The sequence below is a fragment of the Peromyscus maniculatus genome, chromosome X (genome assembly GCF_049852395.1).
Source record: "Peromyscus maniculatus bairdii isolate BWxNUB_F1_BW_parent chromosome X, HU_Pman_BW_mat_3.1, whole genome shotgun sequence".
Taxonomy (NCBI): domain Eukaryota; kingdom Metazoa; phylum Chordata; class Mammalia; order Rodentia; family Cricetidae; genus Peromyscus; species Peromyscus maniculatus.
In genome coordinates, this window is record NC_134875.1 from 35,321,686 (window position 1) to 35,384,822 (window position 63,137).

Genomic DNA, 63,137 nt, shown 5'->3' on the forward strand with positions numbered 1-63,137 from the left:
ATGGTATATGCTTATAATCCCAGTGCTTGAGAGATAGAGACAGGAGGATCCCTAGGGCTCACTGGCCAGCCAGTTGAAATTAACTGGTGAGATCCAGACAAATGAGAAACCCTGTCTCAAAAGAGAGAGGGCTCATTCCAGAGAATGGCACCCAGGCCTCCACACGCACGATATGCATACCTCTGTACACACATACATACACACACAAACTGTAACAACAACAACAACAAAACCAGTGTTCAGACAGGCCTGCCTCATGCTTGCAACGGAAAGCTAAGATAGTATGTCTGTAACTTCAAGGTAATCCCGAGCTATTAGGGAATTCCAGAAGTGGTCATGACATCTTGTCAAAAGCTTTTTGAAGTTATTTTAAATTATAGCTGCCAAATGCTTTAGCTGTGTTCCATTTAATAAATCCCATGGATTAGAAAAGCATTATAAAGCTATCACAATTCCTCCATTGCCTCTTTGAGCTCAGATATTCTCAACTAGCTTTTCTAACATAACAGTCAAGCTTCCCAATTCTTGAGTGACCTCCATTGTTACATGGACAAAAACATTTAATTTTTTTTTTTGAGAAGGGATCTCACTATGCAACCCTGGCTAGCCTGGAACTCACTATGTAGACCTGGCTGAACTCAAATGCCCTGCCTCTGCCTCCCAAGAGTTGGGATTAAAGACTTGCACCGCCACACCAGCCCCTAATTATGAATAGTTTTTAAATGAACATGGAAGCATAGAGAGTAAAGTGAAGTTCAAAGTATCTATGACTCATTTTTACTAATTACATTCTGCCAATCTAATCACTATTATTTCTCTTGGCAGAACGGGGCGCTGAACACAGGGTCTTACACACATTAGTTACCTAGGCTCATAGCCTATGGAACGAACGGCACCCACAACCACCCACATCTAGAGACATGCCTTGCCCCCTTAGTCTTTTCTGGAAATGCTTTCACACACACACACACACACACACACACACACACACACACACACGCACGCGCGCGCGCGCGCGCGCGCGCGCACTTTACTAATTACCTAGATGCTTCTCAATCTAGTCAAGTTAACAATCCAGTTTAATTGCAAAGGTATGAGTGTGAATGTGGATCAAATGAGAAAAACAAGTACGAAACAAGCAATTTTGTTCCTTAAAATAGGAACAAAACCCAGTTCTGAGCAAACAGTAGTCTCAGTTCGGCAGCAGCTTTGTACAAGCCCTTGACCTTGTAGTCCTTTCAGTTGAATGCTAAACCTAATTTGTAGAAAGTAGAAAAGTTTGACATATCAAAACTGGAGAGAACAGATCCTTGAAGAAAATTTTTCTTCCATAATCTCCAGCATGGGTGTGTGGAAAGATCATAAACTAAGGATTTCCTCTCAAGAGCAAACTTCGACATTGAGAGTTTTGGTTTTAGGATTGCTTTGTAAACCTGTGTGTTTGTTAATTTTCAGCACTTCCTAATGGTTTCTCACGCATACTACCTGGCTGAGAGATCAGCAGTAGACAATGTGCCCTAAGTCTGTTTTTCAACTTCCCACTGGTGTGGAAATTCCACTGTTAGCAAGCTTACCACTGCCGGCCTGGGTGACATAGTGCTTTCACTTGCTGCAAGGTGAACCATCTCTAATCTACAAAGGAGGCCTTAACTTCTGCACTCGTTATGAGGTTGCATGCTTTTGCAGCTACTCGTGTTTATTTTCATTTCTAATATAGCATTTAACTAACCATAATCACACAGAGCGAAAAACAAGAAGCAACACGCGGGGCTTTTGAAGGAATGAATATAGTCTGATTGGCTGTGAAATTGATCATCTGTGTCCCTGAAAAAATAGTGTGCTACCATTAAAGAAGAGAAAGAACGTTATTGAATGAGCAACAAATAGATGAAAATTTAATTTACTATTCCTACTTCATTCAACACAACTGTAAGTAGATATTTGGCAAGATAACCCAATACCTAATTCAAATAAAAAACTTCCACTGTAATGGAGTACAGTGGTCCATTCAAGTAAGAAGGTCAAAAGAAAAAAAAGAAAGAAAAAAGAAGAAGAGAAGAAAGGCATTAATGGCAATGCCATTGAGAAGGAATTACTGGAGAAACTGAAACAAAGAAGTCTGGCAACCTGTACAACTTCCCCATTCATGGCTTTTTGCAAGTCTCTGGAGAAACAGAAGGTATAGAGAGTGACTCTTCAATTGCTCAGGGAAAAGATGAGGAAGATAATGAAGATGTGAACCAAAAAGTTTGTGGAAGAAGGTGAGGTGGGTGAGATACTGGAAAAAAATTTTTAGGATATGAATAAATTGGGTGTCTGCAGTGAAGAGGAAAAATAAAATGCCCCTAATACACAACATAGAGGCAAAGCAATCTTAAAAGAACCTCTGCAGAAAAACAAACCCACATAGAGTCTGTGTAGAACAAAGCCAAAACCACTTGATTTCTCTTCACCTTGTAAACAGCAGTGGACATTTTGAACTTCTTTACCTTAAAGACAAGGCCTGGTAAGACTATAGCCCTCAGATTAAAAATGATAATTTCTTGCAATTTAGGTGTCATTACAGTATTTCTTGAACTGCTCATTGTACCTAACGTAGGTCATTGCCAGGCACCACTCAAATGTATGTGTTTTCAGGAACTTGGGCCCAAGTCACTATTCAATGTTACTTGAACCAAATCTAGTGACAATACATTTTGAATAGCTATAAGGCTAGCCTTCAACTTTTCAATCCTTCTGCCGTGGCCTCCCCAGTGGTAGAATTACAAGTGTGACCCAACAGCACCAGCTACAAAAGAGCACTTCAAGAGACTGTATTTTTTGGTTCTGTAGTCCTAATTAGACCTGGATTCTACACCCACCTCTGCATCTAAGGTAGCCCTTCGAAAGCACCTTTTCTCCTGTATTGGGCCTGATTCCTCACCTGTATTTCTAACATTCATTAACTCCACAAATATTTGTCTCTTGCATTCCGGCACTATGCGCTAGCAATACAGGGTGGAATAGAAAGAGCCAACATTGACTAAACGAGTAGTTTACACTTGAACTTTTGCTAGGAAAGTTATGTACACTAACTGATAACCTGTGAGGCACTACTGTGATATTTTCCAAACATAATAAAGGAGGGAACCGAGGCATAGTGAAACTGAAGTCACTTTTCCAGGATATCAAAGGACTTGGCTAAAGATTAGATAGACACTAGGCTATGTGGCTTCAAATCCCACCACTCCAGGAACCAGAGCCAATTCTTTCTGTCCAAAACGATTACTATTTCAATTACTTGCATTTTGATTCCAGGCCAGAAATCCTGGGAGAAACACCCTCTTGTCACCACAAGAGTATCAACACACTACAAAAGGTTAGAGAAAAGATCCAGAAATCTACAACAGATAACTTGCTTTCCCATTCTAGCAGTTTCCACGCCCAGTATAGGCGGACAAGGAGGAGCATGTGGGCGGGTCTAGCATACGCACGCCCCTCGGGGCATCTCATTGGGTACAGTTGAGCGTGAGGGTTACGTCAGGTCTGAACTCGGCGCGGGGCGGGTCCTTTCAGCGTCCGGGAGTCCGTTTCCCCCACCCCCATCCCGCCCCCCTTTAGCTTCCTGTATCGCCCGCTCTTTAATGAAACCAAGGAGAGGACACCGCCTCCGTCTAGAGCAGCCTGGTCAGGAGCGTAACTGAGGGGCCCGTGGACGTGAGAGGAAAGCCGCGTAAGGCTGTGCTTCCCTGCCCTTGAGCCATTCTAGACGCGGTGAGTGCCAAGACCGCAGTCCCCACTCCAAGCGCAACCCGGAGCGGCTGCTCCCCTCCCTCCTTAGGGGAAGGCCTGGGCCCTAGCCCATTCCCAGCATGCTCCACTCGGGATGCCCTGGCAGGTGCTGCGGGAGGACCCAGCGGGAATGGTGAAGAGCAAGCAGCCTTCCTAGAGGCGCGCCCCTGGCCCCTCAATGGGATCTTGAAATACTCAAGCCCATCTCTGTACTCAGTCTCCATTTTGATCTCCATCCACTTTCTCCTTGAAAAAAAAAAAAAGTTCATCTCAAAAACAAAGTTTCTGCCTTCACTGTGTGAAGTTTTAAGTTCCCTTCTACTCTGTAGAAAATACCCTATCGTGTGGATCGCTGATTTTTTTTTATTCCTCCACAGAGGGAAAAATGTTAGGATAATTTGTGCAAATAATTTTGTGTGAAATTTGTAGACGTTTTGAGTTTTAATGGTAGTTTTGCCGCCAGGAGGAGTATCCCTGACAGGAAAAATTCTGACACAAAATCAGGTGAAGGGATTTGTTTGGATTGTTGTGTATTGGCCAGAAGTAATGATTGTGTGATAAGAACTGCAGTTATAACAATTAATATTAAGATGCACCTGGCAACACTGTTTTGAGGCATAGCCTTTCTGTAGTTTCCCCTTTCCTGTGGGAATTGTTTATTGATCAAGTGCTCTGGATTACAGGAGGAAAGTACCATCTTGCCTCTCCCCACCCACTTCCCCAAACACACTCAGAAATTGCACCTTCCCATCACACAGCTGGCTTTGTGGTGCAAGTCAAAGTTCATTTCCTGTTTAAGAAAACAGCAGGAGCCAGACGTAGTGCCACACTAACACCAGCACATGGGCAAATAAAGTGGGAGGATCACAAGTTCAAGACCAGCTCGAGTTGCATATTGAGAGGCTCTTCTCAAAAAAGAAAAGAAGAAAGAAAGAAAACTTTAAATGTAGTATCCTTGTAGCATTGTAGAGAAATTTGGTGTAAGCATCAATTATGCTTAGTAGATTTCTCATTTATAGGTCGCTTCTACCACTTACAGCCTTTGTGACTTTGGGTCAGTTACTTAACCTTTATTGTCCTCTGTTTCCCTATTTAAAGGAAATACATGTGTGGCATGAGGTGGGGGAGGGGGGAGTCACAGAGTTGGGATTTAGGGCCAGATAAAGACAGACTTCAGATGACCACTCTATCATTTCCCCACCTTTTTTTCTTCCTGAAGCAGGAATGTGCTGAAGGCCTGCAGGCCCCTGTGATCCCCTATCTCCAACCCACAGTGCTGGGGTTACGGATAGCTTCCTGCCTTGCCCAGCTTTTTATATGGGCGCTGGGACTGCAACACAGGTCCCCAGGCTTGCATAGCAAGCTTTTATCTACTGAGTCATCTCCCCAACCCCATATATTTACAAAAAAATGACACATAACTGAACATATTTTTAAATGAGAGAAATGACATTAGATAACTTCTGAGGTCCTTTACAACCTTAAGAGACAAGTGGAAATCTAAGGAGCACAGTAGAACTTTGTGGAGTGGCAGGGGAAATTGGGAAACTTTCAGCCTTTACTAGCAAAAATGTAAACCATAATATTTTTCAGCTGTTTTATTTACATTGACATTTCTTTACGTTTCTAGTTGAAATTAAAAATGTAGGACCCCTGTTTACTTCCCCAAGGAATAAAATAACATTTGAGGAGATAAAAATATTCATTGATGTCCCCCAAATATACCTATATTGACTTCTTTCTCCAAACAATTTTCCATTGTGGGCTTTTTCTTATGTCAGTAGTTGGTATACTGTATTGTAAGACATTTAATCTTAGGGGCAGAATGATAATTAATAACATATGATATTAACCACAAGAAACATGATTTAGATTGCTTAAAATGCCTTAGGACATTAGCCACCAGTTAAATAAAGCACTAGTTTGAAAAGACAAATTTGAGACTGGTAGTGGTGGTGGCATACACTTTTAATTCTAGCATTTCACTAAGGAAACAGAGATAGGGGGATCTCTGAGTTCAAGGCCATCATGATCTCCAGAACAAGTTCCAGGACAGCCAGGGCTACACAGAAGAAACCCTGTCTTGAAAAAAGAAAGAAAAGAGAAATTTGAGTTTAAATTGAATATCTGTTCAACTTAAAGTCTTGATCTAAAATGCTTTTGTAATGGCCAGAGGTACTTAAAAACATAGTATAAGTTTCTCATACAAAATTGTTAAAGAATGATGGAAAAACAATGTCTATAACATTGGTTTCTAGGCTAAGGCTTTGATTTGCCTCTTGGTTAAATAAATGCTTATATGTAAAAATTGCCCCCCCTCAACTGCAAATTCTACTCCATGAAGGAGTTTCCTCACCTGATTTCAGCATCTGACCTGCTTTTAAACATTAAGGGCAAATTGTAAGTATATAAGAAATAACCAAGTGAAATTATTAGACTGTTTGAAAAGTCTTTTTCTTTACAGGAAAAATGCTTTCAGAAAGCAGTTCATTTTTGAAGGGTGTGATGCTTGGAAGCATCTTCTGTGCCTTGATCACTATGCTAGGCCACATTAGGATTGGTCACGGAAACAGAACACACCATCATGAGCATCACCACCTGCAAGCTCCTAACAAAGAAGATATCTTGAAAATCTCAGAGGCTGAACGTATGGAACTTAGTAAGAGCTTCCAGGTATACTGTATTGTTCTTGTAAAACCCAAAGATGTGAGTCTTTGGGCTGCAGTAAAAGAGACATGGACCAAACACTGTGACAAAGCAGAGTTCTTCAGTTCTGAAAATGTTAAAGTGTTTGAGTCAATTAATGTGGAGACGAATGACATGTGGTTAATGATGAGGAAGGCTTACAAATATGCTTTTGATAAATACAGAGACCAGTACAACTGGTTCTTCCTTGCACGCCCCACTACTTTTGCTGTTATTGAAAATCTAAAATATTTTTTGTTAAAAAAGGATCCATCACAACCTTTCTATCTAGGACACGCTGTAAAATCTGGAGACCTTGAATATGTGAGTGTGGATGGAGGAATTGTCTTAAGCATAGAATCAATGAAAAGACTCAACAGCCTTCTCAATGTTCCTGAAAAGTGTCCTGAACAAGGAGGGATGATTTGGAAGATATCTGAAGATAAGCAGCTAGCAGTCTGCCTGAAATATGCTGGAGTATTTGCAGAAAATGCAGAAGACGCCAATGGAAAAGATGTATTTAATACCAAATCTGTTGGGCTTTTCATTAAAGAGGCAATGACTAACCACCCAAACCAGGTAGTTGAAGGATGCTGTTCTGATACGGCTGTTACTTTTAATGGATTGACTCCTAATCAGATGCATGTGATGATGTATGGGGTGTACCGGCTTAGGGCATTTGGACATATGTTCAATGATGCATTGGTTTTCTTACCTCCAAATGGTTCTGAGAATGACTGACAAAAAGCAAGAGCGTGCATTTGGTAACCACATTAAGACATATTATCATGGTTTCTAATTGATAATGCATCTAACACAGTAGTGTGTTTCTTTTTCTTAATCTGGTTACGCTGGTATAATCACACATTGAAGTCTACTTGTACGTTTTCAAATGGAATGGTATTTTTTCCTTAAATCACTTGTGAGAAATTTTCATGTGTTAGAAATAAATGTTTTAAGAATAGTAATTTTGCAAATACATATTTATAAATATTTATGTGATGAAGACTAAATTGTAGACATTAAAATCTGTGATGGATTGGTTTTAAATTTTTAATGTATCTTCTTATCTTTCTAATATATGAAAATGAGATCTCTAGTGAATTTGTGTTTAAAATGATACTTTTAGCCCTGTGTTTCCTTTACTTTTCTGTAGGGGTAGGAGCAGGGTCTTACAATGTAGTCCAGGCTGGCCTAGAACTGGCAGTTCTCCTTAGCCTCCTGAGTGCTAGTTTAAATGGTGTGTGCCACTATGCCTAGTTGTTTCCTTTACTTCGGATGTAGATCTGTACTCTAAGCCACATCAATGCCAATGGGTTTACTCTCCTAAAATACACAACAAAGCAATTAAGGAAGTGTTTGTTACCACTGTTAAAGCTTCAATGCTATCCCCAAAAGAATGTGCAAATTTTTACATAAGTTAAGGAATATTCCTCAAAGTTAATTATGTGGCATTCCAGAGTGTTCAGTTTCCATTAACTCTCTACTTCAGCATTCAGATCATGCATTTGAAATGGAGGCTATGAAAACTGTAATGTCGTTTAACTGTTTTCTCCCTTAAGCTATGAGCTGCAGCTTGGATTAAATATATGACCTGTGATTTATTCATGCCTACTGGACAGTGACTTCCATGCAGATCTCCTTTGAAAAAAACTTGCTTTTGCTCCTCTGGCTGATTCACCTACCTAAGTTAAATGTGGGGTTTTATTGTTTTGGTTTTTGTTACTTGTGCAAATTCTGAAAATTTCCCCAGTTTCACGATTATGTCACACATAACCGGTTTGGCTTTGTTTCCATTTTGGGTGGGTAGGCACTAGCCTCACCATCCATGTTGGGTTACCATATTATTTTCGTAATCTCAAGTGAGTACCTAAAATGTCCACCTACTGTGGATACAGTCATTCCTGTCCTCTTAAATGTGTAATATGCTTGGATCTGGCCTATCCTATAATCTGCTCTCTTCAGTTCAATTCATAAGCCCCTTTAGGACGTGAAACTATTTTTAGATACAGTATTCCTTGTAATTGGCCTCATGACTCTAATAATCTCCTTCAGCTTTAGCAAAGCAGGATGAATTTCAGACTATTGATCGTCAAGGTAGTGTGTCAAGCCTTTGTTTTAAATGCTGTCTGGCCTTCTTCCTTGGGATTTTCAGTTAAGATGAAGCATTCTTAATTTCAAAGAATCATAAATCCTATTTAATAAGCACCCTATTATGTGGTTACAGATGCAATTTCTACAGATCAAGTTATGTTCAATGTGAGTATAATGATTAAAAATTCTGAGTATGACTCATTACCCCTAACACTAATATTTTTACATTTATTTTATTGAGGGGAGGGGTTACACAAGTGCACATGTAGAGGTCAGAGGGCAACTTGTGAGAGTCAGTTCTCCCCTTCCACAATGTGGGTCCTGGAGATCAAACTTGTATTGTCAGTGTTCACAATAAGCGCCTTTACCCACTAAGCCATCTATGTGGCTTTATTTAAAATTTTCTATTTTAGGGACCAGAGAGATAGCTCAGTGTTTAAGAGCACTTCCCATCTTCCAGAAGACCCAAGTTAAGTTTCCATTACCCATATTGGGTGGCTGACAACTACCTGTAACTCACCTGTAATTCACCACCTTCTTTTGACCTTTGCAGACACTTGCACACACATGACAAAAGAAACACATATACACATAAAATGTAACTTTTTTCTATTTTTGTTGTGTCACCTTGCCAGCACCAGTATTTAAATTTTTCATCTTTGGGCTGGAGAGATGGTTCAGCCATTAAAGGCTAGGCTCAAAACCAAAAATACAAAATTTTTATCTTTAATTACATTAGCCTATCAAAATACTGAAATTTCCAGGCCGTGCATGGTCTAGGAAGTGAGTTCCAGGACAGCCAAGGCTACATAGAGTGACCTTATCTCAAAAATTAAACAAAACTATTGGAGTAAATGTCAGTGAATACACCCTTTTGACTTTCCAGCCAATAGATGACAAGGTAAACATGGGCATTTATATTGCTGGGTGGGTGGGTAGCCTTCAGCAGGAGGGCTCCTCCAGCACAGGGCTCAAAGGGAGAGCCACAGAGTTAGATTGTACTAGACTTATCTATCTGAGGGGTTAGGAAAAAAACACTCACACTCTCTCTTGATGGTTTCCTTCTTTGGTCTCTAATCTATGTTCTTCCTGTGTTCTTTCTACTGTATATTTTTTCCTCTATAGCTTATATACCCCAACAAAGTTTTTCAGGCAATATAGGAATTCCAATGTGGTTACATTCTATTTTTCAAGTGATTGACTACAACGAATACAAAACAAACAGTAAAAACAGCATGATTAAACATTTTACATATTACAGGTGAAAAACAAGTTATCCCAAGAACCCATTCACATTCATACCCAAGCAACTTGTTATAAATTAACTGTGTGGGCAAGCAAGCTATTCTTCTCAGTCAGGTCTTTTACTGGCAGACTACATTTTGCAGTTACAAAGAAAAGACCAATTACTTTATTACTTCTCTTGAAAGGTAATCTTATAAGGAATCTTGAATCACAAACATAAGCTTTTATACATGAAAAACAGTCAGCTGTACTTTAAATCTTTAGGGTATGTACCCACTCAATAGTTTTCTTTATATCAGATTGAGAGAAAACATGAATATAAGGAATTAATCATTACCTTTGATCATTAATCAACCCTAGCAAGGAAAGTATGTCAGCTAGTAATAATTGGAGTGCTTTGTATTTTTTACCTTAACCTAATCAATCTATAACTCAGCAATATGTCCTTGTGAACTTTAAATTGTTTTCTGCAGTTTTTCATCTCAAAGCTATTATCAAAACATCTGTTATAGCCTGAAGTTACTTAAGGCTTTGTTTCAGCTAATGTTACACACCAAAACCTGAGACTGCATCTTTCAGCATTAAGAGAATTAGAGCCAGCCTGGCTCTTGGGGACTCAATTGTTTTCCTTAATCATTAACCTGAATTGTGATCTATGCTGCTCCTTAGGTGAAACTCATAGGACTTAGGTGTGTGACATTTCCTTGTATGTATTTTTATTTGTCAAAATTCTGTATAAGCTAACATTATTATTATCCATTAGACAGTACAATTTAGGAAGGAATCATCTTCATGACAATACACAGATAAAAATGCTCAGCAGAACAAGATGTTTCCATGATATAAACATACTACATTACAGGCAGGGAGGATCTCCTCACACCCATTCACACCATGCCAGATATCAAAGGAAGATGGCAGGGGCAAACATGTAAAGGCACAGCAGAAGCAAAAGACATTCTGGGATCTGGGGTCTCAGGGCCTTGCCTATCTGAGATTCATCCATCAGGGATTTTCCTCCTAGTGGGCTGACAACCTGAAGTCAATTGCCACCTGCTGCTCCTCTGACATGGCCACTGGCACATTTAAAATAAAATTAATGCTTGATTGAGTTTTTATACATGATATTGGATTATAAAATGTCTGCAGTAGTATGTTGCCTCTTAGAAATTATGTATATCCAGGCTTGTAGATAAAAGGTGGCTCACTAACAGATAAATTGTAATACTGTGGTTGTAGATACTGACACACTTTTCATAATGTCATTTCACTTTATGTGTAAAAATACACATTTAGTAGCTAAGCTAACCCTAGCCATACTCTGGAATTAGGATGTGAGTTGAGGAAAAATAGAGGTCCAATGCAAATTGATCATAAATGTGAATATCCTTTACATATGGCTAATGACTAGCATAATAAATACATAGGTTTAAACAACTATCAGAAATTGAGACATGCAGCCACAGCTAACATATAAATGAGAGAAAAAAAATTTTTTTGGTTTTTCAAGAAAGAGTTTCTTAGTGTAGCCCTGGTTTTCCTGGAACTCACTCTGTAGACCAGACTGTCCTTGAACTCACAGAGATCTGCCTGCTTCTGCTTCCTGAACAGAGTGCTGGAATCAAAGGTGTGTGCCACCACCTCCTTGTTTGTAGATGTCTTCTAAAAGTTGAATTTGTGTTTATTTTTCTGTTTGTCTTAAGTAGACACTGGAACCTAACTTAAGCAGACCCCAGGCCATTTCCTTGCATGAGCTGAATCCTCCTCAAAAATGAAAACATCATATTTAGAATAAAAAAGAAATAATACTCCTTGGCTTTTTCTTTTTGATGTAGCAAAAAAAGTTATTCTGTATCAAATCTGGCTTATAAAATCAAGAGTTTTTTTTGGAGTGAATTTAAAAAAACCCATCAGGTTTTATTAAAGCAGATTATACCTAAATTAGAAAAATTGCAGAAAGCAGTCTAGTGGGGCATCATTCATTTCTGCTTCCTTTGTTAAATGTTCTTTAGGTGAAAAATCCAGTGCATTTGGTGCATGCATGGGTGGTCATGTGATAAGTAGCTTTTTTTGTTTTCTAGTGTATTTTTTTAAGGTTGTATATATGTGTAGGTCTGTGCAAGTAAGATCAGGTGCCCTTGTGTTTATAAAAGTTAGCTTCTTTTTTGTTTTATAGTTATTTTTAATGGTGTGTATATGTGTGGGTATGTGCAAGTAAGAGCAGGTGCCCTTGGAGGTCAGAAGAGGATGTCAGATCCCCTGGAGCTGGAGTTCCCAGGCATTTGTGAGCCACCTGATGTGAGTGCTGGGAACTGAACTGAGGTCCTGGTTTTCTAAAAGAACAGACTCTGAGTCATCTCTCCAGCCCATTTGGGGAGTGTTAATGTTTTAATCACATTTGTGTGTGTGGATGCGCAGGCACTTGCCACAGGCACATGTGTGGAGTTCATGTGAGTTCCTGGGATCATGCTCAGGTCCTCAAGCTTGGCAGCAAGCACCTTTAGCCACTGAGCCATCTCTTCACCAGCATTGTTTGGGGCTTTTTATTGTTGTTTAGTTTTTAAACACAGGCTTTCTTTAGCCCAAGCTGACTTCAGATTCAAGGGACTCATTCTGCCCCAAGCTCCTAAGTGTTGAAATTATAGACATGAGCCATCATGCCTGGCCTTTTACAAACATTTTTTGTTGAGAGTTTAAAATAGGGGCTCGAAAGATGGCTCAGTGATCAACAGCATTGACTGCTCTTCCAGACGACCCTGGTTCAGAAATTCCCAGCACCCATATGGCAGCTAACAACTGTCTGTGACTCCAAGACACCCTCACACAGACCTATATGCAGGCAAAATACCAATGCACATTAAAAAAATTATCAAGAGTCTAAAATAATGGGAATATATCATTGTACCTTGCTCATATTCACCCTCCCAGTACACTTTCTCATTCCCCCAAATATAGCCCTTCTGCTTTCATGACACAATCAAATTCCAGAAATGAGAAAACTGTGAGATTTGTCATCCCCCAACCTACTCTGTTGTTGCACCTCCCCCTCCCTTTAGATTCCCTTGACTCACAGTCTCTAGCAGAAATTAACTTTTTTTTAGCATAGGAACAGTTTTTCAAATTTTATCTACCTTTCCCCCAAAATTTTAAAATCGATGTATCAGGATTTAGTCGCTCAGACTTATCCTCCCAGCTGAAGGGCGGAGACAGGAAGATCTCAAGTTAGAACCCAGCCTTTAGTAAAATCCTGTCTCAAAAATTAATAATCATGGGCTAGCAAGATGGCTTAGTGGCTAAAGGTACTTGCCACCAAGTCTGATGATATGAGTCCAATTTCCAGGACCCACATGGTAGAAGAGAACTGACTCCCACAAATTGTTTCCTAAACTCTACAGGCAGATTTAAAAAAAGAAAATAAATATTAAAAATCAGCCAAGTGTGGTGGTGCAATCCTTTAATCCCAGCACTTAGGAGACAGAGGCAGGTAGATCTTTGTGAGTCTGGGTCCAGCCTCAAGTTCCAGGACAGTCAGGGTTATATAATGGGACCCTGTCTCAAAAAGTAGCAAAACTTGGGGTTGGGGATTTAGCTCAGTGGTAGAGTGCTTGCCCAGCAAGTGCAAGGCCTTGGGTTCGGTCCTCAGTTCTGAAAAAAAAAAAAAGACGACAAAAAAGACCCCCCCCAAAAAAACCCAAAATAGCAAAACTAAAAAAAAAAATCACATTCAATATGCATCATCACCAAAAATTAAATGGATGATAGGAAATGACTTGATTGGAAAATAAAACATGATGTGTATCTGGAAGTCTTCATTTTACAAAAACAAACTTTTTTTTTTTTTTTGGTTTTTCAAGACAGGTTTTTTCTGTGTAGTTTTGGTGCCTGTTCTGCGTCTCACTGTAGACCAGGCTGGCCTCGAACTCACAGAGATCCGCTTGGCTCTGACTCCCAAGTGCTGGGATTAAAGGCGTGCGCCACTGCTGCCTGGCACAAAAACAAACTTTTAACCTATATCATTGTGACATCTTTACAAATTTTTCCTTTTACATACCAAGCATTTTTTGAGCTGAATGCTAGGCCTGGTGCCCCGTGAAATGCAACAAGAACCCAAAGCCATGATTCATTACAAGGATTCAGTCACTTTGTATAAGGTTTGCAGGAGCAGTAAAACAAACCATTGTTTACATTGTATAACACTGTCCTCGGTGCATGTCATGGCCATTGCCCTCTTGAACTCTTAGCAGCTGGGATTACCCTCAGGAGACCCAGACATGATTTGGTCCATTAATTCTATCATAAGGGGAGGGGCTCATGAGGTCTTACCTATTCCTAAAGATAAGTAGGCAGTTAATAGTTGCTTACTGGGGCAGCTCACAAGGCCCCACTCTTCCTTGAGAATATATAGGCAGTTAACAGTTGCTGAGCATGGGACTCAGGAGCCCCATCAACAATAGATAGTTAATAGTTGCAGAGAATGGGGCTCAGAAGGACACCCCTGCACTGCCAAGGATAGGTAAGCAGTTAAGAGTTGAGAGAGAGAATCAGGATTCCCTAGCCTTCCCAGAGACTAGGCAGGCAGTAGTTTAACCAGGCATAAATTGTCCATGCTCCTGTAACCCCCATTAAGCTCATTGGCTCGCCGTGCTAGACATGGTTGAAATCTTTTCTTTGGTCTGTAGCTTGGTGCTCTATATGAGGTAAATAGGTATTTGTTCATCTCCCTAGGAAAAGCCACACAAAAATTAGAATATGGTGGTCCATTTACCTAAAAGTCCTGGATTTTGAGAGATACCATTTCTTTAAATTCACAAAGAAAATCCATATATTAGTTTTTTTTTTTGTTTTTTTGTGATTCCACACAAGAATAGCCACACCATTTATGCCATCGCATTTTCACTTTGGCAAAAGTTCTGGCAGAAGAGCAGGACTTAAAGGTTTGGGTTTTTTGGTTTGGTTTCATTAATTCTTGGGATAGGACAGGAGAGATGACTCAGTGGTTAAGAGCATTGGCTGCTTTTGCAAAGGACCCAGGTTCAGTTACCAACACCCACATGGTAGCTCACAACCAGCTGTGACTCGAGTTCCAGGGAACCCAATACCCTCTTCTGACCTTTGCATGCACCAGGCACACATATGGTGCATGGACATACATGCAGGCAAAACAGCCATGCACATAATTTTTTTTTTTAATTCTTGGATCATGATAAGACACATCAACTAGGTACCCTGTGTACTAAATAAATGAGAACTGTCAAAACATGAGTTGAGTACTTCCTGAGGAAGTGGTGACAAGTTGACTGGCCTAACAAACATCTTTGAATACTGGTACTGATCATTTTTCTCCCTGTATTTATCTAAAATATATGGCAGGAAGCCTTAAGAAATACTGCCTTTTCATGAACCCATTCCTGTCCATACATTAAACATGAGCACCACATATACAGTTTAAAATTTTCAGTAACCACATTAAAGAGTAAAAAGACATAGGTAAAATTACTTTTCAGTAATATTTTATTTAACCCAATATATCTAAAGTACTGTCATTTCAACAAGTAATCTACAGGAATAATTACACAGTTAACATTCTTTTCTAGTTGAGTCTTTGAAATGCAGTGTATATTTGATAGTTATAACATATAACAATTCATTTACCACATTTCCAGTGCTCAGTAGCAACATATGGCTAGTGACCACCATACTGCAAAGTAGAGGGCTATACAGTTCCAAAAATGTGCCAGATAGGTTTAAATATGAATGGGAGAAAACACCCAAAAGTCCTGTTTGGGGTTGTGTCAGATGAAATTAAAACTGGAACCTATCTTTAGTAGGCTCCAGGCCATCACCTTGCATGAGTTCAATCAAGGACCATCCCCTTCAAAATGAAATCATTGTATTTGAAGCAAAACATCAATTAGACATCTTAACTTTTACCCTTATATAAATGAACCCAGACTACTCATTAACTTTAATCATCATTAATATTTTCTCTCAACTATCTTCAAAGTAATTGTTAGGCCTGTGCTTGCACAATGCACACTTCTCTAATTGCCATGCTTTTTTTTAAAAGACAGTCAGTGCATAGCTTTGGCTAGTCTCAGAGAGATCCTCCACCTCAGCCTCCTGAGTGTTGGAATTGCTCCCACATAACTAGTTACTCCCTTGTATCACTTTTTAAGGATTCAACAAAAGCCTCTAAATGCCATAACCTTTAAATGGCTATAAAGCACCTGGCTTCAAGGCGACTGAGTAGTAGGAACAGCTCAGCTCTCAGAACTGAGTTCAACTTCAAAGGATTCTCCTAGTACATCCTGCTGCTGGAGGAAAAGACCATCCCGTCAGCAGCATAAGACTGTGTAAGCACTCCACACACTCATACAAACCCTACCTACTGTTATCCCACTGTGAAACACAAGATTACCAAGGTACACTTCCCTCTCATGAGTCACAAAGATGATTCAACTATGGGCCAGGCTTAACCTCTGAGCATTAGTGTCCTCATTTGTAAAAAACTTAAAAGCTGTCCCCACAGAATCATAAAAATTAATGAAAATATGTAAGATTTTCGGCATGGTGGACACCCAGAGAATGCTATTTCCTTTTTCTCTTCCTTATTTGTACACATTTAGTACTCCAGTCATTCATGTATCAATTCTTGGAAATAAATATCTTGATGGTAAAATATTAAGCTACTGATTTGAACAGGTGGTGCTGAATATTCAAACTAATAAAGAAATAGTCTTAAAATAACTAATCTGGTCAGGCAGTGGTGGCGCACGCCTTTAATCCTAGCACTCAAGAGGCAGAGGCAAACGGATCTCAGTGAGTTGGAGGCCAGCCTGGTCTACAAAGTGAGTTCCAGGACAGCTAGACTGTTACACAGAAACTCTGTCTTGAAAAACCAAAAAAGAAAAAAGATAACATCTGCACATTTAATCGGTGCTATGTGATAAAACAGCTTTTTTTTCCTGAAAGCTTTTAAACAAGTATTTTTAGCAGTAAGCCATAAATTACTTTTAAAAACATAAGTTTAGACTATGTTTCCCTTTCTAAGTAAATTAGATACTTCTGAAGCCTAAATTGCTTAAATTGATGTAGTTCTTATTTCTCACGCTTTAATCAAGAGGTTTCTGTTCATACTGGTGGAAAACCCTGCATCAGTGAGGCTCCTTCATCCTTGTAAATGCTTCTGAAGGCTAGTACTTGGGAGAGTACTGTTTGATACCACACAAAGGGTAATAAAGCCATGTGCCTCTCCTCTGATCTCATTCAGGAGCAAGAAAGGATTAACTTTGTCAATTCCTTTCCATATATATTACAAAATAACTTTAACCTTGTGAAATACAACATAAGTACAATATAAGTACTCAAGTTTCTAATATATTTTATCTTGTATGATTTTAAAAACAATAAAGCAGTATCTGAAAAAAATACATTCCAGTCATGTTTTGAAAGCTATTTAGTAGATGATGTGTTAGATGAAGCTATTATCATGCTAAATGAGGCTATTTTAAATCTGTATTCAAATATGTTTAATTTTTTAAAAACATATTGTTTTAATATTTTTTATTTTATGTTCATTGGTGTTTTGCTTGCATGTATGTCTTTGTGATGGTGTAAGAAGCCCTGCAACTGGAGTTACAGACAGGTGTGAGCTGACATGTGGGTGCTGGGAATTGAACCCAGGTCTCCTGGAAGAACAGACAGTGCTCTCAACCTCTGAGCCATCTTTCCAGCCCTCAAAACATAATATTATTTAAACAGAATTTGAAGTCTAAATGCTTACACAAGAAAACTTTAAAAAATAACTTTAGGGACTAGGGATGTAGCTTAATTGGTACAGTGCCTGCCTAGGATACAGGAAGTCCTGAGTTTGAACCCCAGCACTGCATTAAAAATGGGTGTAGTGGTACACACCTACAGTCCCAGCACTTAGGAGGTAGAGGCCTAGATTGAGAAGTTCAAAGTCATCCTCCCTACACAGAGAAAGTTCCATGCTAGCCTGGGCTACAAGAGGCTGCATGGAAAGGGCAAGGGGGGAGATGAAAGGAAATGGAAGAAAGAAAGGGAAGAACTTAGCCATATGAAAGCGTATGTAGTGCACTAATTCTCAGTGAGTTAACTTTAAGAGAGCTGCCCAGCAGTGGGACGGAGTCCTGTGCTCATTGCATGAGTTGGCTGTTTGAAACCTGGAGCCTATGCAGGGACGCTTGGCTCAGTCTGGGAGGAGGGGACTGGACCTGCCTGGACTGAGTCTACCAGGTTGATCGCAGTCCTTGGGGGAGGCTTTGCCCTGGAGGAGGTGGGAATGGGGGGTGGGCTGGAGGTAAGAGGAGGGGTTGGGAGAGGGGAGAACAGGGGAACCCGTGGCTGATATGTAGAACTGAATGGTATTGTAAAATAAAATAAAAGAAGAGAGAGAGAGAGAGAGAGAGAGAGAGAGAGAGAGAGAGAGAGAGAGAGAGAGAGAGAGAGAGAGAGCTGCCCAGAAGGTACAGGATAAAAGCTACTCACTCTCACCAATTAAGGTCAGATGTGTTAGTGAAGTGAATTTTGGCTTTAAAATGTTAATAGAACAGCGTCTTCAACAACATAAGTTTTACATTAACATAAGTTTACATTAACTCATTTAACATGTTGGAGGACAACTCAAGGGAGTCATTTTTCTCCTTCCACCAAGTGGGTCCTGGGGACTGAACTCAGGTTGTCAGTCTTGGCAGTAAGTATCCTTACCTACTGAGCCATCTTGCCAGCCCCCTGGAGCACCAATTAAATAAGTAAAAGCCATTCTACATGCAAAGTATTTCACATCATGAAAAACTTTAGAATGTCAATATATAGAAACAGAAGCTTTAAGCCCTGAAGAATAAGGAAGCAAAATTAAACGTTTTTTACTGGGCAAGGTGGCTCCAGTCTGTTATCCTGAATTCTGCAGGCAAGAGGATTCTGAAATCAAGGCTAGCCCAGGCTCTATCACCTCTCTGACTAACACCACCAGTTGCCTAAGGGCTAGGGATGAATCTGTAACAGTGTTTGCCTAGCATGGATGAGACCCTGGTTGAGCCCCTATATTTGATCACTGGTTTGCAAGTTTCCAAGCCTCAGGGCATCAGCATAAGGCAATCTCAATCTTGGGGGACAAAGAATACCCCTTTTTAAAACAGAAATTGGTAGGGATAAAAATTGGCTGCCAGATCTTAGAACTCCCAGTAAGTTTGATGAACAAGGAAAATAAATTTGTTTTTTTGGTTTGGTTTGGTTTTTGGTTTTTTAAGATAGGGTGATAGGGTTTCTCTTTGTAGCAGCCCTGGCTGTCCTGGAACTTGTTCTCTAGACCAAGCTGGCCTGGAACTCACTAAGATCCTGCTGCCCCTGCCTCCTGAGTGCTGAGATTAAAGGTGTGAGCCACCATTGCCACCACCACCACCAGGCTGAAGGAAACTGAATTTGTGTTGAAGGTTTATGTTAAAATGGCACTTTCTCCAAACAAGAGCTTAGTCACAACCAGTCTTGCTGAAAAGCAACTCCTTTGCCTGTATGCTTGTGGAAGCCAGAAGTTACTTATTACACTACAGGAAACAAAATGATAGTTGGCAATTATCACTGACAAGCTGTATGATTAAAGATTAAAATAGGAAAGATAAAGCTTTGTATCTTGTAAATCTAGATGTTTTTCCTGTGGTAGAATTCCAAGAATACTTAAGTGAACTTGAAGGGAGTAAATAATTCATTATGCCCTATCATTTATTGTTCCTCATTCACCCTGACGAAATTAAGTATTTGAAAAGCTGTGCATGGTGGTGCACACTGGTAATCCAAGTACTCAAGGGACTAGGCAGGAGGATCAGAAGTTCAGGGCAGCTTGAACTATACACATAGCAAGACCTTTCCTCAAGGGGAAAAGAAGAATCTTGAAAATGTCTGGATGATTTGATGGATTTCTTTTTCTGTTTTTGCCTGAAAGAAAAACCAATGTCGTACATGCTGATATTAAGAAATCTTCAATGGATTGGAGATGGCTTAGTGGTTGAGAGCAATTGTTCTTGTAAAGGACCCAAGTTCGTTCTCCAGAGGACATGCAGCCAAAACACTTATACATATAAAAATTCTAAAAATAAGTCTTCGACATAACATAAGCCATTGAACTAATGTTCCACAAGAAACTGATACCTATAGTTCTGTTTTTAATTAACTGCTTCCGATAGTTACACATCTTTCCTTCCTCTAATCAAGTTTTCTTTATCCATTTGAGGTATCAAGTCTCATTACCATTTCTATTTGCTGCATTTCACAAACACACTAATTGGCAAAACAGTCCATTTAATTGTAATTGAATATTAGTAGTGAAGCATGTCATTCTCTCCAACAAGGGTTTTAAGACAAAATTATTTTTACTACTTTGTCTTATTTCTCAGAGTATTCAAGGATAAAATTTAGTGTTCTTCAATTGTTGCTCTAAAGCAAATGTTAGTTTCCTCCCTGTGACTTTATTTCAGGGTTTTTGTTGTTGTTGTTGGAAATAGCATCTATGTAGTCCAGGCTGGCCTAAAACTCACATTCATCTGGGATTAATGAACTGCTCATAATAAACAATCAGAAGAAACTCCTGAGAGTCTCTCCTTTAATCCATTCTATGATAGATTTTATTCACTAAAAGGCTGGCTTTAGAGACAAGGTAGAATAAGCTGGTCTCCAAGCCTCAATCTGCCTCCTCCAGCCTTCTGAGTCCCAGTATTGTAGGCAATTATAGAGGTGCACTACCATAGCTGGCTTCTTTGTTTTTCAGGCAGGTCTCCGTAAGTAGCAAGGGCTGGCTTTAAATTCATGGTAGTCCTTCTTAGGTCTCCCAAGTGCTAGCAGGACTACAGCCATGTACCACCACACTCAACCTCCTAGTTCTTTTTTTTTTTTCTTAATAAACTGGTTAAAAAATATGGAACGTTTCACGAATTCGCATGTCATCCTTGCGCAGGGGCCATGCTAATCTTCTCTGTATTGTTCCAATTTTAGTATATGTGCTGATGAAGCGAGCACTCAACCTCCTAATTCTAATGCTTGTTTTAAAACTGACCCTTGCCCGGCGGTGGTGGCACACAGCTTTAATCCTAGCACTCTGGAGGCAGAGCCAGGCGGATCTCTGTGAGTTCAAGGCCAGGCTGGGCTACAGAGTGAGTTCCAGGTAAGGTGCAAAGCTACACAGAGAAACCCTGTCTCAAAAAAAAAAAACAACAAAAAAAAGCAAAACAAAACAAAAAAACAAAACAAAAAACCAAACAACAACAACAACAAAAAACAAATAAAACTGACCCTCAATTTTGTGCATTCATACCAATCTGATGTCACTGTAATCCTTGACTAGGAATTAATTGGTTTTAATACAATACTAAATAAACTCATGTTATAGTTGGCAAATCTCACTATTGCTGCCATAAAAAGTTTACTAAAAATATGCATAGAAAGCATACAATACAAAATATAAAAATATATCATTCATTTACATGCATCAGTCTTCAAACAGATTGCTATGGCTTCATTACAAAATGCTGTAAGACATTGACATTAAAAGTAGAGTTATGCTGAGCAGTAGTGGCACATGCCTTTAATCCCAGCACTCAGGAGGCAGAGCCAGGCCTCTGTGAGTTTGAGTCCAGCCTGTGAGATCCATGATAGGCTCCAAAGCTACACAGAGAAACCCTGTCTTGGAACCCCCCTCCCAAAAAAAGTAGTTATATTTGGTCTAATTTTTGCTGTAACATATTTAATGAATATGCTCTACAGGGTTTCCAGAATATTTTAATTGCCTGCTCTTACAGCAAGTTTGTGGTTGCTTGAGACCTCAGAAGTGATAGTATATTGACATGGGATTTATGTTTTCACTGTTTTTCTTTCATTACAAATCAATTTTAGTAGATACTCCTTTAGAAATTGGAATCATTTTGAATTTCCCGAAGAACACTGAGAGAGATGTCCTCAATATTAAGGAATCTAGATAAACAAAATTAAAATATTTACATTTTGTTTGGGCATGCACTCAACATAGTTCCATTAATACATAATTGCTGTGTTTATGTTACCATGACCAACAAAAAAATGAAATCCCTCTGCAAATTTTGCAAATTGCTGTTTGTTTATCTTCTTCTAAAGCACTATGCCTAGAAATAGTGTATACTATTTGTGTTTAGATGGGGAACTTGCTTGTATAGAATCATTATTTAACAAATAGCATATGATCTCTATGTGGGGATTATCTTATCCCTCAATATGGAAATGTTCATGACTACCCTTGGGATAAATCCAGCTGGTTTTGTTTGAAGTTGGATGTTTTTTAAAAAGAGGTAAAAGAAAAGAAAACATGAGCTGGTCTTGGTGGTGCAGCCCATAATCCTAGTTTCATGGGAGGCTGAAGCAAGACTACCAGAAGTTCGAGACTGCTGGATTATAGAATGAGTTCAAGACCAGTTTAGGTAAATTAGTGAGACCTTGTCTCAAAATAAAATGAAGCCTAGGGATACAGCCCAGTGTCAGAGCACTTGCTTAACATTTACAAAGTCTGGGGCCAACCTCCAGTTTGGGGGGTTGTGGGGGGCAGCTGCTAACAGAACAACAGCAAAACATGAGTCTGCTAGAAGAGATTGACTGACGGGCACTGAACTATGGGATAGCCATCTAACCTGAGATAGTAAACTGTTACAACTCCAAAGCATATGGATTTCATTTTTTTAATCTACTGTGTGCTAGGTGTTTTGCCTGTGTATATGTCTATGCCCCGCATATGTGCCTGGTACCAATGGAGGCTCTTCTAAACCCCTTGTAACCAGAGTTACAGACAGTCATGAGCCACTATGGGGTTGCTGAGAACCTAACCCAGTCTTCTGTACTATCTCTCCATTCCTACATTTGAATTAAAAAAAAACACTTTATACTGGATACAATGTAAGAGGTACTTTTATAGTTAGTTTATATGCAGTTTGTACTTTATTTGAAACAGTGTCTCACTATGTAGACCAGGCTGGCCTCAAACTCAGAGAGCTGCCTGTCTCTGCCTCCCAAGTGCTGTGGTTAAAAGCGTGAGCCACAACACCCAACACAAATTTGATGACTAAAATTAGAAAAGTATTGTAATTAATACTGACTTTATAAATTGGTCTCGGGGCTATCACCATTGCTCATTTTTTCTTCATGAAGTTTTCTATACTCACTACACTAGAAGCCGCTTAATTGCAAGAGCTTCTTGTAAATTTTTCCTTTGTGCCATTCTATATAGAAACAATACCTATTGAGATCAACTGACCTGGGCTGAGTAAAAATGAGCCAACTACATAAGAATAGCTGGAATGGAAATTAAGTTTGGCACAGATTTAATTTTGAAATTTAAAATTTGTGTCATGTTGCTCAAAAGATACCAGGCCCTCTCTATTACTCTTGGGAATACACGTGAATTTTCCTTCAAGCATGCTGCAGAAAGTGGCTCATCTTTCTGCTAGTTTAGCATCTCTCAGTTGGCTCCCATACATGGCCTATGTTTAAAAACTGAAAAGGCCAGCTGGGCATGGTGGCGCGTTCGCCTTTAATCCCAGCACTCGGAGGCAAGCGGATCTCTAAGTTCAAGGCCAGCCTGGTCTACAAAGCAAGGTCCAGGAAAGCCATGGCTGTTACACAGAGAAACCCTGTCTTAAAAAAAATGGGAAAAAAAAACCTGAATAGGCCTGCACAAGTAAGAGTGGCACCCCTGATTAAAACTGATGAGATGAGGCCTCAAACTCAGGAGAGGCAGGCAACCTACTAGTCTACCAAGGCAACAGTCAGTGTACCTTAGCACAGTAGAAAAACCAGCACAAATATTGATGTTGAATATTTAAAAGGTGTTCTCTACACCCACTGTGACAGTGGTTAGGTACAAGGAATAATCATTCTAGAAACCAGGCAACATAAAGTTTTAACTTCTCCAGTCTATGTTTGTGTGTGCCATGTTTTTCATTGTTTGCACCACACAGACAATCTTGGTCAACTAACATTATTTTAGCAGGAAAAATAAAAGCTCAATACTTGGTTTTGGCACAAGTATTATTATTAGGACTATAAGGAGCTACAGGCATCAAAATGTGTGCTTCTGCCTCAGAATTAGAGACAGGAATTTGAAATCAGTAAGTCAGCATATATGTTTTGAGACAAGATCTCACTATGCACATCTGGCTGACCATATCAGGCTAGCCTCAAACTCAGATTCTCATGCCTGAGTGCTAGGATAAAAGGCATGCACCACCACATCCAGGAAGACTTTTTTTATCTACCAGGAATAACTATCAAAATTGAGCAATATGGTAAATTGTAAGATAGAACTGTCCCAACAAAAGGGAAATATTAGACATAGAACTTGAAAAGGATATAGGAAGTAATTATCAGGGCATCTCTACAGGCTAAGAAAGACAAGCTTTTGGTACTGATAAGCATTCTAATTGAGGAAGAGTCAGGAAAAATTCTCCAAGCCTTACCCCAACCCAGATGAAATATTATTATCCCAAGTTATCAACCTTTCTTTGCTCTCTGTATTTACCAAGAAACTTCTTGTTTACTAACTGTTCACCCTATGTAGGCCCTTTACACAAACATATATTTATACTCTGGGAAATCTCCAAGTCTTACATGGTCCATCAGTGGGTAATGGTGTGCCAATCTGAGGATCAGATCTTTATCTGTGTTCACTTATGTTAGTTATATCCAGGGAGGCCCAGCTAGAACAGCCAGCTGCATGATCTCTCTCTCTCTCTTTACTATCCACCCTCACCATTCTCACCAACTTCTAACTGTAACAGGGGTCACCACAATCTTGTAAATGTCTGTATCCATCTGAAAAATAAAATCACATGTCAAGATTGGTAAACAACCAAGAGAGATGGCTGAGACACTAGCATAACAAGGTCACTGGGAAGAAAGGCCTTTATCACTAACACTTACAAACAGATTACTGTTCTTTCTATATATGGCCCATTGTCCTCAGGATAGGAGATAGACATTTTGAAGGGAATATATTGGAACACAAAGATGACAGTTTAAATCTCTCATGGCATGATTTGACTCAAGAGAAGGCACTACAAATGAACCTTAATCTGACGAAACCTGTTTTTACAGGATTACATACTGTATATTCCTGTGTACAAGGGACAGTGATACAATGGGAAAAAAATAAAGAACATGGGAACTTCCTAAGAAAAAACTACATTTCTTAAATGATTTAAAAAGATAAAAGAATATGGATTTAATATAAAAAACAAATATCAACCAAATACAATATAAGCATATTGTCTGGTCCCTAACTCAAGGAAACTAACAGTTCATAAAACTTGAAAAGAGACAACTGAGGGAGTCTGATGAGTTTAGATAGTTGATCATATTAGAAAATAATGTTTTAAGTATTCTCAGGGTATGTGATTCTATTTTTATTTTATTTATTTATTTATTTATTTATTTATTTATTTATTTATTTATTTTTTGGTTTTTCGAGACAGGGTTTCTCTGTGTAGCTTTGCGCCTTTCCTGGGACTCACTTGGTAGTCCAGGCTGGCCTCGAACTCACGGAGATCCGCCTGCCTCTGCCTCCCGAGTGCTGGGATTAAAGGCGTGCGCCACCACCGCCCGGCTTGTGATTCTATTTTTAAAGACTATCTTTTTAAAGATACATATTACAATAGTTAAAGCTTTGAGAAATAATAGGTTAAGATTTGCTGCACAGTAACTGGTGAGTAGTGAAGAAAACTGAAGCATAGATAAAGGAAGATTGGTCCTAAAGTGAAGCAGGGAGATGAAGGAAGGAAAGTCTGTTATACTATTACCCATAGTTTAGAGCTGTTTGGAACATTCCATAGTGAAATCTAGAACAACAACAACAACACATATACACACACATACACACGGAAACACTGCTAGGTGCCTCTGAATAATGGAATCAAATTCCAAATCTAGCTTCTAGCCCCATAACTAGACAAACTATCTAGGAATCCACCATCAACTGGCAAACACATTTACCAAATCATCTTCTATTGTTAACCTAAATAGGACATTGAGTTGTCTGCTGAGTCACTCACCCGATATCCTTTAATGTCCAAGTTGGCTACCCAATTATAACTTGTGTTTAAGTTAAAATAATTTCTGAAGGTAACAGAATTTTAGCATCCATAAAATTTATTCAGCATAAGCACAGAGGCATTGTCTTCATGCTGTCACACACAGACACAAACACAGATATAACACAATATCCATATTTAGCCCAAGCACATTCCTTTTGAGGCTCATTTATATGTCTTCATATGCCACAGCCCATCATTTAAATAATGGATATTTTCAATGCCAATTCCTTTGTTGACTTTCTCACTGTAAAAAAAATACATAAACAGGTTTTATGAATTTTATAGGCTTATTCATTCATAAGAAACACAATCCAAAGTGTCTTGTTACTTTATAATCACTGAGCAACATGTAGGAAATTTCTTGCTATTATATTACTGTCTGCATTAAACTACAGTACTCTGTGGCAGTTTGTGGAGTTTGGGGATTTGGTTGATCTGACTTTTCTTTTAGTTGGCTATTTTTTTTTGTAGTACTACAGAATCAAACCCAGGGCCTCATGCTACACAAGCACTCCACCACCGAGCCACATATCACTCTTGAAAAATCATATTTAAGTGATTCTAAAGCTGGATGAGGTAGCACACACCTGTAATCCCAGCACTGGAGACAGATCAGGAATTCAAGGTCATCCTGAACTGCTTGGTGAGTTCAAGGTCAACCTGGGCTACAAAGGACCCTGTCTCAAACATTCAAAAAACAGCCACATGTCAGTGGCAAATGCCTTTAATCCCAGCACTTTGGAAAGCAGAGGCAGGTGGGTCTCTGTGAGTTCAAGGCCAACCTGGTCTACAGAGTGAGTTCCAGGACAACCAGGGCTACACAGAGAAAACATGTCTGGGGCAGAGGGATGGGCACCAGAAAGTAAATAAAGATACTGACTTTAGCAGTATAATAAGCAATCAAACAGAATGATACCAACAAAATAAGAAAAATAGCAACACTAAATCTCAACGCAAAATTAATAGAATTTCAGTTCTGTATGTTGGAAACATGCTACATTTCTTCTATCATCAGATCAGAATATAAAAGGGTGAATAATGCTGAACTATATCATTATTCATTTTTGAGACAGAGTCTCACTTAGTAGTTTCAAATCAGCCTCTAACTCACAAAGTGCTAGGATTATAGTCATGTGCTATTACACCCAGCTGTATTAGTGTTTTCAAAACTAGCAGTAAAATATACACCCTCTATCACTGATTTAAATCTAGATACTAATACACACCCTCTATCACTGATTTATATCTAGATACTAAAGAGAAAATCCTAAAGTACCACATATACCTGTTTTAGCACATGTTTCATTTCAAAATGCTTAAGAATGTAACTCTGAAGACAGAATGAGTTGTAACGGCTTCCTAAGTGTTAGGAAAATTAAGAAATGGGTTACTTTGCTTAGCTATTTGTAAGATGTGGTATGAATGACATCAAACTTCACCTATAACTGATGCTGCCTGAGCTACCATTGATATTTCAGTTAAGGGAGCCTAAAGTGAGACTTACATATCTTCTGCAGACATCTTCATGACGCCAACACACAAAGCATGTTGCTTTCCTTCTGCCATGATTGCCTGAAAACAAGCTAAGAAAACTATTTCTCAATTTGGGGAAGGGAAGTGTGAGAAACAATGATTGTTTTGCCACCTGAGCCCATCTTTTGTTCTCTCCTAGACCACTGATTCCTTAAGAGCGGGAACCTAGGAGTCTTTGGGTACAATGTAAATATCCAATAAATCCTAATTTAATCAATCACTATAGTTTCAAGCCAAATATCAGTACCACACCTCCCTATGAACCAAACCAGAAAGTCAGGCAAAAAGAAGATAAAACTTATTGTAGATAAATACTAAAATCTGCGAAATACATATCAATTGCTTTAGTTATTACCACCACCAAATGATGGCTTTATATAAATAACACATAAGATAATAATTATATACCCAGCTTGACAAGGTACAAGCTGATAATTGCCACACTCAGAAAGTTAGGGAAGGAAAACCATAAATTGCAGGAGAGCCTGAGCTACACAGTTAGTAAGGTCAGTTCTATGTTACAAAACAAGACTATCTCAAAAAATGTATTTCCATTCTGTTTTGATGAGCCCCTTGTAACAGTTTCAACCTTTATACAATTGAAACAATGATTTTGGCTATCCTTCAAAGCTTCTGTTTTATGCTGCAGTGTTTGTTTTGCGCTCAAATATACACAGAATCTCTCTACTAGTTTTTGCAATTCCTGTAAATCTACTATTTCAAATGAGTGAAACCGCATCTTCAAAAAGGGGTGGAGGGTGGGTGTGATGGTAAAGTTTAGGTACTAGGAAAATCTTCCAGTCAAGGGAAATTTCAGGACTTAAAACATACCACTGTTTAAATCTATAAACATAAAAGGTAACCTTGTCCTCATAGAATACTTTTCTCCATTGACTTTCCAGTGGTTCATTCAGTGTAGCACAAAAATTTGAGCACCTAGTATGTGACTAGTATCTACGTCAATGCAATGTGTATCTAACATATACAACTTATTCTATCCTTTAGGTATAAATACCACAAAAGAGAAAACCTTCTTTTGAGCACAAGGCACAGAATACGCATTTTTTTTTAAAGATAGTGTCACCTTATATATCCCTGGCTGCTCTGGTACTATTCTAAAATTCAAAGATCTTCCTGAGTTCTAAAAGCATGTACCTACCACTACACCCTGGTATTTTTGTTTTTGAAGCTGGCCTCAAACTAATGGCAGTCTCCCTGTGTTAGCCTTCCAAGTGCTGGGATTACAGGTGTAAGCTACCACATCCAGTTAAGACACATCTTTAAATGCATTCCAACACTCCATAGTGATTTCCTTGTTCTCACCAATTATGATTCCTTTTCTCAACCTGAGGCAAATGAACACTCTGTCTATGACAAAGCAGAAGATGGACTCCTGTCCTAATGGACAAAAACCTATTTTATAGATAATATAGATGAAATATTGCTGCAAAATGGAAATGATACAGAATCACTTAGTCCTATTCATGGCATAAACTGTATGGAGCAGAGGTGCACCTCCATAATATCAGCATCTGGGAGGCTGGGGCAGGATTGTAAATTCAAAACCAGTCTGAACTACCAAGTAAGATCCTGAAATGGAGGGTGGGGAAAGAGGCAAGACACGGTGGCACACACCTGTAATCCAGCACTTAGGAAGTGGAGGCAGGAAGATCATCAATAGTTCCAGGCCAGCCTAGGCTGCATGAGACCCTGTCTCAAAAACAAAACAAAAAAAAATTGGGTTTCCTCCCTAGACAAAGAAGATAATAGGAGTCATTAAGTGTGATCATGGCTTAAAAGAATAGCATGGCCATATGTGGTTATCACACCCTTACTTCCCATGTTTAAGAGGCAGAAGCAAGATCTCTGTGAATTTGAGGCCAGCCTGGTCTACATAGCAACTTCTCTGCAAGCCAGTGCTACATAGTAAAATGCTGTCTCAAAAAGAATAAAAAGCCCAACATAACAAGCTGTGCTGTACATGAAGACTATTCCTTGATTTGAAGCAGTCTCAATTTGTCACTAGTTCTTCTATTTCTGGTTTGGTTTTGAGCCAAAGTCTCATGTACTCCAGCCTTACCTTGAACTCATGACACTTGTCCTGTCTCAGCTTCCCAGGTGGTGGGAATACAGGTGGATACCACTACTTACAGATCCATGTGCATTTCTTTTAAAAAGTCTATAGGTTATATTGATTTTTTACTCCTGTGGTTCTTTTCTTTTCTTTTGGTTTGGTTTTCTGAAACAGGGTTTCTCTGTGTAGCTCTGGCTGTCCAGGAACTCACTCTGTAGACCAATCTGGCCTTGAACTCACAGAAATACTCCTGCCTTTGCATTCCTGGGTGCTAGGATTAAAGGCGAGTGCCACCACCGCCTGCCCCGTGGTTATTTCTTAAGGTCTCACTTGTTCCTTTTTTGAAACTACATTGCAGTGTCTCTAAATGCATTTATTTGACCTATTACATTCATTATTAATATCTGCCACCTTCTTTTCTAATGAGACCTATAAGAACACAAATTAAGATAGTCAATCTGGGGGCATCTAGTCTTTCCAAATGACATATATTTAAAAATTCATCCTTAGCCAGGTGAATGCCTTTAATCCCAGCATTTGGGAGGCAGAGACAGATGGATCTCTTTAAAGTAAGCCCGGTTTGTATATAAGTTCCAGGACACCCAGGATAATGTAAGAGAGAACCTGTTTCAAAAAAACAAACAAAAGCCCTAGCCAGATAAAGTGGCTCATGCCTATGATCCAACACTTGAGAGCTAATGCAGGCAGATCACCAAGAATTCAAGACTAGACTTTCTCAAAAAGAAAAAAAAATTCTATTTAAATATTTTCAAGTTGGACATATTAAAATCTTAAAACATTTTCAGAGAGAGAGAGAGTGCTAAGTGGTGATGCTCACTTGTAATCCTAGTACTTGGGAAAGCTGAACTAGGAAGATCACTGTGAGTTCAAGGCTAGCATGTGTTGCATATCAAGACTATCTTTAAATATAAAAATACACATTTCTCTTAGAGAAAATATGTTCACAGATCCAAACCAACCACCTAAATGTCAATTTTTAGGCTGGGTATAGTAATAGACTTGTAAGCCCAGCACTGGGAGGCTGAGAAAGGAAGATTCAAGGCTACCCCGGGCTACCTATCGAGTTCCAGGCTAATCCAAGCTACATAACACAAGATACTCCCCCCCCCAACACATACACACACACACACACACACACACACACACACACACACACACACACACACACACACACACACACACACACAGGCAAAGTAAAAGTGAATTTTTAAAATAAATGTTGAGGACTCTTAGTATTTCTCCTAATACAGAGTTGTTGCTTGAGATGTGAGAAACTGTACCTGTTGCCTCAATTCAGTTCTCTCTTGAATGCTTCTACTCCACTCTATCTGGATAGTTAAACTAAATGTTAAAGTGGCAAGTTCATGTACAAAAGAGGATCCAATCATATCACCTATAACCTATTCATAATAAAGTTTCAGACTACATCCTGAGTCTGAGTATAGGTCATAAACAGGCTGCAATGACACTAGAACTCCTTCATAACTTTTCAATTAGCTTCTATGAATCCACGTAAAATGAAACACAATTTATCATCAAGAAATAAAAAGGGAGGGCAAGATGGTTCAAAAGGTAGAAGTACTTAAGATACAGAACTGATGAGCTGAGTTCTATCCCAAGAACCTATAGCAGAAAGAGAGAATTGACTCCTCAAAGTTGTACTCTTACCTACACACACACACACACACAAAAAAAAAAAAATAGAACATTTTTTTAAAGAAATAAAAAAAGAGCTGGGCAGTGGTGGCACACACCTTTAATCCCAGCACTGGGAGGCAGAGGCAGGCCGATCTCTGTGAGCTCGATGCCAGCCTGGTCTACAAAGTAAGTTCCAGGAAAGGCGCCAAAACTACACAGAGAAACTCTGTCTTGAAAAAAAAAAGGGGGGAATCAGGCATAATAGTATATGCCAGTAATCCCATGACCCATCAATAAGGAGTTCCAGACTAGTGATGGCTACATAGTAAATTCAAGGTCAGCTTAAATAAGACTATCAAAAAAAAAGAAAGAAAGAAAAGAAAAGGGAACAGGGAATAGTGGTAAACACCTGTAATCCCAGCATCTCAAGAGACAGAGGCAGGATCATAGCAAGGTCAAGGATAGCCTGGGCTACAATAGTAAAATCTAAGCCAGTCAGGGATATATAGTGAGATTCTGTCTCAAAAAAACAAAAGATAGCTGGATATGGTGGGACATACTTTCAAACCCAGCACTTAGGAGGCAGAGTCAGGCAGATCTTTGTGAGTTCAGGACCAGCCTGATCTACATAAAAATCTCTAGGCCAGGCAAGGATACACAGTAAGACTATCTCAAAAAAAAGACAGAATGTAATTGTGGGTAAGAGGAATATGATTACAATATGTTGTATACATATGTAAAATCGTTTGAAAAAAGGGAGCAGGCCGATCCCAGCATTCGGGCGGCAGAGGCAAGAGGATCTCTGTAAGTTCAAGCCCAGCTTGTCTACAGAACAAGTTCTGGGACAGCCAAGGCTATACAAAGAAACCTTGCCTAGATAAAACAAAGGTGGGGGGGGAGCAAGAACGGTGGCACATGCCTATAATTACAGAACTTGGAAGGTAGAAGCAGGAAGAGTAGGAGTTCTAGAGCATCCTTGACTACAAGTTTGAGACCACCTTGGGCTATATAAGACACTTTGTCAAAAAGAAAAAAAAGAAATTAAAAGGTTGCTTGATTCCAAGTTTATCTCTCACTTCTTTTCAGGGTCAAGAATATGCCTCCTTTAGTCCATCATATAATCCTATAATCTCAACATTTAGGAAGCAGAGGTAGAATTCTGATCAATCTGAGACCAACTTGAGATACATGGTAAATCCTAAACCAGCCTGGACCACATACTGAGTTTGAAGTCCAGCCAAGATTACATAGTAAGACCTTGTCTCAAAAAAAAAAAAAAGAAAGAAGCCGGGCAGTGGTGGCGCACGCCTTTAATCCCAGCACTCGGGAGGCAGAGCCAGGCGGATCTTTGTGAGTTCGAGGCCAGCCTGGTCTACAGAGCGAGATCCAGGAAAGGCGCAAAGCTATACAGAGAAACCCTGTCTCGAAAAACCAAAAAAAAAAAAAAAAAAAAGAAAGAGAGAGAGAGAGAGAGAGAATGAAAGAAAGAGAGAAAGAAAGGAAGGAAGGAAGGAAGGAAGGAAGGAAGGAAGGAAGGAAGGAAGGAAGGAAGGAAGGAAGGAAAAAGGAAAAAAATTCAAGGCTGGATGATTTGAGTTTATCTCCCATTTCTCTTTAGCCAAAATTAAAAGTCTCCTTCAACAGGGTGTGGTAGCACATGCCTGTAATCCCCGCACTTGGGAGACTGGGGCAGCAGAAGCACAAGCTCAAGGCTAGCCTTGGCTATAGAATGAGTACTATTTCTGAAAAAAAAAACTAATAAAAATTAAAAGTACATGTAATATTCTCCTGGATGATAGATCTTTCAGTAATAGCAAGAATCCAATGAACAATTTTCAGTGGTTAAAACCTGGGAAGGATACAACAATAGTATCTACGGCAGCAGGGTAAAGCTTAGCTCCAGGAGAAGTTAAGCCAGGACACATGATATTTGCTCCACTGAGGACAAATTTGATGGCTCCTTTATCAACCTGCTGATGTGGCAAGATAAAAGGATCTACAAGAGAAGAAATAAATTATACAAATTAATGACTGAAGACTCAAGATAATGGCAAAGAACATAAACAAGTGTTTTCCAAAATTACAGTACTCTTATTATTGCAAAATAAAAGCCAAAGTACTGTCCTAACTGAGAAAGTGGATAAATATTTTCAAGAAAAGAGTATAGGAATACACATCCTAGTAGAGTGCTTCAAAGCTTCATTTAGAACGACTTAGCAGCATGCATTAAAAGCCTTGAAAAGGGGTTGGGGATTTAGCTCAGTGGTAAAGCGCTTGCCTAGCAAGCGCAAGGCCCTGGGTTCAGTCCTCAGCTCTGAAAAAAAAAAGTAACAAAAAAGCCTTGAAAAGAGTTCTACTCTTTGATCCAGTAACTCTACTTCTGAGTCTGTCCTAAAGAATACAGAGGGAAAGCCAGTCGGTGGTAGTGTAAGCCTTTCATCCCAGCACTCGGGAGGCAGAGGCAGGCAGATCTCTGTGAGTTCAAGGCTAGCCTGGTCTACAGAGCAAATTCAAGGACAACCAGAGCTCTTACACAGAGAAAACAAACCAAAAAAAAAAAGAATACAGAGGGATGTGCAGTATGTAGAAAGATTTGTTCCAACACTGACATAAAACAGAAATAAACTGAGATGGATCACAATGTCTAAAAAATGAGGTAAGATACAAACAATTTAAAATATGTCTATAAGAATAGTATTTAAAGCTGGGCAGTGGTGGTGCATGCCTTTGATCCCAGCGCTCAGGAGGCAGAGCCAGGCGGATCTCTGGGAGTTTAAGGCTAGCCTGGTCTACAGCACAAGATCCAGAACAGGACAAGCACCAAAACTACACCGAGAAACCCTGTCTCGAAAAACAAAAAAACAAAACAAAAGAGTAGTGTTTAAGTCTACAATAAACCATGCTTTTGGAAAATACTTAATGGCTGGAAAATGTTTACAAAACAACATGTCAATGAAAACAGCAGAAATAAAACACTATCAAAAAGATCAGTGGCCAGGCATGGTAGCACAAGCCTTTAATTCTGGTACTCAGGAGGCAGAGGCAGATCTCTGAGTATGAGGCCAGCTTGGTCTACAGAGTTAGTCCAGGACAGCCAGGGCTACACACAGAGAAACCCTGTCTTAAAAAAATGAAAAAAAGAAGCCGGGCGGTGGTGGCGCACGCCTTTAATCCCAGCACTCGGGAGGCAGAGCCAGGCGGATCTCTGTGAGTTCGAGGCCAGCCTGGTCTCCAAAGCGAGTTCCAGGAAAGGCGCAAAGCTACGCAGAGAAACCCTGTCTCGAAAAAAACAAAAAAAAAAAAAAAAAAAAAAATGAAAAAAAGAAAATCCATGGTTACTAGAAAGAGAAAGGGTGAACAGGTAGACTACAGGGGATATTTAAAGCAGTAAATTTATACTCTATGATAGTGAACAGTAGATACTTGACATTATGGATCTGGCAAACCATATAGAATTGTATAAAAAGAACTTTTATGACTATTAATGTTATCAGTAGTGATTCACCAACTGCCAGTGCCTATGATTTACCAATGTAGAATCTTAATAGAGAAAACTAAGTAGCAAAGAAGCCAATTTTAAAAGAACAAAAAGGTTGTGCTTAGCATGCACAAGGTCCTGGGTTCAATCTCCAGCACAAAATAAAACAAAACTGAAAGTGTTTGTATACAACATAGGAAAGAAAGTGGATAAGAGTATACCAATGCACTGAACATAGTTAACTCTGGATTACAGGAATACACTTGCTTATTAGTTTCCTATTCCTGTGATTTCCCACATTTAAGTGCATATATTATTTTTGTAATCTTAAAAGAAAGTATCTATGTGTGTATACCAATAACTTATAAACCAACAATTAAAAAATTTCTAGAGGCTTTCACATGATGACGGCTTAGGGATTTGTTTTTTAAAATTTATGTAGGTATGTATTTTAGGTATATGGGTGTTTTGTCTGCATGTATGCACACCAGAAGAGGGCATGAGATCCATGGGACTACTGTCAGACAGTTGTGAGCCATCATTTGGGTACTGGGAATTGAACTCAGGACCTCTGGAAGAGTAACCAGTACTCTTAATTGCTAAACCGTCTGTCTAGCCCCTAGAGGAATTTGTAAGCTTCTCTAAGTTCCCAGTAACCAGGTATGGTGGCACAGCTTTATAATCCCAGCACCTAGGAGGTAGAGGTAGGAGAATTAGAAGTACAAAACCAGCCTTGGTTACCTAGTGTTTGTCTCAAAGAACAATAACTTATCCCCACTGCATCAGAATTTAATTTCTATCTTAATCTAAAAAAAAAAATCAATGCTTAATTGAATAATTATAATTAGTTTTATAAATATTAAAATTTCACCCCCATAAAGATTTGCCAGTTTTACTACTCCTGACCTCTGTAACACCAGGCAATTAAAAATGTATCTCCTTGTGATTTAATGAATTTGGTTTTTACAAAGAGATAAATTCAATCACCACTGCCCATCATTAATAGAGCCTATAAGTCACTAGTTTTCCTACTGCCTCCTGAAAATACCAAACTAAAAAGCAAAAATTTTAGTTCCCATTTGAAAAGTTCTTGCTCATTGGAATTATATCTTCCTTCAACTTTTTGTAATATGTATGCATGAAATCAACATTATTTGATTTCATGACATCTGTTCGTGTACTCAGTCAGTAATAAATGGGAATTCCACATTTACCCAATGCTTTTCCATACACAGAATTATGTCTATTAGGGAACTCTAATAACAAACTTAAAATGAAAATCTTCCAAGCCTTTATCAGTTTATGTTTACAATTACATACTGGTCTATTCTTCCAACTACAATAAGGACAGGGGACTATGTCTGTCTTTGCTTACAATCGTACTTCTTAGTAACTAGCCCCTAGTGCCAACCATATAAAAAGTTCACTAGATAATCACTGAATTAATATTTCGGGGGCCTTTGGGGACAGGGTATCACCTAGTAGCCCAGATTAGCCTCAAAATTGTGCCAATCTCTTGTCTCAGCTTCTCAAGTTCTGTGAATACATATGTGAGTCTCCACACCAAGCTTTTATTGAATGGATAAACTAATGAATGCTTTTTTGTAGGGAGAGGGCTTTCTCTAATGCATAAGAGAATTTGCATTTTTCAGACTTACAACAAGATGAGGATCCACTTTACTTTTATATTCCTTATTACTTAGCACTACTAAATAAACTATCAAAAGTCACTTTCCACTCCTATAATTTTCAACTACTTTTGTGTATTTTTATATTCCCAATGCATATTTCTAACAAGACTTACATTTATGAAGTAATCTTAAGGTTGGATAAAAAGGCCCTTCTCTTTGTCTAAAAAACAGTAATTCCCCATTTACTGTAAGGATTTCTATGTGTTCATGGCTGTAAGAGAAATGTCACAAAGTACCAAGTTAGCTATTTTCCTTCAAAAATGAATGTAAGTCAAACATCCTATAAAAATTATAGCCACATACAAGGATACATTAAGCTTATTTGGTCAGTAAAGACCCTGACCAAAAAATACCTGTCTAGTAGAGAAGACAGAGAGGAAATATGACCTGCTACAGCCAATTTAATTCCACAATTTATTATTGAAATTCCATTGTCAAGTAATAAATCTGTCAAGAGTAAACTGAAATCCAATTATAGATAAAAACAAGTCCTTGATAAGACAAAGTATCATAAAAAAGATACACATTTTTCATATATGTAGATAAGATTTGAAAATAGAAATAAGACAAGTTCAGAATGAATTCTGTCTATTCTCATCATTAGTCTATCAATAGCTAATACAGAAATAATTCCACTTAGAATGAGAACAATCTAACCTCTAATATTCAGCTACTCTCATTTTTACATGGAGAAAAACAAGGACTTACCATCGGACAATTTTCACAGGATCTTTCTTAGGCATGATTTGATTAAGCCATGGTTCAATACCTGGAAATTGCTCTATCAATTGATTTTTAATACCCTTAATAACCGAGGTTTTCAACTGGATGCAGTTGGACACATTTTCTTTTTCATCAAATCTGGCAAATGATTTTTTTCAAGGAAAAAAAAGTCATTGCTAAGCAAAAGAATCAGAAAATCTAGAAGTAAGGTTCTAATTAATTATCTATTCCCAAGCAAGTACTCATACCTAAAATAATTATAAATTGTTTTTAAAATACCAATTTCCATTTGTCTTATACAAAACCAACGTTTTAAGAGAGTATTAGAATAAACTGCCATGCATGTGATGCAATTAATGAGGGCAGAGCAGTTGTTATGCTGGAATCTGTTATCAGCTACACAAATGCCTTTTACTGAAAATTCTTGCTCAAAGGAAAAAAAAAATACAGACTCCCACCCATAATAAAAATCTATGTTTTTTTTTTTTTTTTAAATCTAAACGAAACTTCACACATGAAAATACAAAAGACCAACCCAAAAGAACAAAAGAATGAGCCCTGGCAGGTTACGTAGTCTGCAGAGTTTTTTTGTTTTTGTTTTTGCTTTAAGGAATGGTGATGATAATTTTAAGAACCATATCAAGATTTGCCCAAATTTTCATGCACAAAACCCACCTTCCTTTTCCCATGTTCCCCCCTTGCCTTTTGCGTCTATCAAATCTGAAAGACAAACCCACTGGGTAGGTTTCCAAAGAATTTTGTCTTCCTTACACTGACTAGCACACAGGGCTATCACGTTTTTAAGACAAGGTTAATCTGGCAGCTAAGCAATAGGTTTGACAGGCTGCTTGCTTCCTGTCACCCAGACTCCTTCGCTGCCATGACCCAGGAAGTCAAGCCTTCCCCTTTTCAGTTCATAACTAATAAACATATGGCAGCGAGTGCAGGGCTCTCCTCTCAGCTAAGGAGGATGTGCCCCTAAATCACAATGCAAGGATGTGATTGGTAGAAACCTAGGAATGGAGACAGCACTGCCGGAGGGGGCAGAACAGGGTTAAGGAGAAAGAAAATGGGAGCGGGAGAGCCAAACCCCGATTGAGGACCAGAGATGGAAAGCTTAAAGAAGTGTTCCAAGTCCTGAGTGAGAGCATACTATTAAAAAGCAAACAAACAAACAAACAAAAAAACCCAAAAAACTTAGGGAGTCAGGATGGCAGGGGCGGGGGAGAGAAAGAGGACCTTTGCTCTCGCCCTCTTCCCCACCCCCACCCCCACCGCCTTTGTGAGCAGCCCATGGAGGCCACAGCGTGTCCTTACTTCTTGAACATGATCCAAGGTGAAGGGGGCGACGATAGGGAAGGGCCCGGAATGGGAAGGAAATGGAATTAGGAAGGGTCCGGCACGAGGAAGGCCGGCACTGACAGTCGGATCTGCTGTCGTTATCCGGAAGGCGAAAACACTATGCGCTTTACGGCCCTCAGCGAAATCTGACTACTTCCGCTCCTCTCAACTCCACGTTGACGCTTTTGTCGCCTCCTTTTGAGTAACAGCTTACTCTCCATTGGGGATAGCCGAAAGGGCGGGACTTCAGAAGAGATCAAGCAATTCTTTCTGGTTGCTGGAAGAGAAGAACGGAGGAGGGCGGGAATCAATCAAAGCAGTAGCGTCAGTTACGGGTTCCTCAAAGGGTCAAGATTCTTCGGTCTCTTTGTTGCTACATACTACTATACCAAATACTTGGTAATGACAATGGTTTTTGTTTCCTGTCTCAGGCAACCTAGTGAATTGGTGCTTACTAAGCAGCACAAACCTAGGCGAACCTCATAGCTTCATGTTAAAATAATGGCAAAGTTGTCGGGTTCAGCAAATAAAATTACAAGACACCTAGTTAAATTTGAATTTCAAATAAAGTGAGCATCTTTTAATGCAAGTATATCTCATCTATGTTTTGAACATGCTTATGCTAAGAACTACTTGTTTATATGAATTTAATTGAACAACCTATTTTTTTTTTTTTTTTTGGTTTTTCGAGACAGGGTTTCTCTGTGTAGCTTTGCGCCTTTCCTGGAGCTCACTTGGTAGCCCAGGCTGGCCTCGAACTCACAGAGATCCGCCTGGCTCTGCCTCCCGAGTGCTGGGATTAAAGGCGTGCGCCACCAACGCCCGGCCCGTGAACAACCTATTTTTTATCTGATAGCCCTAATCATTAGACAGTGAAGTGTTATCATAGAATTAACAAATAAGTCACCAGGTTGCTGTCCCCTGCTTCACTGTGATACTTAGAAACTGAACTACAAATAGAATGTAGCAGAGCATGGTGGTGCACACCTTTAATCCCAGCACCTGGGAGGCAGAGGCAGGCAGATCTCTGAGTTCAAGGCCAGCCTGACCTATGGAACTAGTTCAGGGACAGCCAGGGCTACACAGAGAAACCCTTTCTCATAAAACAAACAACAACAACAAAAAAAGTGCAATTTCATGCCAGACATGGTTAACACATGTCCGAAAATCACAGCACTTGAAGGGCTGGAGGAGGCTTGAGACCCTGTCTCAAAAAGCAAACAAAACAGAAATTTTAAAATAAGGTAATTTCCTTAAAGAATAAAAAGACCTCTGGGCCAGTAATAATAGTCATAATCTAAATGAAAAGATAAAGAAATCCATTTTGCTGAGTCCTAATGATACTCTGCTATACTCATAGATGGGAGTCTAGAATAATCATCATCAGAGAGGCTTCACCCACAGCAACTGATAGGAGCAGATGCAGAGACCCACAGCCAAACATTAGGCAGAGCTTAGGGAATTCTGCATAAGAGGGGAAGAAAGGGTGTGTAAGAGCCAGAGGGGTCAAGACACCACAAGAAAATGGCACCCAGAATCAACTAACCAGGGCTCATAGGGTCTTACAGAGACTAAAGCGACAATCAGGAAGCCTGTATAGGACTGACTTAGGTCCTCTGTATATATGTTATGGCTGTGTAGCTTGGTGGTTTTGGTGGGACTCCTAACAGTAAGAGCAGGGTCTATCTATGACTCTTTTGCTTGCTTTTGGAACCCTTTTCCTCCTACTGGGTTGCCTAGTCTAGCCTTGATATGAAGGTTTGTGCCTAGTCATTTTGTAATGTGTTATGTCATGTTTGTTTGATATTCCTGAAAGGCCTGCTAATTTCTGAAGGGAAACAGAAGAGGAGTGGATCTAGGGGAGGGGGATGCTGGGAGGAGATAAGGGAGGGGTAAACTGTGGTCAGGATGTAATATAAGAGAAAAAATTAAATTTAAAAAGAAAGAAGAAAAAATACATTTTGCTTGTGTGATTTTTTTTTTTGAGTCAGGACTTCGATGTATATCCCCAGCTGGCCTTGGAACTCCTTATGTTGATCAAGTTGGCCTCAAAATCAGATGTCCACCTGCCTCTACCTCCCTAGTACTGGGATTAAAGATGTGTGCCACCACACTCAACTTTGTATAATTTCTTAAACATTTTTTTTCTAAGAAAACAAAATTATGCTTCGAAAGAAAGATTAAGAAAGAGGAAGCATGGTGGGGATTAAAGACTAAATAGGCACTACTTAATATGTGAAACACAGGAACCTGTAAGACAAATATAGCAGTCTATCTAGGAACAAATATTCTAGTCCTCAATGGGGAGGTAAACCTTTAAAGTATTCCAACAAATGTAGTATGCATTTAAATTGTTCCATTGTTTGTAATTGGTGGTTAATATGCCTACCTTGTCCTGATTCTATGGTACCAACAATCTTTGCTTAATAACTTAGTATTTTCAAATCAAATCTGCATGAAAAAATTGTTTGTCTTTGTAAATAATAATTTGGTTATTCTGGTTTACACATCAGTCTTATGTGAATATCCTTAGTATGTATCTGCACTACTAATATCAATAAATATGGAAGGATTTGGAATATTGGGTTTATGAACATGCAAAACTGAAGCCAAGAGCCTAGCATGATGGCCTGTGGGGATACAGTGGTTGGCTCTGTCCTCTGCTCCTCAGGCAAGTTTATTAGGGTACACAATATATCAAACCCACAGTAGCCCATACATGTAATCCTGGCACTAGCAAAGCATGGAAGTTGAGACAGGAAGATGGAGAGTTCAATGGCAGCTTGACTACAAAATGAAACTCTGTCTCAAAAAAAAAAAAATGAGGCTAATGAGCTTCTTGCCAAATATTATTATTCCTCACCTAGCAATTCTCATGCCACTCCAGGAGCCTGCCATTTAACAACAAATACATTGTCAACAGCAAGAAACAGCCATTACTGAGTAGTTTAACGTTAGCGAAAATAGATAATTTACATTAGAATTTATACAGATGCGCTTTGATTTAAGATGGGATGATAAACCCATGAACCCACTCTATAAATTGAAACTATCATTAAGTTGAAAGTGTGCTCAATACACCTATCCTAACAACCAGCATAACTTAGCAAAACAGAACACTATCTAGAGAGAATTGGTTGTTTCCCTTCAGTATCATGACTGGCTGGGAGAGATGGGCTTTACTGTTGCTGCCCAGCCTAGCAAAACAATACACTCACTAAACCAGAAAAAGATCAAACTTCAATGTTTCTGCTGAATACTTACTATTTTTGCATCCACCATCAAACCATTGGGGTAGCTGCATGTGGCAAATTTGTATTTAATAAGTACATGTTCTACAAGCAAATCGGAGTTAATTTATTGGACAAAGAAATTAGGAATAAATTAGCCAGGCATAATGGCACAAGCCTTTAATCCTAGCACTTTGGAGGGAGAGGCAGATGAACCCCCGAGTTCCAGGTCAGCCTGGTCCACAATGTGAATTCTAGGATAGCCAGGACTACACAGAGAAACACTGTCTCAAAAAACAAATTTAAAAAATTAGTAAATAAGTGGACAAATTTATTAATTAATTAATTTTTTTGAACTTTTTGTTTGAAAATCTGCTAATGCGACTAGAGTGATGTTTCCCCAGTTAAAAGTACTGGCTGCTCTTCCAGAGGACCTGAGTTTGATATCCAGAACCCATGTAGCAGATCATAACCACCTATAACTCCAGTCCTAGGGGGTCCAATGCTCTATTTTTGCCTCCAAGAGCATCAGGCATGAATGCAGCCAGAACACCCATACACATAAGGAATAAAATAATAATTTAAAAACTACTACTTTTACTTATTCAAAAGTATTATGCCAAAAATTTATATTACTAAAAATAATAACTCCCCCCCATACAGTCAGTCTCTTGCTAGAGCTGGTACCATGTATTGCCAGTACCCAGTCAATGGCATTCTTCTTTTGTTTTGGGCTTTGGGTTTTGGAACATTTTGTACATGAGTAGTGGTGGTACTGGGAATGGAACCCAAGACATTGTGCATTCTAGGCAAGCACTCCATCACTGAGCTACATTCTCATTCCTCTTTTCCTATTTTTTAAATTTTGAGATAGAGTCTCACTAAGTTGCCCAGGCTAGCCTTGAATTTGAGATCTTTCTCCCTCAACTTCCTGAGTATCTGAGATTACAGGCCAGTGCTGTCAGTCTGGGAGTGGTAGTTGTTGCTTGGTTGCTTATAGTTTTTGTTTGTTTGTTTGTTTGTTTTGTTTTGTTTTGTTTTAGAGACAGGGTTTCTCTGTGTAGCTTTGGAGCCTTTCCTGGAACTCACTCCATAGCACAGGCTGGCATCGATCTCACAGAGATCTGCCTCCCGTGTGCTAGGATTAAAGGCATGTGCCACCACTGCCCTGCGGTTGCTTATAGTTTTATTGTTCTTGTGTTGTTGTTATTGATGTTGTTGTTTGAGGTAGACCCTTACTCCTTGGCTGACCTGAAATTCACAAAGTAGCTCAGACAGACCCCAAAACATGGCAATCTTCCTGCTCATCCTCCCAAGTGCTGGAATTCAGTGGCACAGCACATACCTAATACATGTCATGTATACACACCCACCCCACCCTCACACTCATGCTGTATCATTAGTTACCAAATGGGACTTGAAAGAATTATTTCTTTCTTCTGTCCTTGGTTCCTCTGTCTGGGACAGATAGGGGTTTCTGTGCATCACTCCAGAAAAAAAATAACAAAACAGTGTTATGTGCATTATAATAATGAAATGGATTATAGTTTTCCAAGATTATGTTTTGGAGTTGCTCCTGAGAAAGAATTATTATATTTATTTACTTATTGTGTGTGTCGTGTGCTCATGTGCATACCAGTGTGTATGTGGGCAGAGGGCATCTGGTAGGAGTCAGATCTTCCCTTCTGCCATTGGGACCTGGGAATCAAACTCATGTGATCAGGTTTAGCATAAGCATCTTTAACTGTTTAACCATCTTGTTGGCCCAGAACTCACCTTTAACTCAATCATTGCTATAACAAACAAGTGCCACAGAGGATATATTTCAAAATATCTTCAAAAATTACACAGGGCTACCCTGTCTTGGAAAAATAATATTGAAATAATGATGACTCACCCCTGTAAGTGCAACACTTGAGAGGTAGAAGGAAGAGGATCACAAGTCTAAAGCCAGCCTAAGCTATGAGACTATCTCAAAAATATGAAAAGAAAAATTAAAAATGAACTTCCAAGCCAGATGGGGTGGTATAGGCCTGTAATGGCAGCACTCAAGAGGATGAATGAAGCCTTGCTGTTTCAAGGACACCCTGGGCAATACAGTGAGATGGTATCTTAACAAAAACAACCTAACCCTGAAAATTAAGTTTCATTTATTCATGTCATAAACAGTTATAAAGTTCTTTTATGCTTTTGATATACATGATCTCTGTCCTATAATTTATAGATAAATTATAAGATCTTATTTTACAAGGACCCTCAATGTCCACATAGGACAGGACACAATCCCCCAGCCAATCATGTATTTTACTATAAGCTATAATAAGCATTAAGCATGTCACAGTTGTGTTTGTTCACTTAAGGTTTTGAAAGTGGTTTACAGAGTCATTTGATACAACTCTCTAAAGTGCAACCCAGGGAAGTACTTCTTAAGCGAAAAGCATAGCACCAAACCCTGTAAAGAGTCTAGGAAAGAAAGGTTTTCTTAGGAAACAGGGCACAGATTTGAACAGTGGAGAGGCTGCTTTCACTGCAAGAAAGAACTGAGCCACTGCCAGACCCTTGCTGGGCCTCCTGTCTCTCAGAATCTATAGCCTGTGAAGTCTCCTCGTAGGCTCATATTTCCCACAGACTGCCTCTCAGCCTTCTACTTTAGAGGCAGCTGAACCCTGGCTTTATGTCCCCCACTAGATCAAAACACACCCCCCCACTAGATCAAAACACACCAACTCTGAAAAGCATAAGTGAGAAAGTACATTAGTACTTCTTGTCCAGATCTTCCTATACCAAGCAACATATGTAACATCCGTGAAATAAACAACTCCCAGAGAGTTCCTCCTATCTATCAAAAGACTATCAGGACTTACCAAACAGCAAGACTGGTGATGAGCCAAACTCACTAAGCCTCACTCACACCCGTTTTCTTCTATCACTGCCAAACATGAAAACACCCAGTCTGACTTGTTGGGACTGTCAGCAAGTTGCTTTTTCTTGGAGAATTTCACACAATGCATTTTGATCATATTCACTCCCCACTCCTCCCCAAAACTCCTCCCTGATTCATACCTCCCTCCCTGCCACCCGTTCCCCACCAATTTTCTGTCCTCTTTAAAAAAAAAAAAACTAATTAACTCTAGTCTGTCCTGCCTGTTCTCTCCTGGGTGGGGGCCATCCCCTGGAGCCTGGTTGATGTACCAGGGGGCACACCCTTAAAGAAAACTGACTCTTTCTCCCCCAGAAGTTATCAGTTGTCCATAGGTCTCAGTTAAGTGTGAGGACTCATGAGCCCCTTTCCACTCCGTCCTAGACTGTTGATTAGCTTGATCCTGTGCGGGTCTTGTTGAGTCAACTACAGATGCTGTGAGTTCCTGAATTCAGTAGTCTGTCAGGTTCAGAAGATATGACTTTTCTCCTGTCCTCGCCAACCTCTGGCTCTTACAATCTTTCTGTCCCCTCTTCCATTATGTTCACTGAGCCTTCTAGAAAGGGTAAATATAGATACCCCATTTATGGCTGAACACTCCATTGCCACTTAGTCTCTACACTTATACCATTTATGAGTTTCTGTGTTAACCACTGTTCACTGCCCAAGAGTGAGTGAGGCCTAAGAGTAACATGGGGAAAAATGAATTTAGAGCTGGGCGGTGGCATCACATGCCTTTAATCCCAGCACTGGGGAGGCAGAGGCAGGTGGGATCTCTGTGAGTTCGAGGCCAGCCTGGTCTACAGAGTGAGTTCCAGGACAGCCAAGACTGTTTCACAGAGAAACCCTGTCTTGAGGAAGAAGAAGAAGAAGAAGAAGAAGAAGAAGAAGAAGAAGAAGAAGAAGAAGAAGAAGAAGAAGAAGAAGAAGAAGAAGAAGAAGAAGAACTTAGAGAGCAGTTTGATACTTTGTCCATTTAGCAGGTTCACCCCTGGGGCCTTGTTAATCCTCCAACTGTTGTTGTGAGGGTCTTAGGTGATGAGGTAGTTATCTAGGGGTTCAGGTAGGTGGGACGGACAAAGAATTGTATTCCCTGGAAAGAAGATTGAGGCAGGAAAGTGAAGGGACAATTGGAGAAGGGCCACTGAAAGGGAGTGACATCTAGAAATCTGAGGAATAGGGACAGTTGCAACATCCTGAGGGGAGAGGGTGGGATAACCCACAAAGCAAGAAGCTGCTCTTCTTAAAGGGGCCAGTCCCTGTTTTCAACGGATTCCCCAAGTTACCCTAACCCTCCTTCCAACTACAGGTTTTTAGCCAGGTTTACAGTACCAGATATGTATTTTCTCCTGTGGAATGGGTCTTAAGTCCAATTAGAAAGCAGTTGCTTATTCCCATGTCTTAGTTAGGGCTTCTATTGCTTTGACAAAACACCATAATTAAAAAGCAAGTTGGGGAGGAAAGGAATTATTTCAGCTTACACTTCCATGTAAACAGTCCATCACTGAGGGAAGTCAGGACAGGAACTCAAACAGGGTAGGGTAGGAACCTGGAGGCAGAAGCTGATGCAGAGGGCATGGAGGGGAGCTGCTTACAGGCTTGTTCATGGCTTGCTCAGACTGTTTTCTTATAGAACCCAGGACCACCAACTCAGGGGTGGCCCCACCCACAATGGGCTGGGCTCTCCCACATCAATCATCAGTCAAGAAAATGCCCTGTAGGCTTGCCTACAGTCCAATTTTAGGGAGACATTTTCTCAATTGATGTCCTCTCCTCTCAGATAACTCTAGCTTGTGTCAAGTTGTCATAAAGCTAGCCAGCACATAAGACAAGATAAACACCCTCCATGTCTGGCTGTTGGTCTCTGTATTGGTCCCCATCTGCTGTAGGAGGAAGCTTCTCTGAGGATGACTGAATAAAGTACTGATCTGTGAGTATAGCAGAATATCATTATGAGTCATTTTAGCACCACATTTTTTTCTTTTTTTTAGGCCAGTATTATTTGGTTTTTACCCTAGGTCCCTGCCTATCTAGTCTTAGGTTCTTGGCCACCCAAGCAGTGTCAGGTATGGGTTCCATCTCGTGGGCCTTAGATCAAATCAGTTATTGGTTGGTCACTCCCACACGTTCTATGCCACCATTGCCCTAGCATATCTTGCAGGCAGGACAGACTCTAAGTCAAAGTGTTTGTGGCTAGGTCTGTGTTTGTGTTTCTCTTTTGGTAGCCTGCCGAGTACCTCCCCACACCAAAGACACTAGAACGTAGGAGTGAAGGTTCTGTGTAGGCATCAGCTCATTGTTTCCATGTTCAGTGAGTTGTGTGGATGTTGTCCTCAGCAATGAGGCCTCACTGTCATTTTTGGAGAGCAACCCATTGTCTTGGCAACAGCCTGAGTTGTTTGGGGATAACCATGGGACCCTCTTGGCCTACAACTTAGTTTAATGCAACCCAGTCCTGATACCAGAAGCCTCCTTTGGTGAAAAGATATGGCCAGTTGGGACTCGGTCTCCTTCATTATTAGGAGACCTCATTAGGATCGCCTTCATATATTTTAGGAAGTTTCCATTGCACTAGGTTTCCATATCTTCCCTCAAATGCCCTCAATTTTAGTTGTCTCTCCCTTCATTCCATTCCTCAACCCACTCTTCCAACTTCTTCTGTTCCTTCCATTCCTATCCACTGCTTCACATCCCAGTCGACCCATAAAATATATTCTGTTCCCCTCCTGGGATACACACACACACACACACACACACACACACACACACACACACACACACACACACACATATCCCCTAGTCTCTTCTTCTATACCTAAGCTCTCTGGGTCTCTGGATTGTAGATTAGTTATCATTTATTTAATAGCTAATGTCTTAGTGTTTCTATTGCTGCAATTAAACACTATGACCAAAAGGCAAGTTTTGGGGGAAAGGTTTTATTTGGCTTACACTTCTACATTGTAGTCCATCGTTGAAGGAAGCCATCATTGAAAGAACTCAAACAGGGCAGGAACTACCTCAGGAGCTAATGCAGAGGCTATGGAGGGGTGATGCTTACTGGCTTGTCCATCATGGCTTGCTCGGCCTACTTTCTTATAGAACCCAGGACTACCAGCTCAGGGATGGCATCACCCACAGTGGGCTGGGCCCTCCCCCCATTAATCACTAATTAAGAAACTGCCCTACAGCTGGATCTTATAGAGGCATTTTCCCAGTTGAGGTTCCCTCCTTTCAGATGACTCTAGCTTGTGTCAAGTTGACATAAGACTAGCCAGGACACTTTATAACATTCATGCCACTATTGCACACATGGACCTATCTTGCCACCCCAATCATTAGTGCAGTTAACAGTGTTCACATTTGGGTAAAAAAAAAAAACAGTTGATGACCACAACCACCACCCCCGCCACCCCCATTGTACATAGCACCTTCGAGTACTATGAAAGCTAACTGGCAGGGGGTAAGCTTCCTGGTCAGGACCAATTTGCTTTCTACATGTCCTATGACCAATGTGTGTGGTGTCTTCAGCAATAGGGTTTTACCATCAACTTCTGATGAGCAACCAAGAATGATGGCTATAGCCTTTATTGTTTGGGGCATCCCTGCGACACCCCGACCAGACCAACAACTCAAGGGGAGGTACCCCACAACTGGCACTGGGCCTTTTATTTGACAATCTATGGCTTCTGGGATGAGACTAATCCCCTATGTAGGATAACTTTAATTAAACTCTTTGGGGGTGGAGCTGGAGAGATGGCTCAGAGGTTAAGATGGCTCAGAGGTTAAGAGCATAGGCTGTTCTTCCGGAGCTCATGAGTTCAATTCCCAGCAACCACAAGGTGGCGAGCAACCATCTATAATGAGATCTGGTGCTCTCTTCTGGAGTGCAGGAATACATGCAGGCAGAATACTGTATACATAATAAATACATCTTTAAAAAAAAACTCTTTGGGGGCAAATTACTCGGGAAAATAGGCAAGTTACTTAAACTCTGTGTTCTCATCTGTAAAATGGGGTCTCTATTTTATGAAGATGCTAGGAGAAATGTGGAGTGTCAATCTGTGGGAGATAAGAAGGAAGTTTGGTTCAACACAATTCAGTAGCTGGTGTTGGTTCAGACTTCAAGAGTCTGATCTCAAGTAGTTTATCTTAGGCATTTTTTTAAAGATAGGGTTTCTGTCCTGGAACTTGCTTTATAGACAAGGCTGGCCTCGAACTCACGGAGATCTGCCTGTCTCTGCCTCTCAACTGCTGGTATTAAAGGTGTGCACCAGCAGTGCTTAACTATTTTAGGCATATTTAAGCACAGCACAATTTGGAAAAAAGTTTCTGGTGATAATTACCCCAAACCCATGTGCACAACAAAGCTCAAGACATGACTACTTTGAAATGCTTAGTAAAGTACAAGTGACGAAACTTCCAGAAAGGTTGCTTCTATAGATTAACTTTGGAGACAGGCTGAAGATAAACAAGCTGATGATAAGGGTCTAGGGGAAGAGAGCACTATAGATTAACTGAGACAAACAATCTCAAGATAAAGGTCTGGGGGAGCCCATGTGGCCTGGCCACACAGATAGCGCAAAGGTCACCAGGCTATTACCCACATCTGTCTCCAGTCTTCTGGGTGGAAAACAGGTTATACATCTCTCTCTTTGAAGAGCCAGCCCTGCATGCTTAACATTCCTGGTTTCCCTGGTGCTTGCTTGTCTGTGAGCACAAGGACGCCTGTGTCCCTTACAGGGGACTAAAGAAGAAAATTCCAAGTGGTGTTAAATTCTTTAGGATTTTTGTTCCTCCTCTTCCTTGTTCCCTCTTCCACTTTAACCCATTTCCCTGTGCTTCTCTTCCCAGTACTTGATGTCCCATTTCTACCTTCATTTCCAGGTGCTTCTGCTAGAGTGCAAAGGTAATTCGGTGACTAAAGCCCTGGGCGAAATGACCAGCACATTTTTTTTTCTCTCCTTCATCTCTGACTCTCAATATTCTACTTTCTGTTTGATTCATTCTTTTTTTTTAATTTTATTTTACAATACAATTCAGTTCTACATATCAGCCATGGATTCCCTTGTTCTCCCCCCTCCCGCCCTTCTCCCCTTTCGCCCAGCTCACCGCCGCGACCAGCACATTTTTTAAAAAAAAGTACAGGCCAGATACCTTCCTGTAATCCCAGCCCTTGAAAGAGCCAACAAAGACTGTCACTATTGTCCTAAGTACAAAATAGATAAATATATACGTACATACCCAGAAACAACAAAATCCTAATGTGCTTTTATAACTAAAAAAAAAAAGACACAAATAAGCTTGTAATATTTTTAAGACTAGCTTAAGAAATGATGGCATTTTTATTTGCCAATCTCTTCCTTTAAATGAATTCTAAAACTTTATTACATCGTGCCCCCCCCCCACAAAAGCTCACTATCATTCTCAACTACACGGCAAGTTCTAGGCTGTGTAGTTGAGAAACTACAAACAAAAAGTGAGCCCAGGTGTTTTTGATATGCTCCCTATGGGGACACAATTCCACCACTAGCAAACTCTTCTGCCATGCTATTTTAAAAGGTTTTAGTTATTTTTATTTTATGTGGGTGTTTGCTTGCATGTGCATGTAGTGCCAGCAGAGGATGGTGTTGGATCCCCTGGAACATGAGTTATAGATGGTTGTGAGCTGCCATGTGGGTGTTGGGAATCGAACCTAGGTCCTCTACAAGAGCAGCCAGTGTTTGTAACCTCCAGCCCCATCTTCTGCTACCTTATCTCTGAATATCCACTGGTGTTCTTCGTTTTTCTATGAGTTCCCTCATATCCTTTTCCATCTAACGTGATTTATAGCAACAGCACCACTGTGCTACAATCAGGAAGTAGGGATCAGGAAGTATGGTAGTCATGTTCCTTCTCACAGGCACACGGTGATTTCCAGACAGTTCATCTCCACCCTCAGGTGAACCCTGAATCCTTCTTGCTGATTCTTCTGCTGAGTTTCATGATCTTTGGTTACACATTGATTCCACCCTCTTTGTTATCCTACACTGATTCAGCAAAGACACTGGTGCGTGCTACCCAGCCTTCCTCTCCTTTGTAGGCTTGTGAAGCGCTGCAAGAGAAAAATGCCCAGTGAAGCTGACTGATGTGGTGAAGCTACAGGTGTGGACCTCTCTCTGTCTTAGTTAGGGTTACTATTGCTTCGATGAAACACTACAGCCAAAAGCAAATTGGGGAGGAAAAGGTTTATTTGGCTTGCACTTCCACAACACTGTTCATGAGAGGAAGTCAGGATCGAAACGCAGAGCAGGAACTTGGAGAGATGATGCAGAGGCCATGGAGGAGTGCTGCTTGCTGGCTGGCTCCAGAATGCATGCTCAATCTCCTTTCTTATAGAACCTAGGACCAACAGCCCAGGGATGGCCCCACCCACAATGGGCAGGTCCCTTCTCCATCAATCATTAATTAATAAAATCTCCTACAGCCGGGATTTATGGAGGCATTTTCTCAATTGAGGTTCCCCCTTTTCAGCTAACTCTAACTTGTGTCAAGTTGACATAAAACTAGCCAGCACAGCCTCTAATGTGCCTGTGGATTCCTGGAAGGTGCCTGTGGCCAAGCCTGATGACTTGATTGAGTTTGATCCCAGGACCTCACATGGTAGAAGAACTGACTCCTACAAGTTGTCCCCTGCCCCACACTTATACACCATGGCGGTGTGTGCCCACATACATACACTCCAACACACCATATTCCCACAATTCTCTTGGTCCTAATGGTACTTCCCCTACACTTGTTCTTCCTCCTCAAAACTTCACCTCCTCAACTGTCCCAAATAACTAATCCCCTGAAAATAAGATGGGAATTTCTAGATGGAAATTCATTCCTACTACTAAACTAGAAATATACATATACTCACAGGTACCTGTTCCTACTGTTGAAAGGATAGCTAGCCCTCTTGCAGACACCGGTCAGGGATGGGTCCTCTCAATAGCTTTATACAACTCACTAGGACCTCTCTTTTTTCTCTTTTTTTCATTTTCCTTTACTAAGAAATTTTCTACTCATTCCACATACCACCCACAGATCCCATCTCCTCCCTCCTCCCACCTCCCAGCCCTCTCTCTCTAGCCACCCCACATCCCCACATCCCCCAAACCAAGGTCTCCCATGGGGAGTCAGCAGAGCCCAGCACACTGAGCCTAGGCAGGTTCAAGCCCCTCCCCACTGCACCAAGGCTTCACAAGGCGTCACACCACAGGCACTGTGCTCCCAAAAGCCTGCCCATGCACCAGAGACAGATCCCGATCCCCCTGCCTGGGTGCCCCCCAAACAGTTCGAGCCAAACAACCGTCTTCCATATCCAGAGGGCCTAGTGCAGTCCCATGGGGACTCCACAGCCACTAGTCCACAGTTCATGGGCTTCCACTAGTGTGGCCGGTCATCTCTGCGTGTCTTCCCATCTCGATGGCCCCCACGTGCAGAATCCCTCCTCTCTCTCATCGATTGGATTCCCGGAGCTCAGCCTGCTGTCTGGCCAGAGATCTCTGCATCTGCCTCCATCAGTAGGACCTCTCTTTTGTTTTTATTTTTCTTTCCTCTTTGAGGCAAGGCCTGATGTGTAACCCTGGCTGGCCTCAAGCTTACAGAAATCCTCCTGCCTCTACCTCCCAAGTACTGGGGTTACATGCAAGAGCCACCATACATGTGCCATCATATCCTGTCTCTTTTTGTAGTTTCTTTATTTTTTTTACATTTTAATGTGGTGGTAATCTAATTGTATTGAAATATTATTTTGATTTGTACTGAAATATTAATTTGATTGTATGTTAATAAATAAAGTTGTCTGGGGGTCAGAGCTATTAGAGCCATAGCAAGAGTGTGGCGGTGGTGGCACACGCCTTTAATCCCATAAGATCTCTGTGTGTTCAGGGATACAGCCAGCATTGGAGACATATGCCTTTAAGACCTAGGGGGCTGTACATTCAGACAGTGACGAGGCAGTCATGTGTTTGGGTTTACAACCAATGAGAAGGCAGAACAACATACTTTAAAAATACGAACCGAGAGGAAGTAGGTCTCTTTTCGCGAAGCTGGGACAGCAGGAGGAAGGGTGAGATTTTAGCTCTGAGCTCTGACCTCTCGGCTTTCTCTTTTAAAAAAAAAAAAAAAAAAAAAAAAAAAAAAAAAAAAAAAGATGTAGATGTAACCAACCGTCTTATTAAATAAGAAACACAGAAACAATGTAAAAGAGAAAGCCGAGAGGTCAGAGCTCAGAGCTAAAATCTCACCCTTCCTCCTGCTGTCCCAGCTTCGCGAAAAGAGACCTACTTCCTCTCGGTTCGTATTTTTAAAGTATGTTGTTCTGCCTTCTCATTGGTTGTAAACCCAAACACATGACTGCCTCGTCACTGTCTGAATGTACAGCCCCCTAGGTCTTAAAGGCATATGTCTCCAATGCTGGCTGTATCCCTGAACACACAGAGATCTTATGGGATTAAAGGCGTGTGCCACCACCGCCACACTCTTGCTATGGCTCTAATAGCTCTGACCCCCAGACAACTTTATTTATTAACATACAATCAAATTAATATTTCAGTACAAATCAAAATAATATTTCAATACAATTAGATTACCACCACATTTTAAAATTATTAATTTGTGGGTGTATGAGTGTGTGAAAGTGAATGTATGTGGGCATACACTGCCGTGGTGTATGAGTAGGGGCCAGAGGACAATTTGTAGGAGTCAGGCACCTTTACATACTGAGCCTTCTCACTTCTGGTTGTTTTTTAAAACCTCGCTACTGTTTTTTCTTTTGTATTTTTCAAAGAAAATATGTGAAAATTTCCATATTATAAAATGTACAAACATAAAGGTATAATATCAATAAATAATAATAGCAGCATCTCAGGCTGGAGATATGGCTAAGTAATAGAGCACTTGCTTAAAATGTACAAAGCCCTCGGTTATATGCCCCGCACTCAAAAAAAAAAAAAAAAAAGCTAGTGTTTTTGGAGTAATTGACCTAAGTGAGGCACTGTGGCAAGTGATTTCATAGATTACCTCACTTAATCCTCAGAGTAATAATTAAGTAATAATTAGCATTTTCACTTTGTAGGTAAAGAAACAGAAGGAATGGAGGTTAAGGAATGTAGCTCAGTTTCTATAATTGGATGGATGGATGGATGGGTGGATGGATAGATAGATATTTCAATATATATACTACATATGCTTTTGTAGTTGTTTGGTTTTGGTTGGCCTGGGAATTGAACCCAGGACTTCATGCTTACGAGGCAAGGACTTGAACCACTGAGCTATATTCCTAGCCTGGTGTGTGTTTTTGAAAAACAAAAATGACTCTGAGCCTTGTAAAGCATGCCTATCAGTCAGAAGGCTGAACCAGGAAGATTGTAAATTTGAGGCCTGCCTAGCTTATATAATGAGACCCTGTCCCAAAAAGAAAGAGAAACAAACAGAAAAGCACAAATGAGATCATGCCATACATGTTTTTTTTCTTTTTTAATTTTTTTAATTTTTTGAGATTATAAAATAATTACATAATTTCCCCCTTACATTGCCTCCCTCTAAACTCTCCCATGTACTCCCTTTTTTGCTTTAATTTATATAATACACAAACTGCTCAGTCTGTATAACTTCACTTGTATGCATATGTTTTCAGGACTAGCCATTTGGTATTGGATAACTAATTAGTGCACTCCTCCTTGGGAAAGACTTTCTCCTGCTCTCACCATTCCTTAGTTGCCTATAGATCTTTGTGCAGGGTTGAGGCCTCACATGGTTTACCCCATCCACATTGGCATGTCTATTGATATCGTCCTTCTTCTGGTCATGTTTAAGCAGCCTTTTTTGGTAAGACTTCATGGGTGTAGCTTCTGATAATTCTAGTAGACACAATCTTACAGCAAATTCCCTGATCCTCTGGCTCTTACGATCTTTCCTCCCCTCTTCCTCAGTGATCCCTGAGCCTTAGGTATAGGAGTTGTGTTGTAGATATAATTAGTTGGGACTGGGTTCCACAACCCAGAAAAGAATGAAATCATGAAACTTTCAGGTAAATAAAGAAACTAGAAAAATCATTGAGTGAGGAAATCCAGACCTAGAAAAACAAACATCAAACATCACACATTTTCTCTCATCTCAGGTTCCTAGCTCCTAATCTTCAGATGTGAGGATACTGCCTGTACACATTAAAAAAAAAAAAAAAACCTGCAGGAAAGTGAAAGGGACCATGTAGGCGGGTGGTGGTAATAGAGAAGGGAATAGCAGGATACAAGTGATTTGAAGGGGGAATGGAAAAAGAGGAGGGGGGCTTTAATTAAGGAGGAGGAGGGAAATAAATACAGTAAAATAGCGGTAAGGATGTCTTCAAGCTACTTGAGCACTCTACCAACTGTGCTGCACTGCCAGCCAAACCCAGTTCCCTTCTGGCAGCATATTCAAGCCCCTACAAGAAGTCTGGTAGGTGCAATGAAGTCACAAAACTCCAGCACTCCTGCTTTCCTAAACGGGCCTTTTCAAATTCTAGGGTCAGAACCCCATGCTCTGACACCCATATTACTTTAGAAGTCCTCAACTGCATGAACTGGAGCATCATCAGGGTTTGGGGGAAGTTGGAGGGGAGAATGGGAGGTAACCATGATCCTAATACATTGTATACATGTGTGAAATTCTCAAAGAATAAGAATCCCCACACTTCCCTGAGGTTCTCTCTTCTATTAAAATCAACCAAGAGGAGACCCATGCACTCCAGTTATGGTCTCAGAGCAGAACAACTATCAAGCTTCACCACCCATTTTCCGCCTTAAAAACGGAGGTAGGAGTGTTGTCCCAGACATTCTCTATGCCCAATAGCCTCACAGTCACTGTCTACCTTGAGTCCATCAGGGACCATTCTCGTCAGATCAGCCTTATGAAAAGAGGAAAAGGGGCTATTTGTGGAGAGAGAGTCAGCGGGAGAGGGGGAGGGGAACAGGTGAGGGTAATGTGGAATGAGTATGAGTGCCATGTTATACATATACAAAATGTCATAAGGAAACCCATCATTTGGTACACTAAGTAAAAAAAAAAAAGAACAGCTGTCGCCATTTAAGTTAGTCACCAGAAGAAGCGCCAGACTCCATAACTACCCAACATCTAACCCACATTCATTTTCATTTGGCTCTGTACATCCTCCACTCTGGCCCCCTCTCCCATGTTTTCCTAACTACTGAAATATTTCCACTATATCCATTATGAACAAAACCTATATTCTCAGTTCCCTTTCCCCATGCTCCCTTCGTCTGATTCTTAAAGACACCTGGATCCTTCCTGAAATCAATGCTTTCTCTTCAGCTTTCAAATTATGGTTGCTTTTTCTCCCACAGGAGGTGGAGGTAGGGGAATAGATTTTTGCCCTGTTCCTACTGAAACTTAGACAACATTCCCCACTGTCACATATGTTAATGGTATTTGGGCATGAGACATTTAGAAGATATTAAGGATCAGATGAGGTCTTTAGGATTGGTCCCTCATGATGTATTAGTGGTTTTCCAAAAGAAGAAAAGAAAGACCCAAATTAGGAAGGTTGCTGTGTCTCATGGTGTAATGTTCTCTGCCACGTCATCACCCATCAGGAAGTCTTTCACCAGATGTCTGAATCCTGCTCTTGGACTCTCTAAAGCATGGGCTAAATAAACCTCCTTTATTTATAAAATACACAGTTTATGGTATTCAGTTATGGCAACAGAAAGTGGACTAAGGCACACCCAATCTATGCCACCTGCCCGTTTTGCCCAGGTCCAGGTAGCTGAAAGTGACTAGAGAAAAACAGAACCATGCTGACTGGCTTCATTTTAAATTCATGAATGTGAATCTTAAGTGGTCTCTTAATGCTTCCTGGCAATCATATTATATATCACAAGACTAGTGCTATCCAATATAAATTTTTGGAGTGATGGAAATGTTCTATACTTTGTGCCACCCCAAACAGTAGCCATGAGTACATACAGCTACTTATATTTACTTTCAAATAATTAAGTGGCTCTTTTAAATTCATTCCTTAGTTATATTACCCACATTTCAAGCTTAATAGTCACATGTGGCTAGTGGCTATGTGATAGACACTGTAGTCTAGACAATTGACTTTCCTGCTTGTCTAGCTATTTCCATTTTCCACCGTTGTCCATAAATTCCTATCATTCCACCTACCCACTTAAACCAGCATCTATACCCATATACTCTGTCTTTTCTCTTGTTGATATATATACACACATACATATATATGATATATATATATATATATATGTGTGTGTGTGTGTGTGTGTGTGTGTGTGTGTGTGTGTGTGTGTATGGCATATGTGTATGTATGTAGACACATACCCACACATCAGTGGCTCTCAAGGTGTGATCTAAGGACCACGGAATGTCCATGAGTTTAATATTGTCAATTTGTGCTATTATAACCAAATATCTGAGGCATGGTAGTTTATACATACAAGGAGTCCATTTCTCATTTATTTATCATTACTGGTTTGTTACTGTTGGTAAGTGGAAATCCATTTGTTTGTAGCTAAAATAATGCCACAAACTGATGAGTTTTAAAGAAAAGAGGCTTATTTTGGCCCACAGTCCTGGAGGTCCAAGGACAATAGGATGCATCTGGTGAAGGCCAAGGTACTGCAGGTTATCACAAGAAAAGAGACAGAGTCTCCCTATGTAGCCCAGGCTGGCTTTAAAGTCACTGTCCTCCTGTCACACCCTCCCAAGTGCTGAGTTTTATAGGAATGAACCATCTTGGAGGAGACACAGAGGTCCTTGTGCTCACAGATAATCACTAGGGAAACCAGGAATGTTAAACACACAGGGCTGGCTCTTCAAAGAGAGAGATGTATAACCTGTTTTCTGCCCAGAAGGCTGGGGACAGAGGTGGTTAATAGCCTGGTGACCTCTGTGCTATCTGTATGGCCAGGACACATGGGTTCCCCCAGACTCTTATATTTATCTCACTCACTCTATAACACTACCCTCCCCCAGGCCCTTATGAACATTGTTTACCTTGAGCCTACTTCCCTCTTTAATTTATAGAACCTACCTTTATAGAAGATGTCACTTGTATTTTCAAGAGTTTTGATGTAATCATTTCTTAAGCTTTGTTGTACACATGGGACTAAGTTAATTATCACCAGGAAACTTTTTTTCCAAATTGTGCTGTGCTTAAATTTGTGTGAAATAAACTACTCAGTATCAGACTCTCAAAGTTGTTTGTTTGTTTGTTTGTTTGTTTGTTTGTTTGTTTTGAGACAGGGTTTCGTGTAGCCCAGGCTGGCTTCAAACTTACTATATATATAGTGGAGACTGGCTTTAGACTTCTGATCCTCGGGCCTCCACCTTTCAAGTGCTAGGATTACAGGAACACATCACCTCCCTCCCCACCATTTGTTTATGTTTCTAGTTGATCTTTGGGGAGTTTTAATTTTCACCTGCACTGGGAGCATATGAGTACCCTGCTGGACTCTCAAAGTTTGAACCAACACGGGCCGCTGAGTTGTGTTGAACTGGACTTCCTTCTTGCCTTACACGGATGGAACACTCTGCTGGATACTCTGATGGCTGTGGTGTTTGCAGAGACCCCTCACTGGAACCATAACCCCGTCTCTTTATGAAAACACATTGGACAAAAGCAAGTTCTACCCAATATCTCAGCAGACTCAGTAAAACTGTCAAATCCATCAAAATTTAACCTATACTACTCTAGTCAACTCATTTACTGACCTGTTAGGGTTCACTTTAAACTGAGTGAGTGGAGAAGAGAGAAAGCTTGGGTGGGCTTTTCCTTCATATCTTTTATACAAGCAGTATAGGACTTTGATGTGTTTCTCTTCTGATCAAAATTGCATTGTTTTTTCCTACACTTTCTGTAGGTCCAGATTATACTGATAACTCTTTTGTTTTGTCCCCCCACTTCTGTTTACATTTTATTGGCTACTATAGTATAGACCCTGAAACTGCATCATTCCCTCTCCTTCCCCTATCATGGGGTCAGACCTTCCCAGGAGCCCCTGCCTTTACTGCCTGGACCCGCGTAAACTCCTGCTGCGGCTGTGCAAGGCATTCCCTTTGTTGCTCAGACTGTTGCTCAGTGTCACAGGCTGACACTGACATTCATAGTGCTCCATTTCTGCTGTGATATACTCTAGCCTTTCCCCACAATAGCTAGAGTCTCCCCTTGGAGACTCTTTGACAAACACAGGATCCAGAAGTTTAAAGACCACGTTGGATCCATCTCGCAAGGACAGTTCCTCCCTCATCCTCCCTCACAATATTCTTTTCTGATAGCTTTGGCTCAAGCTTTGTCCTCTCGGACAAGGGTTTACTCAAATCTTCTGGCAGCTGTTGGTGTTTCTCCACTTCTCCCTGTAGCTTCTTTTAGATCATCTCAGGCATGGTGAAAGTGAAGGCCCCTGGGATAGAGATCACTGGGTCTCAAGCTCCCAAAGATATCTGAGCTTACATTTCTGGCCCTCTTCACGGTCTCCCTTGTATATTAACAAATCCCTTGTTGTTTGTTTGTTTGTTTGTTTGTCTTTTTGTTGTTGTTGTTTTGGTTTTTTGAGACAGAGTTTCTCTGTGTAGCCTCGACTGTCCTAGAACTCGCTCTGTAGAACAGGCTGGCCTCGAACTCACAGAGATCCACCTGCCTCTGCCTCCCGAGTGCTGGCCCTGCTGCTGCTGTTGTTTGTAAAGTGGGGGATTGTTTTATTCTGACTCACAGTTGCAGAAGCTTTCATCACATTATAGACAAGGAATGGGGAAGCAGCTCTGTTAGTTCACGGTGACAGTAGCAGATAGTGGGGGTTGTTCATGTCACAAGAACCATCCGGAAGCAGAGATAACATGACAGGAAAGGAGCCAGGAACAAAATTGCTACAAATAACATTCCTAGTGGCCTACTTACTCCAGTGAGGCCCCTCATCCTACAGGTTCTATTTTTTTTAGCTTTTTTTTCCCCAAAAAATGTCTCACTATGCAGCCCTGGCCAGCCTGAAACTCCCACTCTGAACTCACAGAGGTCAGTCTGCCTCTGACTCTGGAGCTCTAGAATCAAAGGCAGGCACTACCATTCCTGACCATGGTTCTGTTTTGTTTTTTAATGCATGCACTCGCATGTTTGTATGGGGAGGGCATGTACATATGTATGCATGTGTCTAGAGAGCAGAGGACAACCTCAGATGTCAACCTCAAAAATGTTGTCCACGTTTTTTGAGACAGGTTCTTTCCTTGGACTGAAGTTCAGCAATTTGGCTGGACTGGCTGGCCAGAGAGCCTCGGGATCCTCGTGTCTCCTCTTCCCGCACTGGGATCATCGGCCCATGCATCACCACAGTATGCATTTTTATGTCAGTTTTGAGGATCACACTCAAGACATTATGCTTGTGAGGGCAACCACATTACCAACTGAGTTGTCTACTCAGCCCTTGTTTTTGTCACACTCATACAAGCACTTCCCGTTCTTTAACTTTAGAATAACTTGAGGGGAGGAAGGACAGGTGCTTACAGTCACCAACTGGCCTTTCCTTTCTGAATGCAATTCTGTTGTTAATGTTTGGCTTGCATGATAAATTATGCATAATAATAGATCTCATCATGATATTTTCATTTGGGTACATAATGTATTTTGAGCATATTCATCCTCCACTACCTTTTCTTGTCCTCCTTCCACTCCTGCCAAACCCCTGAACCCCTTCCTCTTCTCAGCTAGTCCCTCTACTTCCAAGTTTGGTTTTTGTTTTGTTTGGTGACTCAAGGAGCTTAATGAAGGTTCCTTACGAGACCAAGAGCATGGTTAAGGAGTTCTGTACAGGAATAAGATCCACTCTCCAGTGGTTATACCACTGAAGAAAACGTCTCCCCATTCTCCAGCAACCTTTAATTGCCTATAGAGCGGCAGGGAGAGCTGGCTGGGCCTAGTGAGTTCCTCCCCCAGGCAACTGTTAACTGTCTATAAATCCTTAGAAAGGGATGGGGCTCTGTGAGCTCCCCACCCCTAGGAAGGAACGTTGACAGGCCCAATCTTAGGCAGGTCTTCCCCCCCCACACACACACTCAATTTATTATTATTATTTTTTTAAAGAAATTAGGCAGGTCTCCTGCCTAGGCTCAGTGTGCCTGGCTCTGCTGACTCCCCATGGGAGACCTTGATTTGGGAGATGTGGGGATGCGAGGTAGCTTGGGAGAGAGGAGTGGGGGGGTGTGATGAGGTCGAAGGGGGGATCTGTGGGTGGTATGTGGAGTGAGTAGAAAATTTCTTAATAAAGAAAAATAGAAAAAAATAAATTAGGCAGGTCTTAATCAGATAATCACATTTGCTGGGAGTTTGAGTGTGGTGGCCATGTCCTGGGCAGAAGATAGAGCCACAGTTTCCTAGCCTTTCCTTTCTGGTTCTTAAGTTGTTTTTCCTTCCTGAGACATTCCCTGAGCCATGGAGGACAGTATAGATGTCCCATTATGGGCTGAGTGAACAACATTATTTCATTATCTGTGGACATCCATTGCTCTTTGTGCTTATTCATTCGAAGATTTTATTTTCTCTGGATTGGCTCAAGCAATTTCCTCTTGCAGGTTTTTTCAATTAATTAATTTAAAAAGGATTTCACTACCCAACTCTGGCTGTCCTAGAACTGTATACATAGAGCAGGCTGGCCTTGAACTCACACAGAACCACCTGCCTCTACCTCCCGAGTGCTGAGATTGAAGGCGTGTGCCAGCATACCTGGCTCTTGTAGGTTTCTTCCTTCTCTTTTTATCAATGTTATTGATATTTCTGGACTGCTAACACCACCACTCCTTCTTCTATCATTGAAACAAAGTCTCATCCTGTACCCCAGGCTATGTAGCCTCTGGAGCTAAAAGTGTGCACCACCATGCCCAGCTCACTATCACTTTTTGCACAGTTAAACAAATAATCTGTTACTGTCCTTTTCCCCTAGAGCACTGTCCTTCTGTTTGAATATACTGAGTCAGACTTTCTGCTTCCTGGATATCATATGTCTTCCTCTTTCTTGCTTTAGTCTCTAAGTTTAGTGGAGTATGTCCTCTGGTTGCTTCCTGAGAAAGTGTTAGAGACAATGTATTTATTCTGCTTCCTGAGAAGGAGTGTTAGAGAAAATGTATTTATTCTACCCTAACAATTGATAAATTGGCTGAATGCAGAATTCTGTGTTGGAAATTATAGTCACTATGAATTTTAAGGCATGTATCCATCATCTTTCATCTTTACTGATTTTTTTGGCGGTGGGGGGGGGAGCGTTGAGACAGAGTTTCTCTGTAACCGTCTTGGCTGACCTGGAACTCAGTTTGTAGACCAGGCTGGCCTCAAACTCACAGAGATCCACCTGCCTCTGCCTCCCGAGTGCTGGGATTAAAGATGTTCACCACCGGCCGGACGGTGGTGGCGCACGCCTTTAATCCCAGCACTCGGGAGGCAGAGGCAGGCTGATCTCTGTGAGTTCGAGGCCAGCCTGGGCTACCAAGTGAGTTCCAGGAAAGGCGCAAAGCTACACAAGAGAAACCCTGTCTCGAAAAACCAAAAAAGAAAAAAAAAAAAAAAGATGTTCACAAAAGCCCAGCCTGATATGTTTTTAAAAGTTCAATGTCGATCTTATTCTTGATCTTTTGTGTGAAAGCTTTTACTCCTTTCCCCCTGTAGAATTGTGTTAAGGTTTGTTACTTAGTTCTATTATTCTGAAATTTCACAGTGTTGTGTCTTTATGAAAGTGCCTCACACTTTATGAACACAGCGTTTTCTCTTACTTCTCTGAGTATGCTAATTGGATTAGAAGGATAGTGACTGTGTTTACAGGTTTTGCTGCTGCATTCTATCTTTCTCCACACCCTCCTTTTCTGTTTAGCTGTTTTAGCCTCTAGCTTCACATTGGAACTGTCCTTGAACTGTTTCAAATCCTTGGTGATTCATTTATATTTAGCATAAGGCCCTAAAAAGTTGACTGGATGTCCGGTCTGCTAGGAAGAGAGATTGGTCTTTGTTGTACAGAGAAATTTCTCTACTGAAGTCTGGGAGGATTAATCTATGGGTACAGAAATGAATTTAGAGAAAGTTTGGAACTATGTCCATTTTTCAGACTAATAATAGGTTCTCCTCTGGAGCCTGTGATTTTCCTAACCATGGGTTCTTGACTAGATTTACAGTACCATGAATATGTTTCCTTACACAGTGGTCCTAGTTCCAATCAGAAAGGACTTGGTTGTTCCCATAACAACTGTGCTACTATTGCAACCATGAGAATGGGCAATATGCCTTTATAGTTAGTTATCAGTAGTTATTTTTCTAAAATAGTCCAGTAATCCAGAGAAGGATATTTATTTGTTCTGTTTATATGTGTGTACATGTTCATGTGTGTGTATGTGGGTATACATGTGTGTGTATATGTAAGCCAGGAGTCTCTGTGCTGTCTAGATTTCTGTCAACATGGCACAAGCTAGAGTTATCTGGAAAGAGGAACCTCAAATGCCTGTAGGAAAGTATGTGGAGCATTTTCTTGATTAGTGATTGGTGTTGGTTGGCCCAGCCCATG

General features: G+C 40.4%; 2 protein-coding genes, 1 non-coding gene and 1 pseudogene across 4 annotated transcripts; 1 reads left to right on the plus strand and 3 right to left on the minus strand.

Moving 5' to 3' along the window:
• The first annotated feature begins 3,516 nt into the window (after window positions 1-3,516).
• Window positions 3,517-8,070, plus strand: C1galt1c1 (C1GALT1 specific chaperone 1). Its single transcript, XM_006981561.4, has 2 exons — window positions 3,517-3,753; window positions 6,236-8,070. The coding sequence occupies exon 2, from the start codon at window positions 6,241-6,243 to the stop codon at window positions 7,195-7,197; it is 957 nt and encodes a 318-aa protein (XP_006981623.1). The 5' UTR covers window positions 3,517-3,753; window positions 6,236-6,240; the 3' UTR covers window positions 7,198-8,070.
• Window positions 8,071-20,719: 12,649 nt separating this feature from the next.
• On the minus strand, window positions 20,720-20,826 carry LOC121825882 (U6 spliceosomal RNA). The gene has a single exon (XR_006068257.1). It is a non-coding gene; the product is annotated as a U6 spliceosomal RNA (small nuclear RNA).
• Window positions 20,827-25,953: 5,127 nt separating this feature from the next.
• Window positions 25,954-38,692, minus strand: Mcts1 (MCTS1 re-initiation and release factor). 2 transcript variants are annotated; one of them, XM_006981562.4, is made up of 6 exons: window positions 38,392-38,692; window positions 37,060-37,212; window positions 36,465-36,562; window positions 33,045-33,178; window positions 27,421-27,488; window positions 25,954-26,160 (listed from the first exon to the last, which is right to left on the minus strand). In XM_006981562.4, the coding sequence occupies exons 1-6, from the start codon at window positions 38,400-38,402 to the stop codon at window positions 26,079-26,081; spliced, it is 546 nt and encodes a 181-aa protein (XP_006981624.1). In that variant the 5' UTR covers window positions 38,403-38,692; the 3' UTR covers window positions 25,954-26,078. The 2 variants fall into 2 exon arrangements, with proteins under 2 accessions (XP_006981624.1, XP_015855637.1); XM_016000151.3 differs by lacking the exon at window positions 38,392-38,692 and adding an exon at window positions 37,750-38,334.
• Window positions 38,693-58,057: 19,365 nt separating this feature from the next.
• On the minus strand, window positions 58,058-58,989 carry LOC102905488 (prefoldin subunit 6 pseudogene; annotated as a pseudogene).
• Between the last annotated feature and the right edge of the window lie 4,148 nt (window positions 58,990-63,137).

Excerpts from the sequence above, each read along its gene's own strand:
- C1galt1c1 (XM_006981561.4), top strand. The coding sequence starts at position 6,241 with ATGCTTTCAGAAAGCAGTTCATTTTTGAAGGGTGTGATGCTTGGAAGC.
- Mcts1 (XM_016000151.3), bottom strand. Across the intron at positions 36,563-37,059 it reads CCTGTGAAAATTGTCCGATG|CCATGAACACATAGAAATCC; the intron begins GTAAGTCCTTGT and ends TTTCTCTTACAG. Across the intron at positions 26,161-27,420 it reads AAGATGTCTGCAGAAGATAT|TGAGAAAGTCAACAAAGGAA; the intron begins GTAAGTCTCACT and ends TTTTTTTTACAG.